At 42.3% G+C, this 62,240-nt stretch overlaps 1 protein-coding gene across 2 annotated transcripts; it reads right to left on the reverse strand.

The window, feature by feature from the left end:
- Positions 1–15,444: 15,444 nt before the first annotated feature.
- Positions 15,445–57,054, reverse strand: Aldh18a1 (aldehyde dehydrogenase 18 family member A1). 2 transcript variants are annotated; one of them, XM_047554269.1, is made up of 18 exons: positions 56,858–57,054; positions 53,925–54,037; positions 45,127–45,341; positions 41,334–41,483; positions 41,139–41,243; positions 37,602–37,754; positions 37,079–37,169; positions 34,231–34,355; positions 33,142–33,286; positions 32,393–32,466; positions 30,947–31,040; positions 27,796–28,016; positions 25,686–25,823; positions 22,609–22,804; positions 22,401–22,522; positions 20,263–20,449; positions 19,207–19,302; positions 15,445–16,428 (listed from the first exon to the last, which is right to left on the reverse strand). In XM_047554269.1, exons 2-18 carry the CDS (start codon positions 54,007–54,009, stop codon positions 16,247–16,249), a joined length of 2,379 nt encoding a protein of 792 aa, XP_047410225.1. In that variant the 5' UTR covers positions 54,010–54,037; positions 56,858–57,054; the 3' UTR covers positions 15,445–16,246. The 2 variants fall into 2 exon arrangements, with proteins under 2 accessions (XP_047410225.1, XP_047410224.1); XM_047554268.1 differs by having other exon boundaries at positions 37,596–37,754; positions 56,858–57,053.
- Positions 57,055–62,240: the final 5,186 nt, after the last annotated feature.

Genomic DNA, 62,240 nt, shown 5'->3' on the forward strand with positions numbered 1-62,240 from the left:
TCCCTTACTTCCTGCTTCAGGCCCTTGTTCATTTCCTTGATGACACATGTCATGGTTTAGAAGTCACTTACTTAATAATTAATCTCCATATTCATTTGTCTGTTTTCCCCACTAGAATGAAATCTCCAGGAGTGGGAGATGTTTGTTTCGTTGCCTTTTGTACTCCAGTCCCTAGACTAGAGATAACACATTGTGGATCCTCTACAGACATTGGTAAGGATGAAAAGATGAATGATGGAGCTTTGGACTGAACACCTTCAGTAATGGGGAGCTTCTCCAGCATGGAGCAGCTCATCCCATTTTTGGAAAGCCTTAGCTGAATATTTGTCCTAAGAAATGTAGTCCCCCTGCCCTGTCATTTGCTTCAAATGATCTCCTTACTGGAATGAGTAGGAAGATGTTTGCCTCTTCCATGTCAATCCCTTGGATATCCAGTGTCAACCAACCCCAGTTCCTCCAGAGGTTCCCCTTCGACATGGATTTTAGACCCATTGATATTTCTAAATTTGCTAGTCTGACATTTTTTTTTTTTTACCAACACATGCAAGGCATAGCAATCCCTCTGACACCACCCTGAATACGCCCAGTCTTGGAAGGTAAACTGGGTTGAGTCTGATAAGAATCTGGAGGTATTGAAACTGAAGATTACCAGTCAGAGCTCCAGAGCCAGCAGACCCAGATTTGAATTCCAGTTCCACTTATAATTGGGTAACTAGTCTGGGGCAGAATGCTGATTTCTCTAAACCTCTGTTTCTTGATCTGTACAGTGGGGAAAATAAGAATGTCCACATTACAGAGTCACTGCAAGTGTTAAATTAAACAAAGGAATGGATGTAAACCCTTAGCAGAGTTCCTGATACATCTTTAAGCACCCAGGGCTTTCCCAAACTTTATCCCTAACTGTGGCTGTCTGTGCCCCTGCAAGCTACTTTTTCTCAAATTGTCCTGTTAATCCAGTTGCGACTCAGATACCTCCAAGCTCCTTCAGTCCTGATAAGGCTTCCTGGTGATTTCCAGGCTATTATTTCCTCCATTTTCTCATCCTCACTCTCCTACCTTCAGAATTCTCCTTCTCTATTCCATTCTGTGCTGCTCCTCTGTATATTTACCACATTTCCATTCTCCCTTTCTCTTTGGCTTGTTCTTCTTCTTTCCTTCTTTCTTACTTAACATACGGCCATCTTTATTTGGAAACTCTAGTCAATAAGGGTTTTTTAAAACATATTTCTTCCTTTCTGCCTTGCCTCCTACCTTGGCTCCAGATGGGTGAGAGGAAATGGTCAACATGGTAACAGTAAAATCCACAAATGCTGGTTCTCTTACCACACAGGCATCATAACCTACAGCCATTCTCCATTCTCTTTGCACAAAGGAAGAGGTAAAAAAACGAGGTCAGAGGGAAGCCATCATCATGGAGGACAGAGGAGGTTCAGGAGAACCTTTTCCTCTGGCCTCACATCTATTCTTCCTTCTGTATTAGTAAATCTTCATCACAATGACAGCTGTCTGTCCCGTTCCTAACTTTAAGAGAAATGCCACTAATATTTTGCCATTAATTATTTTTTCTAGGTTTTGAGACAACAGCTTCCAACTGGAGGGAATTCTCTTCAATTTCTAACTGACTGTATGGGTGTATTGTGTTTATTAGACTTGAGTTTCTAGGCAGGAGACAGAGCACTGAAAATCAGGAAAACAGAATGATAAGTCTGCTGGCTTGAGTGGTATCCTGGGAGTATCAGAAGAAAGAATTGAGGCCAAGTGGGCAGGCTGGGAATGATGGAGTGTCCTGTCCAGAGAGACTTGTCATGGTGCTGGTAGTTACTCCTCACACTTAGCTCTTAAACTGAGATACTGCAATTCAGCTCTAGTGGACACATAAGCGTAGTCATGACAAAACTGGGCTCAGTTAACAGTTCTTGTTTTTCCTTTAACTAATTTACATAAGCGACTCTGGATTTTCAAGAAAATTTTGGTAAAAATTGGAGTAGATAACTGAAACTTCATCCCCCTTTCATATGAAAGCTTCTTTGGAGGTGGATCTGATGCTGGTTTTCCATTCCAATCAGCTGTTGTGAAAGCCACTTCTTGTTCTTGCTGTGGGCAAATCAGGCCTCTTTTTCTCCTTGATGGAAATTCAGGAAGGAAACCAAATAATTCCCAACAGAGACAAAAGTTGACCACAGAACCATCCAAAAGAGCTTTTAAAGATTTAAATCTTGCATGTGAGAACATTGGCAACTGAGGTTAGTTGTTTACACTGTCAGCTTGATAAGAGGCTGGGAGGTGGACTGGAAGGTGGGGAGGTGGTTCTGCCATTGTGACAGAAAAATATCTTTGAGGCAGCAGAGGTTGCAAGTGAAACATTGATGAGGTGCACTTATTAACACTGGAAGAACTTCAGTGAACGTGTTTGTGACAAGCAACTAAAACAAAGTACTGAACACTTACTGGTAGGCATTTCCCAATTAAAGAAACAAAACAAAACAAAACAAAAACCCTGTACCTGCTATAGGCTTGATGAAAGGAAGGAACATCCTAACATCAAAGCTACTGTTAGCTCTTTGTTACTCATATATCAAGATAATCAACTTAAAAAAAGAAAAGGTTTATGTTGACCCACCTTTTTGGAGGTTTCAGTCCATGATGGGTTGAACCCACTGTTTTCAGGCCTCTGGCCAGGAAGGGAGGACAGCACATCCTGATGTAGCACCTCAAGGCCTGCAGGCAAAGGAGAAGGGCATCCCCCATGGCCTAAAACCCCCCATCAACCCCACCTCTTTAAGTTTCTACCACCTCCCAGCAGTACCAGACAGCAAACCAAGCCTTTAACTCATGGGTAGCCTTTGGGGGACATTCCAAATCTAACTATAACAGTGTGGCATCTACTGATTGCTATTCCATAATATAGGTTTGTTTTGTTTTGTTTTGACCAGGATTGATGGCAAGTCAGCCCACCTGCCCCAGATAACCAAGAGCTGGCTGTGCTTGACTTCTCTACTCTGTTCCACTCTTATCCAGAAAATAAGTGTCCAGCAGCCTATCATAAAGGGAAAATTCAAAATGAACTGGTATTGTGTCAAACAGCTTTGGAATAATCTCAGACAAGTAAATAAAATCTATGAGGAAAAGTGGAAGGCCCTGGCACAGCTCAGCTTTGAAAATAGAAGGTGAAGGCTAAGTCAGTGACTCTTTCCTGGATAGTAAACGAGATTGTCTGCACATTCCAAAACCCTTTCTGTGCTCAGGCAGTGGTGGTGTACTGGAGAAGGAGTAGACAGCTGGAGGAGAAAAGGGCTCCTGTTTCTCCTCCGCCAACAGGTGACTGCAACAATCTCCCTGTCTAGTTTCAGTTTTCATTTTTGTAAAATTAAAAAGTTGGACCACTGTGGAGACTCCCTGCCAAGACTTCTTTTAAGGATACACTAAAGAAGAAGCATTTGAATATTTCAAACCATTCCAAAGACATAGTGCTTTTAAATTATTACATCATAAATGCATTTATTTAGCGAACAGAGTCTTTTGAACATGGAGCTCAAGAGGAAAAAGAATAATAAAAGAGATGTTCAGTGATAAGAGTTTGGGAACAAGACTAATTAAAGTTACTCTAAAGCTGAGATGGTTTCTGCATCTTTTTAGAGTTCTTAACCCTCAGTACCAAGCATATACAGATGTAGAAAGAACATACAATAAACTCTCATGGAACCACCTTCCAGCCCAAAGAATCATCCCTCAAGGCCAGTCTTGCTTTTCTCTGCTCTCACCCACCAACACCTACACCTTCATTGGTAGCATTTGTATTTCCATCAGGACATTGGCCACCATTGATAATCATAGTCTAGATTCAGTATTTCGGTAAGAGTTGCCAAATGTTTTTTTTTTTAAGAGTCGCCAAATGTTGACAGGCTAACTTCATTTCCTTTTTATTTATTAGTTGGAATGCTTCTATAAGGAAAAAAAAAAATCCCCTTACCAATTGTCTGGTTTCTCTGATGCACAGCTGGAAAAAGAAGGGCAGAATAAATGTTGCTTTTTTCTCTTTATTTACAGTTTCAAAATAATATACTGATTCCCTAGCATCCTTCAAAAGATGACACATGAAGTTATTTATTTATTTATTTATTTATTTATTTATTGTGGTTCTGGGGATTGAACTAAAGGCCTTTACATGCTAGGCAAGTGCTCTACCACTCAGCAACATCAAGAACCTGAAGGTTTTTACTTTATTTTTTCAATATCATTATGAACTCAAGGTTTAAAATGCATATAATGAGTTTGAGTTCAATGAAGTTCTAATCCTTATTGATTATCCCACCACTGGTCAGAGGGACCACAGGAGTCTTTTATGCTGCTTCTGAGCCCTTTGAACCCAACTCCAGTGGTATCTGGCAGTTTCTTATGTTCTATGAACTCAACTTTTGAGATGATCTCTAAGGTCCTCCTTAGCACTGTCCTCAGACCAGGAAATAGGAGTCCCGTTCTTGGCCTCACAGAGATTGTATATAGTGAAACACAAGGTTCTTCCTCTGTTTAATTTTTTGTTTGTTTGGGGTCTTTTTTTTTTGTACTGGGGATTGAACCCAGGGGCACTTAACCACTGAGCCACCTCTCCAGCCTATTTTATTATTTTTTTTTATTTTGAGACAGGGTCTGTGTCACAAAGTTGCTGAGGCTGGCTTTGAACTCACGATCCTCCTGCCTCAGGCTCTTGAACTGCTGGGATTACAGATGTGCACCACTTCACCTGGCTAGAGCCTTTTTATTTTGGGTGAGAGGTACAATACAGCTGTGAGAATAATCTGGAAGATCCATTGGCTATGACCCATGCTTATGGGAGGAGCCAGCCTCTGTCAGGAGGAAACAAAGACCCAAAGACCTCACACAGAAGGGAGAGGCACAGTGACATGGGGGATGCCGGAGTCCCTGATTCCAGCCATTTGTTCTTGCTGTGCTTTGATTATGTTGAGCCACACATTTCCTTTTTTTTTTTTTCAGTACTGGCAATGGAACCCAGGATCACGCTATCACTGGGCTACATCTACAGCTCTTTTTCAAAAATTGAGACAGGGTCTCAGTAAGCTTCCCAGGCTGGCCTCAAACTTGTTAACCTTTTGCCTCAGGCATGTGGCTGGGATTACAGGCATATGTCACCAGCCTGGCACACACATTTATCTCCTCCTTCTCCGCCCCCCCCCCTTTTTTTTTCTTGCCTGAGCTAGTTCTAGACTCTTGAGAGACTGAGCCCCCCCCAACCTCTCTATATATTTACATATGTAGCTTTTTTATTTTTTGCCTTTGGGTTTTATGATACAGCTCTGTGTCTATGTATACACTATCCTTTTCTTCTTAAGCAAGGTGGAAGGGGTTTAAGTTACCTATAATTCAAAGAGTCTTAACTAAGACTGTTGCTTTCATGACAGGCAGGTCTAGAAGGACCTGGTAAAAGGCACCTCCCTCACTGTGCAGAGGAAGAGAGAGGATGGGCGGTGATATTCCTGAGGCCTCTACTTTGAATCATGAATCCTTACCCTGAGGAGAAAGTGAAGCTTCTGGATTCGGATGGACCAATCTATGGTGGGAGTAGCTTAAGACATGCCAAAGAAGATTGGAATCTGTCTGCCAAAGTTGTCCTGTTTACACTTTCACCAAACCAGGAAACCGCATCTCCACTCCCAAACAACATAAGAAGACGCAGGGAATGGCACAGGGGGACTCCTGTATTTGCACATCTCACCTATTCCCTGGGCTCCCGAATTGCAGACGAGTCTCAAGGGTACACCTGAGAATACACAAGATCGCTATTTGGACACCACACACCACTTTGCCAGTTTCCGTCCTCTTGAATTATTTACAGTCTAATTGCCTGCATTGAAACAGAATCTAGAGACACAGAGTGAGATGTGGGTTTATTTGCAAGCTAGAGAAGAAAAACTGGAGTTCAATGAAATACTTGGAGCAGTATTTGTTCATGGTTCTCTGGAGTTCTCCAGCCTTGGGAAGGCTGTGAGCACAACACAGAGAGACAGTCACTCTCGGGCTGGAAGAACCTTGCAACGCTCGGCCACAGTCTCCATTCAGGACTTTCCGCTCAATGGTTATGTCACCAAAACCCCTGCATCTTGGTTTCTTCTGCAAAAGACAGACCACACAGGGGCATGGGAGGGAAAATAAGCTTCTATTGTGATTTAAAAGATCCCTATCACAAATTTTATTTTCACCATGTACCAAACATAGGAAGAAACAGTAGTAGTTATGAAAATAAGAAAACCCCTTAAAAAACAAAGTAGCGAAGTAGAAAAATTAGGAAACTTAGAAAAGTATAATGGCAGAAATAAAATTTGTTCTCTCACTGTTTTCTCACTGTTCATATTTTTGATATATTTTCTGCCAATCTTTTTCTAAGCAACTGTATAAATTTAGGAAATATTATATTATTTTATAGCCTAATTTTTTCCTATTAAATGTTTTGTAGTAAGCTTCTTTCGCCATGTCAATAAATATTCTTCAAAAAAAATTATATATGTTTTTGGTATTGGGGATAGAAACTAGGGCTTCATGCATGTTAGGCAAGCCCTCTACTATGGAGCTGCATCCCCAAGCCTCTGCCTTTTAAAAAAATTTTATTTTGAGACAGGGTCTCACTACATTGCTCAGATTGACCTCAAACTTATGACCCTCCTGCCTCAGATCCTGACTAGCTAGGATTACAAGCATGCACCATCATGTCTGGCAAAAAAACATTTTTTATGGCCATTTTCAGGTAGTTCACATTAAAGATGTACATGACTATGACCCAGTGGATTTAGTTTGATTTCATATTAAAATCTGGGGAGCTAGGAAGGATGCTGATAAAAACACAAAGTCACATATTGAGGACCAGGGACAAACCTGAGAAGAGTTTTCTCTACCAGGACAATTTCAGGCAGTGCAATGACCCCCACACTACCCGGAGAGATGGGATGAGGTGTATGTGATCACTCAGGTGAAGGTACAAGAGTGGGGAACAGATCCTAGGAAATGTGTAACTCTCATCATTGAATTCCTTAGTATCTGCTGTCATGCTATCACAATGTGTTAGGACCTAGGAACCACAGGCCAACTGCCACCTTTCCTTTTTGTATTTCCTTCCAGTCATTTTTTTACTCCCTAAGCATAGATTTTTTTTCCCATTCACATAATTAAAATCTATAATATGAATATTTTTATCTTTTTTTCATTTACACAAACTCAGTCTTTAGGTTTGATTTGTATGAGCTTAGGATCAAGGAAAAAGGAGTGTGCATCCACAGAAAATGACAATTTATCCATTAACTAGTTAGGATCCTATGTGCAATGACTTTGAAATAAATGACTTTGAAATTTGCAAGGAAAACGGTCCACTTCTTACAAATGGATTTCAGGGTGAACAATGAAGGAGGAGGTTTACACACAATGTGGAAGAGGACAGTGCCCCTTTCCACCTGATAGACAACTAGGGAAGTAAAGGCATGCCGTGGAAAGTCAGAGAAGCATCCACACCTGCTCATTATATCAAGTGTCTAGAGACTCTCTGAATAATTAAGGTGCAGTCAGCTCCCTCCAGGGGTAGGTGTGGAGGAGAGTTTCCAAACAGGCAGCTCCTCTTGCAAAACTGGAGCAGACCAAGGATCTGATTACTTGAAAAGGGGTCCAGTTAGTAGCTATGGCAACCTCCTTCTGCAAAAGCCCAAGAAGCTCCTGGGGAAACACTACAGCAACAGCCCTGTGGTGGGCTTTGAAGCCCATCTGTCTTGAATTTGAATCCAGATTCCCTCCACTACTTCCTAACTGTGGGATGCTGGGTGAGTCAGTCAGCCTTTCTGGTCCTCAGTTTTTATATCTGTAAAATAGGAGTAACAATTCCCTCACCCCAATTATTGTGGCATCATATATAACACTCCAACTATGGTCCCTGATACATTGTATATACATCTTAGGAGTGCTCTCACCTCTCTTCCTAAGAAGAGATGCTTGGATTTTATTTAGTTTTTGTTTTTTTTTAAATGTGGTTGTGGGAATCAAACCCAGTGCCTCACACATGCTAGGCTAGTGTTCTACCACTGAACCCCATAGATTTTAAATAAAGGATATCTGTCCAAAATTAAGGAAAATCTATTCCTTGGAAGAATACACACTGAATATACATATACATATACACTGAATATTTTGCTGACTGCTTTACAGTTAATGTCAAAAATGTCTTTGATGAATAAGTATTATCAAAGTTCAGAGAAATTAAGATAATTTTTTTAGTTTGAACAGCAAGTAGGTGTTGGAATCAAGGTCCAAATGCTATTCCACCTGTGTTCTTACCCTCCAGGTAAATGGGTCTCTGGAAGTTATTTGACTGTGCTTACTTCCTTTCCAGATGAGCAATCTGAGGACAGGTAGGTGTAGGTAGTTCCTGGACCCCAGGGAAGAACAGACTTCCTTAGGTCTGTGGGGCTCGACTGCCCCCTACTGTTAGAAGGATCCTGGGGCCAGATGGAATAAATGGTGCGGTGCTTTCCTTTGAGGGTGTGGTGAAGCCTCCTTGCTCTCAACAAGGGAAATAAAGTTGTCTAGTTGGTACCTTTCTACTGGCCAAAGGGTTTCTCTAGGAATGGGGGCAAAATAGGCAGGAAGGGTTGCAAGTTAAGATGCGGAATCAACTGGGGTTGGTGCAGCAATCTCAGGTTAAGACTTGAATCATGGGCTGGGAGGAATGTCTCATTCCCAAAACCTGGCACATAGTAGGTGCTCACTGAACATGGAATGAAGCTTTAAATCTCATTCTCACTTCAGGTAGAATTCTGCTAATTTAAGCAAGGTGACCTTGAGAGCAGTTATAAAGTTATTCATTGATTTTTGCTAGAAGCATTAGTAGAAAAGACATTGCAATGTTTAACCCAGCTTCCTCACAGGGCACTTTCACAACTAGATGAGAACAATGACACTCCTTAGCTGTTAAGCAATGAATTGGGGTCAGGGGAAACACATAATCATTTTAGGCCTCTCACACTGATGTCCCCAGTGATCCACGGATATCAAAGGAGCCCCCTCCACCTCCATAACTCTGTCCAAGTAGTGCATTCAGTAGGTACTCAGTGAGCACCTGTAGGCATTTCTCATCCAACAGGGAATACAAAGAAAGATGGGCATAGCAGATGTGGCTAACACTAGTGGCACTTCTTCCAAGAGCTATGTGTCCCATCTATTGCCTGATTCTTTCCTGATAGGAAGACTTAAGGTAGATATTAGCTACCTGTGTTCCAAATAAGGATACTGAGACTTATTTGAGTTACAGTGATTGTGCTAAGTTCACAGAATTTACAGATGGCAAAACATGTGTTTGGATTTCCAAGTGCTCGTTTTTCCCACCATGTCACTCTAAGTTTTTAGATAACAGTGTCACCAGAAGGAGGTCTGAGGAGTTCCTGTAGAGGAGGGAGAGCTCAGCTCAGGTCTCAGGGTCCATATGTGATGGAAAAGAATTTCAGCACTTGCATTCAGAAACTCAAGAAAGATTTGTTTGGGAGGACCTGGGTTATCCAAAGAGAGAGACAGCTTTTGGGTAAAGCAAGGACTACACACTCAAGGGAGAATGCAGGCCATCTTGAGAGTGAGAGACACTTCATAGGTTCTCAGTTTCTTTGAAAGGAAACTTGGTGAGCGGTGGGCATAGGAAGGTAGGCGAGGATGACATCTGTCTGGTCATTTTCAGGATCCTTAGGCTAAGTGGTCTCCATTATCAGATTGGTGGTTAACATTGCAAAGTCCTCTAGATTATAGATTCCTTAAATAGCATCTTGCTTTGCTTAATCTATTGACTGGTGGGAATTCACAGTGATTGGGAAATAACTGATTTTATGGTAACTCTAAGAGTTTCCAGAAATTTGGGAGACAGACCTGGAAATGTATGCAGAACCTTAAATTAAAATAATATTTGCTTACCCTTCCTACCTTTGTGTATGTGTGTATGTTACTAGGGTTTGAACCGGTGGCTTTGGGATGCTAGGCAAGCACTATACCACTGAGCTACACCCCTAGCCTCCCTTTCTACCTATCTTTTATTTCTTCTATCTAACCTCAACAGGACTTCCTTTCTAAAAAGCAAGGACCTCCAAGACAAGTATCCCTGACTCAGTCTGCTTTAAGTGCCTTAACAAATACCATAGATTGGGTGACCTATGCAACAGAAATTTATTTCTCATGATCTGGACACTGGAAAGTTCAAGATAAAGGTGCCCGCCTCTGTGGCTCCTGAGAGGTCTCACTTTCTGACTTGCAGAAGGCAATCTTGTCTTCTTGCTGTGTCCTCACATGGAACAGTGGGTGGAGGTAAACCAGTTTCTCATCTCATCAAGGCATCATGAAGGGCCCCCCCTCAAGACCTCGTCTGAACCTAATTACCTCCCAAATGTCCCATCTCCAAATACCTCACACTGGGCCTTAGAGCTTCAACGTATTAATTTCAGCGGGGCATAAACATTTGGTGCATAGCAACCCCCATCAAGCCATCAGTTTAAAGACAGGTGACTTTTCTCACACTTGGGTGGTATTGCTTTCTCCCGTCTGATCAACTGAGCCTCAGGTTGTGCCCTCTCCTAGGGCAGGTCTACAGCTTGCTCTTTCCTCTCCAGATCTGTCCAGGAATTTTATCTTTTCTCCATCTCTTAGACAGCAGTTCAGCTTGTCCCTACAAAACCTATATGACCAAAACCCATCCGTGAGTTCAAGGGAACAAAGCAGACTTCCAAGAAAATACATACTACAAAATCATCTCAGGGGTCATGGTGGCAAACATGGCTGGTGGTTCACCAATGCTTATCCTCTCTTCTTCCTTAAGAGGTTCCTGATTTTTGTTAGGGCAAGAATGGGCCTGGCTACAAAGCTATATTTTGCAGCTTCCTTTGCAGTAAGAGTTGCCCATATGGCCAGTGAATCAGTTCTTGATGAGATTTAAGTGGCAATCACCGGTTGGGGCTTCTAGGAAAACTCTTTAAATGGGAGTATGCTAGACTGTGCCTACCTCTCACCTCAGCCTTTCTTCTTGCCTGGAACATAGATGGAGCACAGGTGCATAAGAGCAGCCATTAACATGCAATGGAAAGCACATGGTAAGAATGTTAGGGCCAAAAGTTAGAGACTCTGGGTTCCTACTTGCAACAGCGAGCTGCCTTGCCAGCCTGGGACTACCCATTGCTTGCTATTATGAGAGAAATAAAACTCTCACATGACTTGCAGTGGTCATAATGGTGGGATAAACCACATAAGGGACCTATTAAAATTTTTGGTTCCTTGCCCTACTCCTAGAAATTTTGGCATAGCAGGTCTAGATCTGCCGTTTTAGCTCGTTTGAATTTTCTGTGGCCTGCATCTCAAATTGATGTCTCCATTTACTACAGTGATTGATTCAGGCCAATTTAACAAGAGTGGAGCTTGGGGTTTTGCTTGATGAAGGTGGGAGGAAACAATTTTCTGACCCCACCCATCACCTAAGCCACAATGTGAACAGGCTGATGCCGGCGGACATGCAGAGCTATGGTTCTCAAAGGATGGACCCTGGGCCAACAGCAGTGGCAGCAGCAGTGCCTGGGAACTTATTAGATGTGAAGATTCTCAGTCCTATCCTAGAATCAGGAATCAGGAATCTGTTTCAATAAACTCTGCAGGTGATTCTGAAGATTCTGAAGTTTGAGAATCACTGATTTACAGGTATTCAGAGAAGTATAGCCACAGCCCTGATCAAATCATGTCTGAACTATACCTCTGGACTTTCTGAGTTTGTGATATGATTTTTTATTTTTTTCCAGTGCTGGGGCTCAAATCCAGGGCTTTGCATATATTAGGCAAGTGCTTTATCACTGAGCTACATCCTTAGCCCCATTTTTTGGGGGGGTAACTGGGATTGAACCCAGGAGTACTTAACCCCTGGGTCACATCCCCAGCCCTTTTAATTTTTTGTTTTGAGTCAGGGCCTTGCAAAGTTGCTGAGACTTAGCTGGAACTTGCTATCCTCCTGCCTCAGTCTTCCAAGTTGTTGGAATTTACAGGCATGTGCCACCACGGTGCCTGGCTTGTCTTTGTTTTTGTTAAAACTAGTCTGAGCTGGGGTTTCCGTTACTTGTGCATAAAAACATTCTTCACTGTTGCTGCTGTTGAGATACTCTCCATAACACAGCACAAAATACTACCCCAAAATATTTCATTCCATGTACACCTGAGAGGCATTTGAGTAATAATTACACAAACAACATTTGTCTCTGAGTAAAAAAGAGATTTGATTAACAGATCAAAAATCTTTGCCAGGCAAGATTTCCATATGACTTGTCCAAATATACCAAACCTTTGTGTTTGCTTGGAGATTTAAATATGAGTTTCCAACTCAGAAGAGCATACCCATACTCTGCTCTAGTGCTCACATCTAAATCTGGACACTCACCTCACAGTCTCTTGCTTTGCTTCTACCTGCTAAGTATAAGTAGCCCTGTTTCCTTCAGCTACCCTGCGATCACCTTTCTTCTTTCAGGCAGTGGATGACAGTCATCTGGACTCACCTTCTCTTTCTCAGGCTCAAAATAAGGTCACTGCTGCCTCACACCCTTGTTGACAGCAGCTACCACATACCCAGGTACTTAAGTGTGTGATCGAACTTGACACTCTGTTCCTCACTGCTCATGTGGAGGGTGAGGTTGGCCTTCTGGTGACCAGATGGGAAAATCTACTTTGAAATTAACAGAAGGAACTTCTGGTTTCTGGTGAAGAACAGACCCAACCACACAACTGGGCTCCTGAAGAATCATAGCAAGTGACCATCTTTCCCTTATTGAGTGTTTGCTTTGTGCCAGTGCTGTATCAAGAATTTACAGTGCCAACTATGAAATAGGGCTAACATTTCCATGAAGAAAGGAGACTTACAAAAGTAACTTGTTCAAAGTCACCCAGTTCATAAGTGGGAGAGCAGAGACTTGAACCCAAGTATGTATATTATCCAGGGTCTTCTAAGATGGAAGGAGTAGAAACCCACCTCAAACTTGTTGAAGCAAAAAAGGGAAATAATTGCATTGAGTTCAGGGGTGGATTTCAGGCACAGGTGGAAGACAGTGAGCAAACTTTATGCCCTGGCTCCCTTTCCTCTGTGTTGGATGTTTGTTTGTTTTTTTTCCCCCCTCCTAGTACTAGAGATTGAACCAAGGACCTCACACAGGCTAGGCAAGTGTTCTACCACTAAGCTACATCCCCAGCCATTTTCATGTGCATTTTGAGACAAGGTCTTGCTATATTGCTCAGACTGGCCTTGTGTAATCCTCCAGCTTCAGTCCTCAGTATCTAGGATTATAGGTATGCACCCCTGCCCCAGCTTGTGTTTGGACACTTCTTAAACAGGCTCTCTCTACATGGCAGGAAGGATTGACATTATCAGCTTCAGACCTCCTTGAGATGTAAAAGGTTTATGTCACAAGAGGAAAAGACCTCTTTTCTTTCCCCTAATAATCACAGTAAAAATTCCATCAGCCTGTTGTTTGGCCAAATTTTAATCATATGCCCAGACTTGAAGAAATGATGGTAAGCATGCCACAGAGTACTGATTCATCAGGCCCGAGTCATGTGCCCATCACTAAAAATGGTGAAAGCCAAGTGCAGTGGTGCACACCTATAATCCCAGCACTCAGGAGGCTGAGGTAGGAGGATCACAAGTTCAGTCAGCCTCAGTAACTCAGTGAGGCCCTGTCTCAAAATAAAATATAAAAAAGGGCTGGTGATGTTGCTCAGTGGTTCGGGCCCCTGAGTTCAATTCCTGGTACCCAAAATGACAACAACAGCAACAACAACAATAATAACAACAAATAAATAAAATAAAAATGGTGGAGTAGAGGATGATCAGTATCCCTCCCTGGAACCACACAGACTGGGCCGGTGTACTGCAGAATAGAGAATTATTCCATAAAATAAGGGATACAGGGCAGACAAATCCTTGCCACTCATTATGTAGGTCCATTCTGTATCGTTGAGATACTTTTGGATTCAAGTAACAGAAAACTTAAAACCCAAGAAAGTGACGAAGAATGAGAACATTGACCTTACGTACCCGAGAGTGTCTCCTCCCCTTGGTGGGTGAGGTGGGAGCTTCAGGATTGGTGGATTCAGTGCCATGTGTTGTCAAGAGCTGGTGAACAGGACAAGGGAGTAGTGGGGAGAATCCAAGAGGGATTTCAGACTAAAAAGCCCCCTTTACAGGACAAGTCAGTCAGTACTAGGAGACTGCCTGAGTGCGGAAACTCAAAAGACCATGGCGGCCTCCTGATCCCTCTCAGGGGTTGCTTCGCTTTTGGTGGAAAAGGGAGAGCACTGGTGGCCCATGGTTGCTGTAGAAATTGGCCAAGAGGTGAGGGGAAATGACCTTGTCCGGTAACTTGTCTGCTTTTTCAAGGCCAAACCCCGACCATGCCCATCCCATGAGAAACAGGCTACAGTACCAACACTACTGTCCAGGACATACCTTCCTGTTTACCCATGGCCTTCTGCCCTAAGCGGGCATATTCGCTGCTCCCCAGATGTGCTCGTTCAACCCCCACCTCTGGACTTGCCTGTACCAGCCTGCTGCCTAGATGCTCTGCCCACTCGCCACTCCCAGGACTTCCTCAGAGCCCAGATCCTTCTCAGCGGAGTCTTCCCCAAGGGCTCCCTTGAGCCACTTTCTATTTTAGACTCCCGGGTCATCTGTTGTCGGCTTGGGAGCTGACTGTGGTATTTGCGATAGTTTCAGCAGGACTTTGTTTATTGCCTTTTCAGGCTAGCTATGCCAGAATTCCCTTCATCAGGCAGGGCAGGCAGGGTGACTTGCCAGACCATGTAAGGGTCTGAAGGAGAGGTAGTTTGGAGCCAGCCTGGGAACATGCTCCACATGACACCGTTAATTCTTGTGCTCATAAAACATCCTCAGAGGATAAGCAGTGGCATGACAGCCAGTGCTTATTTCTTTAGGCCCCCAACCCCCTTGAGACAAGAAATCTTTCAAGTGCAGATTGCTAGGCATCAGGCACCCTAAGGACAGGAGGTAGAGGGAGGAATTAGAGTTATCAGGTGACCTGGAGGCAGGCAGACTAAGTTACCTCTATAGTGAACTAAGGATGTCAGCTGGGACCACGGCTGGCTGAGAGGTGCCTGGGGATGTGACGCAGTGAGAGAATGCCCATGCTGAACACAGCCACCAACTTCAGAACATCACCACGTCCAGCCTCTGAGCTCTCGGGGCTTGCTCTCCACTTTCCTTTCCTCTTTCCTGGGGGCTTGCCCAAGCAGCTTCCGTCGACACTGCCAAGGCAGTCAGCCCATCTCCTCAGCCAACTTCCAGAGAACTAAGAGCAGGGGCAAGAAGGTCACCCGAGTGGAAGAGGAAAGAGAGGGTAAGGACAAATAAGGGAGAAAATTTTAATCATGCACCCAGGCTTTTCATAAGAACTTTATTTCTCAAAAAGAGGGAAGAATCCAAAGTATTAAAATAATCCTCTAATCTTCATTTTTGGGAAAAGGACAGGATGACAAAATCATTCATATAAAAATTTCAAGCGTAATCGGTGTAGATACTCCTCTTGCTTGGTGGGAACATCCCGAAACTCGCAATTCCTGTCTGCCACTCAGGTTCCACTCTATCAGGCTCCGAGCACCTCCAGGAAGGGGATGGATTGCAGGGGTCTGCAATGCTCATTTACCTACTCCACAAATGCATAACAAAAGGCCAGTTTTCCCAGTCCATTTTAATCTTGTTTCTGATGAGAAAGCAAAAAATAAGAGCTGCCCCTTTTCTAAAATTCCAAGTTTTCCTTTTTGAAGATGACTGTGTGGAAGAAATGCAAGGAAATGTGAAAAGACGGATTAGGGATGATAGTGCTAGTACCAACCACATGCCAAGGGAGACCTTACCTCACTGAGGAAAGCAACCAGGGTTTCTCCTTGCTGTTCACAGGGGGAAACCGCACCTCTGCTTCTATCACTGAAGGGAACTGGACTGGGCAGAGCCAAGTCCATATCTGTAGCAGTTGTTTCCTTAGTACACGAGTGGGATGGAAATACGGACATTAGCTAAGTTTCAGAGTCCCAAATTGAGCCCAGAAGCACCTAGGTGCACTTTCCAATAGGCAGACCCTTCTAGAAAATGGGAGACAGGATCTAGCTTCTCCCTTGAGATTCTTAAGGCTAGAGTAACTGTGACAACCTCTTGGACTGTTCCTGGGTTTTCTGACTCTTTTTAGTTGGTGTTTCTCTGGGGAACAGGGAGGTTCTCGTGAAGATACTTTAAACTGCCATGCTCTGAGAAGTCTGAGACCACGTGGTCTTGCCCTCGAAGAAGCCACTTAGTAGTTAGGAGTCCTTCAAGGCCTACTGGTCCTCGGGCGTGGATTCGTGATGTGCTGATTCCCACTTCAGCTCCTGCAAAAAAGCATGGATAAAGGAGTGGCTTTTCCCAGCCTCTGCTTCCTGTCCACCACCAGACCACATCACTTAATTCTCCTCCCTGGGCACCCTCTATTTGCCAACTCCTGACTCATCCTCCCTAGGCCAGCTGGAATCCCAGCACCTCCTCAGAATGTTCTGCAGTCACCATGAGTCACAGTGCAGCCCCCTCTTCTACCAGTATACACTGAGTTTGCCTCTCTTGATCTCTATGACATTTTGACAACATAAAGTGTCTCTAACATCAGATTAGCATCTTAACTATCCACCATTACCATGTTTTGACATTTGGGCATGTTCTGAGGTGTACAACAATACTCAGTATGGAGATTTCATCTTTCCAAATACTCTTTAAATCCTAAAAAGGGACAGATTCTCCCTAAAGCCTAAACAGTTCATGAGCACTCATTAGGCAGTTTCTGAGTACATAAAAAATTATTATTCATTTCCCTTTCTTCTTGTTCCTATCTTACAGCCAGGGGACACCAGAAGTTTTCCTAGGTCTGGCTTGGTTCTCTGTACTGTATTCAGTAGAGAAAGGGTTCCCTCATTGATTGCAATTTTACTGGGCAAGTATTGTGTATCAGAACCTGTGCTGGGCCCTGGGGAGAAAGTGGTGAATAATATAAGGTCCTGTTTTTGTGGATCAATATTCTAGTGGGCAAGGCAGTCAAAGGACAGCTCAGTAAATAATCTCATATGATGCTTAAGTGCAGCAAAGGGTGCCATGATAGAGACTCCATGGCAGGGCTGAGGATACACCATGTAGGGTCACAGTGTGTGTCAGGGAACACTTCCACGAGGAGGTGCCTTTTGGTTGGAACCTGAACCATGAAGAACTGGCTGGGGAGGAGCTGGTGAGAGGTGCTGCAGGAAGAGAGAAGAGCAAGTGCAGAGACCTGAATGGGTGTGCGTGGATGGGGCAAAGAGATCGTGGATCGCCAGGACTCAGATTCTGGGACTTTGGGCACATTGCCTAACTTATCTCTCATGCTGCAGTTTTTTTTTTTTTCATTTGGAAAATTAGGAAAACAATAGGTACCCTTTTTTTAAAACTTAAAAAAAATTTTTTTTTTGTAGATGGACACAATATCTTCATATTATTTATTTATTTACTTATTTTTGTGGTGCTGGGGATCGAACCCAGGGCCTTGTGCTTGCAAGGCAAGCACTCTACCAACTGAGCTATCTCCCCAGTGCTATTTATTTATTTTTTTATGTGGTGCTGAGGATTGAACCCAGGGCCGCACACATGTTAGGCAAGTGCTCTACCACTGAGCCACAACCCCAGCCCCAACAGATACCCTTTTGCAGAGCTAAATGACATAAGGCCTGCAATACACTTAGCAGAGTGGCAGACTTACAGTAAGCAGTCAGTAAATAACTGTCACTGGCACTGATGTAGTTCACAGAAATTTAACTCAACTCAACTGGAGTTTGGACCTTTACTCTTCTCCCACCCTGGATTTTCACTTGCATGCTGGGGAACTCAGCCCTTAAGAGTATGCAGCTACTTCTTTTTCAAGAACATGGGGTACAAGTTCAGTGTAAGTGATGTGACAATTAAATCAAACCCCCCAACATGATAGAAATGGGAACTAAAAATAAAGACTCTAATGACTAAAAATAACTAAGTAAAATTCCTTTTAATAACCATTAACAATTCAGTGAGAACTATTTTTCCAGGCAAGTAATTTATTTAAAAAGTTCAGGGGCATTAAAATGTTTGGGTTTTTAATTTTTTTGCAGTGGATGGGGGTGTACTGGGGACTGAACCCAGGGCGCTTTATCCCCACTCCATTTTTTACTTTTCATTTAGAGACAGGGTCTTGCTAAGTTGCTTAGGGCCTTGCTAAATTGTTGAGGCTGATCTTGAACTTGCAACCCTCCTGCCTCAGCCTCCCAAGTCACTGGGATTATAGGCAAGCTCCACTGCGTCAGGCAAAACATTTTAAGTGGTCGAAATAATTCTTAAATATCCAGAAAATGTGTCACAAATATCTCAGTGGCATTTCATGGTATTCCTGAAAAATCAGAGTCTGTCCCAGTAACCAACACACTACAGAGAGTTGGAGAGTTTATAAATAATGGAACTGGGGAGAGGGGGTCTTTCCAAAGATTTTTATTTCAAGTTCTGTAGAAGCCAACCATGCTTCTCTGAACTTGGCAGGTTTTGTTTGTTTTGGTGCTGGGGACTGAAGCCAGGTCCTGTGCATGCAAAGCACGTGCTCTACCACTGAGACCCTACCTGTTTGGTCTTGATGCTGGAGTCAGACCCAGCATGGGTACCAGCGCCTTCTCTTGCCCTATTTTATGGTTCCTATCTCTTAGGCAATGTGGCTGTGTCACTCTTAAGTCTGTGATGGAGTGCTCTCAAGGGACTAGGGTGTGTGCACCTGCCATGGCCTACCCAAAGACAGGCTGCGGCTGTCTGTGCTGTGATGGGAGCACTGAGTTTTGAACTCACACACATCAGGGTGTAAATACCAACAAGTTCTTTCATTTTTTGACTCTTGATTTCCCCATCTATGAAAAAAGAAATACAAGGACCTACCTTTTCTTAACATGTGAAATGCCACGCAGAATATGTCTACCAACTCAGGGTGAGTAGCCAGAGTGATTCTCTCTACCTTACCACTAGGCTGTCTAGAGACAAGCACGTGACATGTAAAGCGATGGACCACATGACAATGATCGCTGGACCACACAGTGATTCACACGCAAGTCCTTTCTCCCCTGAACTGTCTTTCTTACCTAGTCCAAAACGGTAGCCATCAGAGAAGCGGGTGCTGGCATTCCAGAACACACAGGCACTATCTACGTGCTGGAGGAAGAACTCTGCTGTTTTTTCTGCGGGGTAAACAAAGAGAAACTGGGTTAGGATGGCCCATAGAGAACACCCCTAATGACAGATCTGAGCAGGGTCCAGACACCCAGGGGGTTGCCCATGTGTTTACTTCACATATTAAACAGGAAGGCTTGTGAAGGTTCTGAGAAGGATGATGGAAAGTCCACACCATCAGCCAGGGCTGTGCAGACTGGGCTGAATCCAGATCTCCCAGGCAGCTCTGCCTTGGTGCTACCATGGTTTGTCCCTGATCATGGTTCCATAGCCAGACTGCCTGGCCCTGAACACTAAGTCCACACCCACTAGCTGGGTGACCTTGAACAGGTGTCTGAACATCTCTGCCCCGGAATAAAAAGGGTAGGACATCACCTGGCTCACAGGGTCTGGAGAGGATGAATGGAGTTGGCACCTGTAGGCACTTGTCCCAGTGCCTCGCCCACAGAAGTGATTAGGAAATGTAGGCTGTCATTACTGGTAGTGTGGCTATGATCCTCAATACACTGACTATGAACTGCTCAGGGAGCTATACAACTCCATTCTCCAGGCCCCACACCTAGAAGTGTTTCTCAGTAGTTATTTGTGAAGTGAATGAATGAGTGTCCAGTGATTCTGCCTGTAACCGTTTGGGCCCAATTCCTTCAGCTGCAGGATGGGTTTCTTTTAACTACCTGGTTAAATGAAAGGATGGTTGCATGAATTAAACAATCCTCTGATACAGGGTTAGCAGTCTTTAAACTGGTGCTAATCATCCCTGCCCTGCCCCCTGTCAACTGGGTCACGGTGACAAAGCAACAAGCGAACAGATGTGAAAGCACTCAGTGCCCCCAAATGCAGCCTGAGTGAGGATTATCATTGGTCTGTGGATTGTTTTCCTGCAGGGCCAGGGACGAGAGGAGCAGGACCACCTGGAGATCAAAGGAGACAAAGCAGACACCATATGCTCAAAGCACCCACAGACTGACCGTTCTCTGTGACGATGACATCCGTGTGGGAGCTGCCGTACTTGTGGATGTGGTCAATGGCTTCCTGGACGCTGTCCACCACTTCAATGCACAATTCCAGGTCCCCATACTCTGTTCGAAGTGACTTTACTTCTGAAGGGCTGAAGGTCAGATAGGAGGCAAACTTGGGCCCTGCGTGAATTTTCACCTGGAATAGAGGAAGTCCAGGGATCACGGTGTAAAAACAACAGAAACAAGCAAGCAATAGGATTAAATAGCAGAATGAACCTGTGCAACATAGCAGGAACCTGGAAAATTCTAGCCCTAGCGGCCAGGAGGCCTGGAGGACTGAAGTAGCCCTGCCTTCTCACCCTGTGTGCTCTGCTTTCAGAAACCCTGACCGGTCACTTGCCAGCAAAGGGCTCTTAAGAAAGAAAGGATGGAGCAGGAATTTAAGCAGGGAGCATTTGAGTGATGAGTGTGCAAGGTACTGAATGGGCTATGGACATAAGCCCTTAACTTCTGACATTTTACTAAATTGAGCACTTGACTATAATAATCCTGTTCCCTGCCATGTGGGAACTTGGCATGGGAATTGTATGGAGAGAGGGAGGTACCACGTACACACTTCCAGGTGCTGCACCCTAGAGAAGTCTGGGTAGCTTTGCTTTAGAGGTAAGCAGGGCTTGGGGCTCTTTTGATACTGCAGACTGTGGTTACCTATTGTATTTACGACTGGGCCAGTCTTGGTTCCAGGCTCTGGCGCTAATTCTGCTTCTGGTTAGGAGGATATAAGTCTCTAGGCTGGTCATTGAGGGTCCAGGCACATGTCTGATCCCACTTAGGCCTTGTTCTCTGAGACTTTGGGACAAGGTGCATGCCCTGACTCTCAGGTCCAGGCTCTTGCCTTGGTTCCAGTTATAACAGTGGTATCTGTCTTGTCCTCACTGCTCCATGAGTTCCTATCTGGGACCCCACATTCTCCAGGACTGGGTCAAACCACGTTCCTCGGGAACTGGAGCTCCGACCTTGAGCAAGTCACCCCACCAGGTTCACTGCCTGCACAAAAAGTTACTCCAGGAAGTATGTACAAGGACTCATTTGGGTTTGGGAAGGTTCACGGCAATTCTCATTTCTGATGACTTAAGGTGTCAAGGGTTCGTCCACATTAGGACTAGGAGGAGTCAATCCTGGCCAAAGGACAGCTTTCCTCCTGTCTAGTCCAATCCACTGAGATGCCTGGCATCCACAGGTACCCAAACAGGCCACTAATGTAAAGTAAGAACTTGAACATGAATGATCATGTGATCTAACTCCCCTTTACTCTGTGGGGTGCCCTTTCATTTTCAAAACAATCCTTTCAAGTTCTAACTGGGACCATGCCACATTTATAAACAGACTGGAACCTTCCTTTTCAGCAAAAGGAAGGAAGGAAAGAGACACATGTCAGGGTCAAAGTCACCGAGGCCACAGGCACCTTCCCTCTGGCTCTGCTAGCTTATGCAATTCTGAAAGAGCACCATGACATTGGCTATCAACGCTGAAATGCATCCATGCAGGAAGTTTAACAGATTGTCCATTTTGCCTTGAGAATTTCCATTACTTTGCAATCATGAATTTAGGACACAGTATAAATTTATATTTGAAAATTACCAGATTTGATTTGTTTGTAACTTTAATGACAAGGTAGGAACATAATCCAGAGAGGACACTATATAAATTGTTGACCCCAAATATCATTAATTGAAGACATTTTGGGGTGTGTGAAATACATACAAAGTTTTGGTTTGAAAATATTTCTGCACAATATTTTCAAATCAAATCCAAAAAGGAACATAAACAAACTTTAAACCCTGCCACCTGAATAAAAGGTTGCTAGAAAGTGTCTACTCAGCACCCTACCATGTGGTCTGTCTTACCTTCAAACCCTCTTAGCATGGAACACAGCACTGTGTAACACAGCTACCTGTGCAGCGGTTTGGTCTACCCACCAGGCTGCAGGAAGGGAGGGTTGTTTTACTCACCCCTGTACTTAGCATAGCACTTTGAACATAGCATAAAAGTACTGTTTCCTATATTGCCTTAAATGGCATAGCAGCTAGTTCTGGTCTGGTCCCATGAACAAGAGGTAATGTACTAGTCCTGTGGGTCTGTTTTACCTGCTCCACCCTCAGCATATCAATGATCTGGTCAAATAATGGTGTTCTCAGCAGATCCCGGTGGATTAACAAAGTCTCCAAAGCATTACAGGCAGCTGGGTATTCACATTTCGAGTCTCTGACTGCAAGAAGAGTAAAGAATTACTTGTATTAACGTGATCCACAACTATTGCACCCTCACCACTCGGGAGACCCCATTCAGGCTCACCCAGTCTTGTGACCTTATCCACACTGGCCTCTGAATCCACATACAGGTGGCAGATCCCTTCACTGTGTCCCATCACTGGAATCCCCTTGGCAGCTTTCTGAATGTCTCTAACCAGCTGGGAAGAGCCACGTGGAATGATCAGATCTATCAATTTGTCTAGGCGGCAAAGATCTTCAACTTCTTCTCTGGTATTCACCTTAAGATAAGATAAAGACAGACATCGTCTGGCCACACAAAATATAGAAATAGCAGTTTCCCTCTTTTTATTTGGTGGGGGGGCAGGTACCAGGGATTGAACTCAGGGGCTCTCAACCACTGAGCCACATCCCCAGTCCTACTTTGTATTTTATTTAGAGATAGGGTCTCACTGAGTTGCTTGATGCCTCCCCGTTGTTGAGGCTGGCTTTGAACTCATGATCTTCTTGCCTCAGCTTCCCGATTCGCTGGGAATACAGGTGTGCACCGCCATACCTGATGCAGCTTCCCTTTTTTAAAATTTTTTAATTTTAATTTTTACAGACTGCATTTCGATTCATTATACACAAATGGGGTACAACTTTTCGTTACTATGGTCGTACACGACGTAGATTCACACCATTTGTGTAATCATACATGCACACAGGGTAATGATGTCTGCCTCATTCCACCATCTTTCATACTCCACCCCTCCCCGCTCTCATTTCCCTCTATGTAATCTGAAGTTCCTCCAATCTTCTCTTACCCTCCCAGCCCCCCACCCCCAATATGTATCATCCATCATCTACTTAACAGGGAAAACATTCAGCCTTTGGATTTTGGGGTTTGGCTTATTTCACTTGCAGCTTCCCTTTTTTTTACATAAATGTCCACATACCCTGAGAACCAAACCAGGTGCTGGGAAAACATCCTGAAAAGCAGCTTAAGTGATCATGGGAACTGAAATACTGTCCAGAAACACTACACATTTGGAGCTGCGTTCTGAGTTAGAAAGCATGTGGAACACAGTGCCTGTTTCACAGAACCAAGTCTCGTAGGGAAGGCAAAACTAGGGCCACAACAAGCCATAATGCAGGGCAGATAATTTTTTAGATGCCAGAGGAGGTACTACGCTATCTGTGGAAGTTCAAGGTGGTACAAACTGTGCCAGGCTAGGAGGGTCATTAAAGGAAGTGGCCGATCTGAGGAAATGCTGGGTCTTGCTAGGGAGACACAGGTCTCCAGGACTTTTGCAGATAACCTTTCTCCTGACATGCTGCCTGGACTCACTATAAAGTGCTTGTGTCAGGACATTGTGATTATGGATATTTTGCTTTCTCTTCTTGATTTTTAATCCTCAGCCAACTGTTCACGTTACAACTGAAATATAAATGTATATGCGCCAGAATGTTCACAGCAACTTTATTCTGCATAGTCCCAAACTGGAAACCACCCAAATATTCATCAACAGAAGAAAGGACGCACTGAGGAGGGGACACTGCTGCTCAGTGCAATGATGTGGATGGAAGTCAAGGAGATAACCATGAATAAAAGACAAGGAACATAAAAGCATTTTAGATGACTCCATTTTTATGAAGTTCAAGAATAGGTAAAAGTAATTAAATGTGACAGAAGTTAAAAAAAAAAACGTGGTTACCTTGTGCTGTGTGTGAGGCACAAAAGTGGGGAGTGGGAGAGGGGAGCCTTCTGGGACATTGGGAGTGTGCTCCATCTGGTGGTCATATATGTGTACATGTATGGATGAAGTCACAGAGTTGTTCATATAGCATCTAAATATTACTGTATGTATGTTACACATCAACAGGAAAAAAGAGAGGGAAGGAGGGAGAGAGGGAACCTATCTAAGCCAGGATGTGCTAGAGTTGGAAACTGAATCCCTAAAATCTGTGTTCTTTCCACTTACAAGGCTGCCATAAGACAAACCCAGATTTCCATTCTTTTTTGGGGGATGGGGGACAGGAAACTGGGGATTGAACTTGGGGCACTTGACCCCTGAGCCACATCCCCATCCCTATTTTTGCATTTTATTTAGGGACAGGGTCTCACTGAGTTGCTTATCACCTCACTTTTTTGCTGAGGTTGGCTTTGAACCTGAAATCCTCCTGCCTCAGTTTCCCGAGCCACTGGGATTACAGGCGTGCCCCACTGCACCCGGCCAGATTCTCAATCTTGAGCACGCGATGCAGCAGGTCTGCAGACGTTCTCCCAGCGGCCAACGGAACCCAGGGATATTGGAGCAAGGGGATCTTGATGAAGAAAGGGAGGGATCTGGAGATGGTCTTGGTCCAAATTTTTTTTCATGTTTTTTTTTTTTTTTTTTTAGTTGTAGATGGACACAATACCTTTATTTTATTTATTTGTTTTTATGTGGTGCTGAGGATTGAACCCAGTGCCTCACATGTGCTAGGAAGAACTCTATCACTGAGGCACAACCCAACCCCTAAATTTAAACTCCACCTTAGACTGGGTGGCTGTGGATAAATTCCTTTACTTCTGAGTTTGCTTTTTTCCAGTTTAGAAAATGGGCCTAATAATTAGTGGTAATTTCCTTACAGGGTTGTTGTGAGGATTAAAAAAAGATAATGGATGTAAAATGCCTCACACACAGTAAGTACTCAATGAATTATAGCTATTACTGTCAAACTTTATTTGATATCTGAGGAGAGAGAGAAAATGGTTAGTTAAGATGATGATGATGATGATGATAGTGATAATAGCATGATCTCATTCTTATATACTGCTTGACAGTTTACGACATATATATCTCATCTGACTCATCCTGAATCACTACACCAATGAGCAGAACCTGGGCCTCACACTCTAGGACTGGGATTCTCTGTGATCCAAAGAAAGAAGGTCTAGTTGACATTCTTGGAAACAAGCAGTGCCAGGACACATCTGATGGATCTGGCCTTCCCAAGCCATTGGCAGTCTATCTGGTCCATCCACCACTGTAATGGCCAAATGTCCACAAGCTCACAGGACCTGCTGCCACTCAATTCAAGCCTCCTTAGAAATGTTTTGCCCCCTTGGAGCCTGAGCTTTGCTTCAAACTCCACTGATCTGATCTGGCCCCACCTGGCTCATTTCCAGGGACCTACCAGCTGTACAGCCTCTTTGACTCCATGGATTGAGAGGGCCTCCTGGGTCAGGAGATGGAGAATCCGGTTGCTGTGTGCAGCCTCCTTCCCTCCTTTGAGTAATAAGCCATTACCACTTGCAATAGCCAAGGCTGCCACCTGCAGACCAAAGGGGAGAGTAGGGGATCAAAGGGAAAAAACCATTAAGAGTGACAGTAATATGAACATACTTCGGGCATTTCATTTCTGAGCTATGCTCCCATCTTCACAACATCTGAGTGAATTAAATACCTGTTTTATGCCACTTTATACTTAAGCCCAGAGAGGCTGGTGACTCTCCATGGTCATGTAATTTATAAAAGGCAGGGCTGAGCGCCATCCTGAGGTGGTATAGACTTCAGAGTCAAATCACCTGGATCTTAGGAACCAAATGATAAGGCTTCCCCAGCACCACAGCGATGCAGACTGAGTTCAGGGGCTGGTTACTTAGCTTGCCTCCCAAGTCTGGCCACTTTTAAGAACAGTGTGCTCAGCTGACTCTGCAGGGAAGTGCTCGCTCCACTGACTCAGGCTGAGGCTGGGCAGCTCCTCCGCTCGGGATTGTTCTGAGGGCTCTAAATGTCTGAAGCTAAGGACCTCAGAGAAGACTACAGCTCCTGCCAACCTCGGACAGCAACAGCAGAGACTGCTGAGCACATGCTGTTTGGGGGTTGGGTAGGAAGGTAGGTCATCCAGGAGGAGGGTAGCTTCTCCGTAAAAGCAGGACTGATGACCCTGACCTGATCTTCCTAAGCCTGAAGCTTAATATTCTGAATTCTCATGGAATGATTGAAAACCTTCCTGTTAAGGAAAGCAGGAAGACACTGTACTACAAAGCCTTGCCTGACCATGTTAATTTTCACATTAGGGGCTCTTAAACCATTTTTATTTGCTTATGTTGCTTTTGGGTCCTTAATAAAGTTATATAAACTTTCTCCAGATAAATGCACTGACATGCTGCATTCTGCATATGATTTTTAGGATTCACTGATTCTGTGTTGCCATTCAGGATAAGATCCCAGGTGAGGAGCCTCAGCTGACAGGAAAGCTTACTTCTTATGGGGTACCAGCTGTGTAGAAGACAGGAGGCAGAGACACTTTGTGGACACATTTTACAGAGACTTGGGATCCATTTCTACTAGCACAGGTTGAGTTCTATGGTCGCCACTGAGCTAATTTTGGCAGGATGGCCATGTAGACAGAGGGATGGTATCCCCTTGTGATCTGGGTGTCCTCTAGTGAGCAAGCCAGTTTGAGGTGATGCCAGGGAATACTCTCCCAGATCATCTGGACTCCCATGGTCCCTAATGCCATATACACAGAGGTACCAGTTTTTTTTGTTGTTGTTGTTTTTTTGTTTTTTGTTTTTGTCTTAAATTAGAACTTCCCTTTGAGACTTTAGGGCTAGGGCAAAAAAACAGAGTTGGTACCGATCATCCAGTGAGGAAACAGTCTCAGATTTCTGGAAGTTTAGGGGAATCAAGTGAGGCTGCTCTCTAATGTCACCATGTGTCTCCCAGCATGGCTGCTTTCTGAACATTCCTTAAAAAGAGTTATATTCCAGTTTCCATAACTACTAGAAGTTCGTATCCACAGGAAGACGTGTGTCACTGATAAGGGGGGCCTTCACACGGGTAAGGCCAGTTATTAGATGAACGACTGCAACAGGCTAGCAGGAACCTCTGGTCAGAGAACAAAGTGCCCCATGAACTAACATCTTTGAAAATTTCTCTCCCAGTGTTACACAATGGGTTGCTCTGGGCTCCAAATAGTTCCACTCTTACAAGTGTGACAGGAACATTACCTTTTGTAAGGTTCAGTTTCCTCAACTGTAAAAGGGACACATGAATACCTACTTTGGGATTACCAGAAGAATCAAGGACATAAATTAAGAATAACCTGATAATTACATCTCAAAAATTATCTTTTTTGGTGGGGAAGAAAAGCTACAAAAACAAGTTCTTTCCTCTATCTCTGTCTGTCTCTCTCTCATACTCAAGCATACAAGTTATCTTTGGGAGACTTGTCTCCAGTCTAGAAACACGTACTTCCTCCAACCCCCCACCCCACTGGCAGGGCTGTGGTCACACACCTGGGGTAGACAGTCAGGGCGAGATTCAAAGATCACCAGCAGAACGCCAATTGGGACTGTCACTTGCTCTAGTTCCAGGTTTTTGGCAATTCGGGTCCTGCGCAAAACACGTCCCACACTGTCCTGCGAGGAGGCTGCGATCTGCCGCAGCCCGATGGCCAGGCTATTCAGTTTAGACGTGGAAAGGCTTAAACGCTTTAGCAGAGGGGCTGCAAGTCTCCCTGAAAGGTGTCAAGAATATGTGATAAAGTAGCAGATCTGCAGGCTGCAAACACCTACTGACATTTCTTGTCAATGTCAACATGTGACTTTGCATTAGGAACAGACATGGAACTTAGGGCTCTCGGTAAGACAAGGGCATGCAGTTTACATGGCTTTTCCAGGGGGCGATTTGGCAGTACATATCATCATATAAAGGAACATACATCCACACTCTTTGCGCCAGAAATCCTAGTTCCAGAAATTTGTCATTTGTGTGAGCAAGCCTACATGTGATAAGGATATGTACAGCAGCCTTTTATAATAGTGAGAAAGTGCTTTCTACCTAAAAATTCAAACAGGCTATAATGTAGTTATTATAAATAATAAATATGCGTGAGTTGATATGGGAAGTTATCTAGAGGGTACAGTTCGAGAAAAAGGCAAACTGTAACAGCATGTATGATGCACTCCTTTTTTTTTTCTGCTGGTACTCAGGATGGAACCCAGGGGCTCACACCTGCCAGACAAGTGCATCCCCAGGCTGAAACAGTCCTATTTATCAAACAGTGTATGTGTACCTGTGCACAGGGAGATGATCTCTGTCTACTTTATCTTTCTATATTTTAGTTTTCTATAATGAATGAATGATTTTTATAACCAGGAACAATGAAGATATTTTCTTCCAAAATAAAATTGAAACTATGGTAAGTTCATATACAGAATTTTCTTTATATACAATAGTATGTATAGTGTGATTCATTCCCCCCCCCCACCTCTCTCTCTCTCTCTCCCCACACATACAAACTCACACATATAAATATGTTCATATACTTGGGAAAATCACTTGGAATCACATATCACAAATTAATTACTGCAATTAATGTTCAGGTGAGATTATGAAAAAGTTCCTTTTCTTTTTAATAGCCGCACGCACCAAGATGAAAACAATAAAAAGATTTCTACTTTGCGGGGGAGGAGCCAACCTTATTTTAAGAAGAAAATCAAACCATCATTCTACCAATCAATTATAATGTGAATGTCAATCAATTTTATTTACTTTTACTAAAATTTTATTTACTAAAAACAAGTTTTAATCACAGTGCATGTTAGATTTTACATTCTAGGTTTTTTGCTTCACAATGCTAGCATGTTTTCCATGTTGTAAAAATAATCATTTTAGTCACTACTAAATATTCCACTGAGCTGATACAGCTTAATGCACTGAACAAAGCCTATGTAATTAGACACTTGGGTTGTTTCCAGTTTTTCAGTATGATGAATAATCCTTCTCTAAGAATCTTTACATACAGAGCTGTTCTCTCCTCTTAAAATTGCTTTCTTGGGATCAATTCCATGAATCAGGATTACAGAGTGAAAGGGGATTACCATGCTCATTTATACCTTGGACTTTGTTCTTTTTCTTTCTTTCTTTTTTATTTTTATTTCTTGGAGGTACTGGGGATTGAACCCAGGGGTGCTCTACCACCAAGCTACTCTCTTGCTACTTCCCCAGTCCTTTTTATTTTTATTTTGAGACAGGGTCTCACTACATTGCCCAGGCTGAACTTGATCCTTGTTTCTCAGCCTCCCTCGTTGCTGGGATTGCAGGTGTGCAACACTGTACCAGTCAGTGTGTTTCCAGGGATACGGTTGGGGTCAGAAGCCTGAGACCACCACCAAGCTATGTGATCCTGAGCAACCGCTTTAACCTTTGTGGATCTTAATTATTTTACTAGTTAAAGTAAAAAGAATTGGACAATCCCAAAGATTTCTTCCATTTCTTAAAATCTGTTCTGTGACTTTCCAGTACTATGAAAATTTGAAAAACTAGATGTAACCTCTAGAGTAAGTTCTGAAACAATGTTCCAGAAGTGTTGTAAAGGAATGGAAGGGAGGCCGACGAGCCCTGCACAGTCTCTGATGGGAACACCATTCACCTGGATGTGCAAGTGAAGGCTCGCTTATTCAAGAGAAAAGGAAATTCAAAACTCCATAAAGTCAACTCCCATATTTTTCGGCAGGAAAGACAAAGAATGAAGAAAAAGGACAGGAAGAACGAGGGCCTCCCAGGCTCCTTAGATTTAGCCATCTGTGACATGAGCACAATCATCTTGCTTGCTCAAGGCCATTTCTGGATGGCACCTGGTGCCAACTCAGAACTTCACACTGGTTAGTGAACTAACAGACAACCCATCTCTTGTCAGTCTGCACCAACTATTTCTATAACTCCCTTATATGTACAGTCCATCTGTGTTGGAATCCCAGGTCTGTCAGTGGCCATATGGCTTTGGGAAGTGACAGCTTCTCTGAGCTTTGGTTCTTCCTCTATAAAAGATATGAAGATAACAAAGAGCAGCTCCTTGAGACATACTATGTTGTGAAGAATAAAGGCAATTCTGTTGGTCAAGCCCTTAGCACAGAACCTGCTAATACAAAAAGGCCTTAATAACTGTTGGTAGCTATTAGCTCAATGTCTAAAGCGCAGGGGTTTCTCATTCTCCTTATCTGGTCCTGAAATAGCCATAGCAATCACAGCTCATGTGATCTGTGGAGAACAGGAAAAGCCCTTTTGGGGGTGTTACTGAAAATATAGGGAAGGGGCAGGAGTACTGAGAGTTGTTTGGAAAAAACCTAACCAGTACTAGCCATACAATCTCCATAAAAATGATGCACAATATGTAATTAGTTCTATAACAATCTTGCTTTTAGGCAGACCTAAGAATTACTGGTGAAACAAAGAACAGCAATAACAAGAATGAGTACCAATGTATGAGAACACGAATGGTGTGAATCTACATTGTGTACAACCAGAGAAATGAAAATGTTGTACCCCATTGTACCCCAAATGTTGTACAATGAATCAAAATACAGTCTTTAAAATTTTTAAAAAATTAAAAAAAAAAAAAAAAAAAAAAAAGAATGAGTACCACCCTCATGCACGACTCCTTACCCTCTGCCTCCTCCAGGTCTTTTTTGTTGGCTAACAGGATCTCATCCCGCTGGTCTGTCAAAAGATCTGCCAGATGATGGATAATTTCTGCTCTCTAGAAGAAAGGCAAGCATAAGAAGCCCAACAGATATGCTAATCGAAGAAGAACATACACCAGTTCTTACACCTACTGTTCTAGGAATGCCTGGCCGTGCCCTGCAGCCAGGGTCAGCACTGGCTGACATCTTCCTTCCCATCACTCATTTCCCACCGCTGCTCCCCTCGTGTTTTCCGACCTCCCCTCACTTCTCCTTTACTTCCCCTTCTTTTACCACTCCTGATCACTGCAATTAGTGAGTCATGGCCCAGGGCTGGGGGAGGTAGCAGGATGAATTCTACAATTTTTCCATCAGAAAGGGGCAGGAACTCTGTCGATACATCTTTATAGATTTAATTTCGCTAGATAATTTACTTCCCAGGTAAGTTTTCCTATGTGGCTTTTTTCTTTTCTTTTCCTTTTTGGTACTATGGATTGAACCCAGGGGCATTTAATCACTGAGCCCTCGCCTTTTTTATTTTGAGACAGGGTCTCGCTAAGTTGCTTAGGACCTCGCTAAGTTGCTGGGGTCAGTCTGGAACTTGCGATTCTCCTGCCTCTGCCTCCTGAGCCACTGGGATTATAGGTGTGCACCACCATGCCTGGTTGCCCTTTCTTTTTTGTCAAGTTATTTGATGTAATAAGTTGAAGGGGAAAAAAGAATACAGTCCTAGGTGCTTGAAGAGACTCCAATCCTTGCCTCCCAGATTGGGGTATGTGGCAAATGTGGTGATCACTGAGAGGAGAGGGAAGGGGTTTGAGAGACAAGCGAGGCTCTTCCTTTGCTTTCTTTTTCGTACTTGCAGTTATTTTAAATTCTCCTTTTTCATGTTAACACGTTCCCCAGGAGAAACGTACGTACATCACTCTCAAGTCCATCCTTAACAATACAGTCCTAGGGAGGCGGCCCTGGGCTTGCACCTGACAGCCTTGCCATGCCAGCCTCAGAAGTGTGTACTTAGACTCGTTCATGCCTGATTCACTGTAGACTGGGCAGGGCCACCTCCCTAGGGCCAGCTCTCAAGCTTCCATAGGTAGGGCTGGTGATTAGGAATGAGTTTGGAGAACTTCCCTACATTTCCCTGCCAGTTACGTGGCAGGATTCGGTAGCTTTCCCTTCCCTGTGTCATCATTTTCATGCTTTCAATCAAAACATTGTAGTGATGTAAAGCTACCTTAGGCCTCAGCCAACAAAAGACAAAAGGGAAAATTTAAAAAAGAAAAAAGGCAGAGCAAGTCTGAATCAGACTTGTAATTTGGAAAACTCCATGGACACTAGGAATACATGGGGGTCAACAGGCTTGACTGTTGTGCAAACAGTACAGCAAGACTCGCTCTGAAACTAACAAAACATCAGCTGAGGTTACTACCTGCTCAGGTTCTAATGTGGCCAACGTCCTTCCTCCAGATCGAGCCATTTCGCCCTGCTGCTCAACCGTCGGGCCTGTAAGAACACGTGCAAGCATCAGCTCATGGTCAGCTTGGTTCTCACTTTCCTAGCATGTGCACAGGCTCATCACATGCAGAAGGAACACCTGGTGTCCTGATGTTCCTGCTTCACATATGGGATCCCCGTGACCAATAATAGGGCAAAGGAGTATGTCAGAGTAACTCCAGCATAGACACAGGAACTTGCTATATTTCTGGGGTAGACAACATGCTTTAGGTCTTCTAGAGTTCCTTCTAATTCCATTTTGGCTTTTTATTTTGTCATGTGTTTGTATTTGTGAGTGCAGTGCAGATTATAAGGTAATTCTACCCAACGTGAACACTTGAGAGTACATGCTGTATCTTTGTATCTCTAGTGCTTATTAGTACCTGGCATCCCGTGCAGGACTAGCGCATGTTTCCTGAAGAAAATGAGAGCTTATGTTCTTTAAACTAGTGATTTTGGAAAGAACAGGAGGCCAACAAGGCAAGATAGATAGAATTTTACAAAAGAACAGCAAAACCTAATTTTGCAAAAAAGTGTTTAAAACAATAGCAGATTTCATAACATTTGCACATTGATTTTGTGATTTATAGTCCTAGAGTGATAGCCTAGACTTCAGTCCCATCTCAGTTGGGGTGTCACTAGCTACCATCCACCAGCCTTGGGACCTTATAAAGAACTACTCACCTGCAGGCTTTACTTCTGAAAAGAAGGTGCCAACTTTCTTTCCCTCCACGATGTCAGTGATGACATGACCAGACACCTTTGGGTGGGTTCCATTGGCAATAACAACAGAAGTACCACCTTGCAAAGCCCAGAGGGCTGCTTTCACCTAATGGGACAGGTTTGATCCAAAGACGAGATTCAGACCTAGCCACATGCACTTTAACCTCACAAAAAGATATCAAACACAATTTGACATTGAGCAAGTTAAAAATACGCAGGAATGTTTTCAACAGCTCAGAACTTCTAGAAACACATGCAGCCCAAGTTCTCTCCCCAGTCCAGCCTTGGCACAATTTGTCTGAAGAAGCAGTAACTCATCCTTTGTTTTAAGCACATTCTCTCTTTGAGACTCTCTGGTAGTGGTCTGGTAACTTCTGTGTTTTGACTTGTTATGCCTTAACTTAGCAACAGCTCAGTGCACAGCCAGCAGTCTGACCAGAATTAGCTTTTGCAAATGGGCTCTTGTCCTTATCTCTGCCATTGCTACATATGATGCTGTGCCTTAATGGCATAACTTAGAACAATTAATGGGAGAGGAAAAAAAACTTCTAAAATATATCAAAAAATACTTGATAGTAGAGGATTATGAATTGTGACAATTATATAGGCCCTGCCTTCAAGGAGTTTACAATATGAACACACTGTTTATATAATCAATAAAAAAGATACATACAGACATGATTAAATATAGGTACATAATACTCCTTATCTATATTTAGATAAATGAAAAAAATTTTTTGTAGTACTGGGTAATGAACCCAAGGGCACTCTACCATTGAGTCACATCCTCAGCTGTTTTTAAATTTTTTAAAAATTTTGTGGCAGGGTCTTGTTAAGCTGCTGGTGCTGACTTCAAACTTGTGCTGCTCCTGTCTCAGCTTCCTAAGTTGCTGGGATACAGGCATGTGTCACAGCTCTCAGTAAGTGCATATTTATGTGTATGTGCCTGGTCTCTGAACCATTAGCCCTCAAATAATGTTAAAAGTATAACAGAAAAAGTACTGTTTTGGTTTTACAATTGCTGTAGACAGTTAAGGCCCTGATTCTTACCTTGGCTTCCATGCCGCCCATCCCCACCCTAGACTTGGTTCCAAATGTCACAGACTGCTGGTCTCCAGGATAAAATATATCAATGAGTTTTGCATCATCTGACCCTGGAGGGCTGTCAAAGAGGCCTAAAAAGTGGACAAGAGTCAATAATACTGCTCTGATGGAAGTGTGTGTCCCCCAGACAGACCCCCCAGCACCGGCTACTATCTAGAAAACTACTGTGCTTTCCTCAACCAGACGATTTCCCCTGGACCACAACCTACTTGCACCAGACTTGAGAACCAGGGATCCCTGCAACCAACCACATGAAAACAGTTTCAGGAGGGCTCATCTTATGCACTTTTATAACCTGGTCTAACACATGAATATTTCTCAGCCTCAGAGCATGGTTGTATCCTTGGCACAAAATTTACTGGCCCTGCTCAGAGTCCACTAGCAAGTGTTCTCACCTCTGCCATTGCTACTTATTACACAGTACCTCAAGGACATAAGTGAAAAAGAAGAGGGGCTACTTCAGAAACTGTGGCAGCTGTATACCATTTAATGTGACTGTTTTCAAGCAGGAAGAAATATGAAACAGGAACTCATTGACTCTCATCATACCCTTTGAAACAGGCATTAATTTATCCTCCCCATTTTATGAGTGAGTGGTTTTTGAGGCTGGACTGAGTCAGCAGGAGAGCTCACAACTCTCAGCATTCGGTCTGGATTTATCACCATAAAACATCTGTCCCTTATGTAATTGAGTAAGGTGACATAAAATAGGTATGTGAAAGGTTATACACACACAATGCAAAGTTAAAAATGCCCATAATCTGAAAAAGAGTAGAAAAAGGGGAGAAAAAGAAGTCAAATTAGGACCTAGGGGGACATGGGTAGGAAGGCAGTGCCCATGGCTGGAGGCAAAAGGAGACATTAGGTGGTGATGTTTTGGGTTCTGAATCACTGCTTTTCCTGTGTTATGGTACACCTCTCCCCTCATGTACACCAGATCTTTAATACAACCCTGTTATATGTACCACCTTTCTCGGGGAATGAGGAAATCAGTGTCCTGCAGAGACAACGTAAAGCAAGTAGAGAAAAAGCAAGAGTAAGTCTGCCCAGCCTGTTTAGCTCAGCTAGTACTCCAAAGCTCTTCAGGATGCTGGGCTGGCTTCTTCCAAAAAATACAGTGCTAGGATTGAGAGGCTGGCTGTTTGGTTTCAAGTAACAGTAAGGGAGAGACTGGGTAATTCTAAGCCAAACAAACCAGGCATAGAGGGGCTCCTACTGTTCTGGAATTGTGCCTGCTCCTTTTCTCCTTTGCAGCAGCCTCTTGACCTCATCAACAGCATGTTAAAAATTCTGATATTATTTTAAGAATCAACATTTGATGGACACCCAGTTAGATTCATCAACACAAAGTCTGGAGATGTTTGAAGCTGCATCAAAACAGTTTACTAGAGACAAGTTCACATTGGTTCACAATGATCTCACAGACTCTCACCCTTTATCTTTCCAGGTAGTAAAGGAGAGAAGGATGAATGATTTTACAACTGTATTGACTTAGATTGGAAACTGGCCTTAGCCAAACACTTGCTGCATGACTTGGATAGACTATTTAACTGATCTGAACTTAATTTTTTATTTGTTCTTTCTGGTTTTACATGACAGTATAATGCATTTTTGCATATTATAAATACATGGAGTATGACTTGTTCTAATTAGGATCCTATTCTTGTGGTTGTACATCATGCAAAGTTACCCTGGTTGTATAGTCAAGCACAAGGCTAGGAAAGTTATGTCTGATTAATTCATACTCGTTATGGCTTGGATCTTAAATGTTCCTCAGAAGTTCATGTGTTGAAGGCCTGAACCCTAATGCAGCATTGTGAACAGGTCAGGTAGGGTCGCTGGAACATGACTGGCTCATGAGGATTCTGACCTCACGAATGGATTAGTCCATTTGTGAACTGTTAACGGGCTACTGGAAGGTAGCAGAAACTTTAGGAGGTGGGGCCTAGTTATAGAAAGTAGGTCATTGGAAGCATGCCCTTGAAGGGTATATTTTGTCTCTGGCCCCTACCTTCCTCACTCTGGTTCCTGGTCACTATGAAGTGAGTAACTTTGTTCCACCACATGTTTCCCACCATGTTGTTCTGCCTTGCCACAGGCCTGAAAGCAATAGAAGTACTCAAGCATGGACTGAATTCTCTGAGACTATGAGTCAAAATAAATCTTTTCCTCTTTAGGTTGATTTTCTCAGGCATTTTGTCACAGTGATGGAAAGCAGATTAACATGATACTATAACATGGATGAACCTTGAAAACATCATGCTAAGTAAAAGAAGCCAGTCACAAAGGATCACACAGTGTATGATACCATTTATACAAAGTGTTAATAACAGATAAATTCAGAGACAGAAAGTAGACTGGAGTTTGTCTAGGGCTTGGGAGTATGGAAATAAGTGCTGGGAAGAGGAGCGTGACTGTAGATGGGTGTGAGGTTTCCTGTCGGGGTGTTGAATATATTCTACAATTGACTGTGGTGATGGTGCACAACTGTGTGAATATAATAAAGGTATTGAACTGTAAAATTTAAACAGGTGAAATGTCTGGTATGTAAATTACATTTCTATAGAGCTGTTAAAAAAAGTGAAATTGAAAGCACCTGGAAATAATATTTCAGCACTCAAACTATCTCCCAAACTTGCCCATCTTCTTTTGAGTCATAAAAACCCTTTGTTAGACCATATGACTCAGAAAATAATGGTCCACAGTAAAAATAAAAAGATCAGAAGGACTCAGACAAGGAGGGAAACTTGTGTGCTCCCACATGCAGATAAAAGAAAAAAGCATCGCTTTGTACCTTCTACATCTGAAAGAACAATCAAGAGGTCAGTTTTCATTTCCACGGCCAGGCGGGCAGCCAGGCTATCATTATCTTTAACACTAATAACCTAGAATGCAGAGAGAAAAGTCATGAGTGAGTAAGCGATGCAGTCCAAAAACAAATTCACAAAAGCATCCAGCAAGGCCCTGGCGGGCAAAACCAATGACCCCAAATATGTAGATGACAGCTCTTGCAGGCCCCTTTGTCAGCAAAACACAGCACCTACTGGCAACCCCTTTTCCAAACATGCAGCCTTCTAGCCTCGGAAATATAGAAGCCATGCTCACAGTAGCATCTAAGTCTCTACAGCACCTCACCCCTGTTGAATCAAACTCCCCAACTTTAGAAGAGCTTTTGCAGCTATTGCTCTGCTATGCCAGCTTCTCTCCCACTTCTGCCATCTTCCTCAAGCCAAACTGGTAGTGTTAGTCCAAGCAGCACAGCATGCATTAGTGTCTTCAGCATGCTCAACCCTTAGGAATACTTTACCCACATTTACCCCCTGGAGATCACTATTGGGCTCAGCTGGGGGGACAACAGCATCATTGGTGTTGACAATGGGGACGATGTTCATCCGGAGGAGCTCATGAAGGGTCCCATTGAGGTTCCGGCGCTTCTGCTCATCGTGGAAATCCAAGTTGGTCACCAAAATCTAAGGATTAAATAGATTAAAAGGATTAAGTAGATTTAAAAAACTGCAGCAGGGAAGAACATGACGAACTTCCTAGGAATGGCATAAAAAGACACTAAGAGCAGAGAAAGTGAACATTAAGTTTCTGGGACTCCATACAGATTAGAATAAAACACACCTCAGGGTGCTCAGTCAAGATTTTAGACAGCAAAAGAAGTTACAGTCACCTAGAAGATTTAAGGATGCTACCAAAGTTCATCCATTTACAAAATTAAGACCATTTCTGAATCTACGGGGATATGGGATGGGTAATGATAGTCCATTAAATTCTAAGATATCTCTGTATCCTGGCATCTTATTCAGGGCCTGGCTACAGCATCATTTACATATTTGGTGAATGAGTAAATGAATGGTTTACCCAGCTCTGAAAAATGTATTAGACCAAAGGGAACAGGACTATGTAGTTCTAAGTCAGAACATCATGGGAGTTAAGAAAGACTGTGTTTGAGTATGTGGGATTAGTCTGAGAGGTTTATGGAGATGAGTCTTTAGTTACAAGATGACAAAAGAGCAAGACATAATACAGTGCAGGGGACAGGGTCAGCATAAGGTGCTCACAGGCAGAGTGGAAAGCTGGGAATAAAGGGTATCAGGGTATGTTTAACAGGAGAGAAAGGTGAATGAGGATGCTAACAAGAATCAAAATAGTAGCACATCTGGGGACTCAAGAATAAATGTTTTAATATAATCCCTCTGATATTTAAGGGAGAGGGCCCTTGCTAAGTAGGGGCATGAAGAAGGAGGAAAGGTTGGAGGCAGACAGCAAGGAGGGTATAGAAATGGTCAGACTGCACCAGGGCCTGGCATGATAACTGAGAAGAACTCAACAAAGCAGCAGCTCAGTGACACACAGGATGTGTAGGTGATGAAGACAGAGTGGTACATGACTAAGGGAAATCATTTACTCATTCACTTGACAAAAAATTTGCTAAGCACCTCTGAAATGCCAGGCCTGGCACTAGCTGATGGAGCCGGCTGCAGTGGCACACATCTGTACCCTAGCAACTCAGGAGGATTTCAATTCTGAGGCCAGCCTCAGCAAGTTAGTGAGAAATTTAAAAAGGCTAGGAATATAGCTTAGTGATGCAGCAATTTCCTAGTGTGTGAGAGGCCCTGGATTCTAGTCTTCTCACCACTGTAGGCAGGGTGTGCATGTGTGTTGATGGCTTGGGGGAAGGTGGAATGCAGCAAATTTTTATAAGGAAAGATCATGAATTCCTTTCCAGGGAAGTTTAGTTTTATAGGAAACAGGACTGGGTCAAAGCTGAACATACATACATATTCTAGACATGTTGGTAAAAAATCCAACAATGAAAATAAACAAGTGTGAGAAGTGAGGAGAAGGGCCCCTTAGGGGCCAGGGATCTGACTGGAAAGGTAGAAGAGGGCCCCAGGAGGAACAATCTGTGCTTTTCAACAAGGGCAATCATTGAGGTGTAAACTGGTTTCATTTCTACAAAGAAAAAATAAGTCGCTGTACTTGTTAAGTCTTCAACCTGGGAAATAACTTGTATATTTTCAGAAGGCACTAATAATGGTCTTTGATACAGGATTAATAAAGAAAATAAGAAACTACAGGATAAGGTGAAAAGGGCAAAAACTGATAAGACTGTGTGGTGGGGGTGGGCAAAAGTGTGAGCGAGGAGGCCTAGGAATTAGTGCTTAGAAGCTGGAGGGAGCAGAGTTCTTTTGCCTCATTATTAGTGCAATGGGGCTGGGGAGATTGCTCAGTTGGTAGAGTGCTTGCCCTGGGTTCCATCCCCAGTACCCCAAAAAAAAAAAAAAAAAAAAAAAAAAAAAGAATATTAGTGCAATGACTGATATGCAGAGCCATTTAAGACTGTCATTTTAAATAAAGCAGAACAAAACCAAATTTTTGCATCAATTTTGGGAGAAAAATAAAATAGATCAAAGTATAGCTCCTGGACCTATTTCCTCACCTACTTGGGGGCCTGTGCTGGAGGACCATGTGGGCTCATGAATTTGAGACCAGTCTGACAAAATAGCAAGACCCTTTTCCAAAGAAACAAAAACCAGAAAACTAAAACAGTCATTAGATTGGGAAGGAGAGAGAGTTGATAGTAAAGAAGGGTGATAGAGATTGAGATTTCTATTGTGTTAACAGTAACAGAAAATAAATCTAAGATTATAAAGCCAAAGGCAACACAGGAATATGTCCACACCTTTCTGTTTCACTTGAAACTGTTCTGTTTCACTTACTCAAGGACACTGGGATAACATCAGAACATGGATGACAACTATGAAAGTGATGGAGAATCAGAAAAAGCAATAGGAAATAAAGAAGCAAAACTTAATAACACTGCATATATAATAATATCAACCGTGTAAAATAAAATTCCTATAAATGGAAGGATCAGAGGCAGCACAGAAGTTTGAAAATAATTTAGGGAGTTAAGATTGTTTTCTCCATTGAATTATTTTAAATGTTTCAATTTAGTGTGTAAAATTGATTAAAGGTAAAACTGAAAACAATTAGGAAATTTAGGTAAAATTTTCTGAAATAATGTATAAGTATATACTATTATATAATATATATGTATAATATAATAAATATTATATATAAAATAATATAATATATATGTATAATATAATAAAGCCAAACTATTAAGCCAAATTATTATAATTAGCCAAACTATTTAAGTAGTACTATAAAATAACTAGTAAATATAACTGTTAAATAACTGTAAATCCCACAAGGACCAGAACCATGTCTGATTTGTTCATCACAGAATCCCCAATGCCCAGCAGAGTGCTTGGTATATCACAGAAGCTCAATAAATATTTGATGAACAAATGACAAACCAATGATCAGCATTTCTTCCCCTTCAAAGCATAACAGATATCTATTATAAAAGGCAACCAGTCTTGTTTTCTCTCATATGTGGAAGCTAGTCAGAAAAATGTAAAAAGGGGACCTTATGAAAAGAGAAGGGAGGCCAGGAGGGAATTAAGAAAAATGGCAACTAGTCACAAAGAGAAGTCACCTAAAGTCAAAGAGGTCAGTGAAATAGGTATCCAACGTTCCTGTGTTCAGAGGTATTTGCATTTGTAGTAGACCAGACACTAAATAATACTTTTATAAATTTTCTCAATGAACCCTTCCAAAAACCCTCTGAAGTATATATTGATATTACTCTCATTTTTCAGATAAGGAAATTAAGGCACAGACATAAAGACTTTCTCAAGATGTCCCAAGCAGCAGGTGGGAGCAGGTGAATCTGATACTACCCTGATACCTGGTTCCAGGGCCCTGCTCATAAGCCCCTTGCTTTATAAGAACTACCATCACAGGTCCCACACCCCCAGGGAAGCCCGGCCTCTTACCTGGGCAGCGCAGATGCTGTACTGGGTAAACATGGCCTCATACAAGGCCATGAGCCCACTCTGTCCAGCAGCTGCACAGGCTCGTGCCTCCAAGACTGGAATTGCCTGTAACATACCAATTAGACAAAGTGTGACTAGGAATGAGAGAAGAAGACCTGAGGACTCTGGTTATGGGACTGGGCAACCAGCACTCACCATCTCTTTCAGTTGGTTCTGCCCTGAGTGGAGGGCCTGCCGTACACTCTGAGACAGAAGGATCTCATGGCGCAAGCGCTGCTTACCAAAGGCTACAGCTCCACTAGTTACCAGTATCATCTCTCGCCCCTGATTCTGCAGCACTGATACCTGGCATTGAGGAAGGAAAAAAAACACTGCAAGTCACTGTACTTTCTCCTCTCTTCATGAGACACCTAGGTAGGGTGGATGAGAGTGGATCCCAATGCACTGGCCTGGCTCTGGAAAAACCATGCAGGTTGCTTGCTAAAATCAGATTCCTACATATTGCTTTGAATTTCTGGTTAGTAGATGACAGACAGAAATGATACATTCATTATAAGGGATTCTGGTGTGTATCCAGGTTTGGCTTCTACAGGACTTGATGATGTCTGCAGGGAGTCTGTAATGCAGAAGGCCTATTAACAGGAGATAAAGCCCAGAACACAAGTCTGGAGAGAGACTGCATTGTAGAGCTTTCCCAGATTCTAGGGCTAGATCTGGAAATGAGGCTACATTTGGGGCATGTCTGATCTCTATGGGTCACCCCTGCATAGGCCATGCTGACCTTGTTCTGCAGTCGACCTACAACCAGTTGTGGCCACTTTGTGTCCTACCTTGGATAGAACCACAAGAAAAACGCAAAAACTCAAGATGCAATAGAATCAATACTTCTAACTTGTCCATTACTCCTAATGCTCCAGCCCTCTTACCTGTTTCAGGAAGTCACTAAGAGCTGAGACAAATCATGATTTGAAACATTAAGTTTTTATCTTAGAAAATTTCATTTTTTTTTTTTTTTTTGCGGTACTGGGGATCGAACTCAGGGCCTTGTGCTTGCGAGGCAAGCCCTCTACCAGCTGAGTTATCTCCCCAGCCCGAAAATTTCATATTTAATCTAAGTGGTAATGATGGTATTATCCCCCTTCATGTTCCAACCACTCAGCTTTAACAATTGTCTCCCATGACCAATTTCCTACTCTCTAATAATGTCTCTATACTCCCACCACTCTATTAATAAAAATCCCAGGCCCTATACATAGTATTTCTGTAAATGTCTCAGTAGTAATAGTCAAAAGACAGGGAATGTATACTAAACCATTATCACCATCCAAAACATTTTAATGAATTCCTTCATATCAAACAGCAAGCATTCACATTTCCCCAACTATTTTTTTAGCTTGCTCAAATTGAAATGCAAATTAAGCCCATACACTGCAGGAAATTGAACTGTCACTCAATTCAGAGGTTCCCCTCTGTCATTTTCTCCCTTTCACAACTTTTTATTAAACTGAGTTGTTCTTGCTTTAAGACATCCTAGCCTACATTTTCCAAGTTGTGTCCATATGATATTGTTTAACACTGAGCTCTGAGCTGGCCTGTAATTCCAATGCTTTGGAAGGCTGAGACAGGAGAATCCCAAGTTAAGGACAGCCTCAACAACTTAGACCTGTCTCAAAATAAAAATTAAAAGGACTGGGGTCGTGACCCAGTGTAAAATGTCCCTGGGTTCAATTCCCAGTACCAAAAGCAAAAGCAAAAACAAAACAAAAACAAAAACAAAAACAAACAAACAAACAAAAAAACATACCAAAAAACTGAGCTGTAGTTCTTGTAAACTGCTGGACCCTACCCTCCTCTTCCGATTAATTCTCTTTAGGTTGGGGTGTACATGTACATCAAGGGGATATACAGGATGCCTGGTTGTCTCTCTTTTTAGCAGCTGTTGCTGATCATTGCCAAGATCCTTTATTTCATTAGGGTTTGTAAAAATGCTGATAATATAATCCAACCATTTCTTCTTCATTCATGGGCTGGAATAGTTTCATAAAAGGAAATTCTTTTCATCAGTTATTTGGTTACCTTGAGTTAGTTTGTTGATGAAAAGCAGGGCAAATGTGTGACTTTCCTTGTACATACCCATTTTCAAAATATTCAGTGGGTTCTCCAGCACTCTCCAAAGATAGCAATGAATTTTTTAAAGTATAAACTTTTAAAACACATTTCACTGTACTGCAGAAATTACCATTTCTGAAGTTCAAACTGTTCCATCTTTAACCAGTGGAAGCCACCTTAGGTTGGCACCTGGGTTCATGTAACATGATCAGATGTCTTGGACAAAAGAATTGACTCTCCACACCAGGCACTGCTCTGATTGCTAGAGTCCTTCCATGGGTCCATAGTGACCCCAAAGGGGAGCTGATGGCCTAAGCAAACCTTTATCATTTTCATCAAGTTTCTCCTCTGCTCAAAATCTCCAATCTGCTTTTGAAACTGAACCCAAACTCCCCTATTTACTCCAGAGCCCCTGCCTACTGGAATGGCTGATCTGTATTTTCCATTCCCCCTGATGAATCCATCATCCCTACTTTTAAGCTCACCTTTTCCCTGGTCTCTGTCTGTCTTCTACCTGGAATCCACTTTTAGAGACTTTCTCTTCCCCAGAACCAAGAGGTAGTGCAACCCCAGGGGAACCAGTTACACTGTGCATACAGCAGTGTGAAACTTTTCCCCTTCATTGGCGCAAACTCTACCAGACATCAAGGCTCATGATGAGTGCCTTAGAAGAAGCCCCAATAATAACCACACTCTCATCTGACTTTCCCACTCACTGTCATTCAGGTTCACTCATTAGGGTATTTACTGCCTTGAACTACTACCTAATTGTGGAGTCCCAGTTCTGGATTCCCTGGGCAGAGGCATAAAAGAACTGTTTTGCTCCTCTCAATGTAGCTCCTTGCTATGACTTGAATGCATCCCCCCAAAAGCATATGTTGTGGAAACTCAATGCAACAGTGTTGGGAGGTAGGGCCCAATGCAAAGTTCGTGAAGGTCATGAAAGTTCCATTACCATGAATGGATTAATGCTATTATCAAAGGGTTTGTGGCTGCATTCTCAATTTCTAGCTCTCTGCCCTTCCACTATAAAATGGTGCAGCAAGAAGCCCTCACCAGGTGTAGTCCCTCGACCTTAGACTTCCCAGCCTCCAGAACCACTGGTCAAATAAATGTGTGTATTACAAATTATCCTGTCTGTGGTATTCTGCTATATTAGCATAAAATGGACTAAGATACTTGTTGATAAATATTTATGGAAATGAACTGATCTGATGGACTCAATCCAGGTGGCACTTTTGGTAACTTCCTGTTACAGTAAATACAAGAAAATTCCATCAAGTTTCAGGTTAGCAGTTTCCTAACACCAATTTCTCAAGAAAGAAGTTTTTGAAAAAGTGAAAATATGATTTTGGAGGACAGAGGCGCGTTGCAGCTACAGAAGAGCTCTGACTTATCTCTGGGATGTCTGGGATGACTGTTTTTTAACTCAAACCAGCAAAACAGAAACAAACAAAAAAAGGAAGTTCCGCATTTATTTATACATGTCCACCTGGGTTCTCAATTCGGAACACATATCAGAGTCACCTGGGAAACTTTAAAAACAGATGCGTGGGCCCCACCCCTGAGATACTTATCAAATGATTAGGAGTGAAGCTCAGGCATCCCCAGGATCGTCAGATGATTCTAACACATCGCTGGATTAAGAATCACTCACACACAGAGCTCCTTACCACTAAGAAGCCTGAAGGATGAAATGCATGGCATCAACTCTATCAGTGACATCTTTTCTTGCCCCAGGATACTCTCTCCTGCTGGCATATATACTGGTTAAATCCAGTGCACCTGAATCAAGATTATTTTTATAAGCAGTTATAGTGAAACCAACAACTTACAGAACCTATTTTGGTTCAGTGGAATTTTCCATCTTGGCCATTACCTGCTCAACAATGGACGCCAGGCGACCCAGTGCCAGGCCACACTCATCCCCTCGGGTCACCACAGCACTGCCGAGTTTCACCACGATTCTCTTGGCATGCTTCAGCTCACTTCGGTGGGCAAAGGACTTGCCATGGGTACGACTGAGGGGTACAGTGATAAAGGGGATGTTGCTCCAAGAACGAACATGTCTGATGGCTGGAGGCTGGACACGATCTGCGGCCGCCGAACAAAGTCGAATGCAGGACAGAAAAAAAGACACAATATAATTCCTCAAGAAAAAGATGTATGCAGTGTTAACCAGCTGAGCCACTAAAAAAAACAGCTTTATCATTATTGAGTGAAACCAGTATGCCAAAAATATACCTAGCATGTTCTTAGCGTAGTGCTGTATGGAGTTTACACTCAGTACGCAGGTCACGGGCAAACACGGCTGATGCAGAGTATAAATGAAACAACATTTCCTGAAGACACATTGGTAAAATACAACAAAAGTCTTACAAAGGCTCAATCTTCTGATCTAGCAATTCTATGTTCATAAATTTATTCTAAGGAATTAAGTCAGAGATGGGAACACACAGTTGTATAAGAAGCTATTTATTAGAATGTCTATTGATATCAAAAATTAGAAGTGGAATAAATGTCCAAAGAAAAGGGGAGAAAGATTAACATTTTTAGAATTTTTGGAAAATGCTCAAGTTATGTGGGTTTCATGTACATATATTTAAATATACAGAAAAAAGATGAGTAAAATAAATCAAAATATTAATATTTCATTTCTTGATGGGGATTATGGGAGATTTAAATTTTCTTCTTCATCCTTTCCTATATATTCCAAATTTATGCAGTAAAAAATGCACTGCTTTCCTAATTAGAAAAATATGCGCTTCTAAAGAAACCACACCACTATAAAGAGGGAGAGTCTGATAAGCAAAGACACTGAAGAGTTGGTAATCAGTACGAATAATAAAAAATCATAACTAATCCACCTACAAGTTTTTACTCTGACACGATAGCAGGAATCCTGAGGTTTGTGACAATGATAAAAGAACCCAGATAAAAGAAACATTGCTTTCTGAAAAAAAGCCACGTTGTATTCAGATAATTTCTTTCTATCCCTTTGTACATCTGCTCCTAAGCATTCTTTTCCTGGCTCTTTTTCCTGCCACACTGTAAAAGATTTCTAAAAGATATCTGCATAGCTGGGTGAGGTGGTGCAGCTTGGGAGGCTGAGGCAGGAGGACTGCGCATTCAAAGTCAGCCTCAGCAACTTGTCAAGGCCTTAAGTAACTCAGTAAGACCCTGTCTCTAAATAAAACACAAAAAAGGGCTGGGGATGTGGTTTAGTGGTCAAGTGGTCCTGAGTTCAATCCCTGGTACCCCCCACCTCACCCCCACCCACATACAAAGATATCTGCATAAAGCCAAAAGTAGAAGAGAGAAAAGTTGAACATCAGGCAAGGAACTCCTTCCCCATTTCTCATGGGCCCAACTCCTCCTATTGGCAGCTTACTAACTTATCTATTCAGCCTTTCTTTCAAATTAACAGTTCCCCATGTATCAGCTGGGAACAATGCCACCAGTTAAAAAGCAATACTTCCCAGACTTTCTTGCTCAGTTATATATGAGCATGTGACTAAATACTGGCTAATGAAATATGTGGGACTTCTAGGAACTTCCCTTCATCCATCCTGCTGCCTGGAACAGGGGTATGAAGGCTGGAGCTCAACCCCATTTGGGACCACAAGAGATCATTAGGAACTGTGAAGAGTAAGGAAAAAGAATCACATCCCAATGACTCCACAGAGCTGCTCTGGCAACACTGGACTGCCCTCCTCCTTATGGCTGCCAGCATCCCTTCAGGAAAAAGACAGAGACATGCACCTCTATCCTGTTGGAGCTGTTGTTATGTGAGTTTCATATAACATACTCCTAATTTAACTGGTCAGAAGGAGAAAGAGTGCACAGGCAGGAGGGTCGAGATTAGGCAGGAGAGGAGATGCCATCAGTAGATGGGGGTGGGGTCCCACAGCAAAGAGATGCCTTAGTGAACTCCCCGAGAGCAAGAAGCAAAAGGAGGTGGGTAACATGGGTTCTCTGTTGGCAGGACTAAACTTCAGGCAATTCCTTACAAAGAGTTCTCTATGCTTCATAATAAGCAATGAATAAATATTCAAATGAATTACTTAAAAAAAACTGTCCCAAGCCACCCTTTGGATCACTGTTCTATAGCTCAACTATTACAGAGTAATTACCCTCACTGAATCAGCATTCTTTACAGACAAATTTCTCTGCCTCTACCTCTATCTCCTGGTCACTAATTCCTTCCCTAACCATCCTCATCCTCATCCTAGGCTGCAACAATGGTAGTAAAGGAGGTGAAAGCTCATTCTCATGGCCTGGAAGGTTGAGTGTGTTCTCCTCCTCCAGCCTCCTTCCACACATATCTAAGAACGAGCAATTTCTTTCTTTCTTTTTTTTTTTTTTTTTTTTATATGTAATTCATTTATTTTATTTTTTAAATTTATTTTTATTCTAAGCAAATGGGATACATGTTGTTTCTGTTTGTACATGGAGTAATACCATTTGCATAATCATACATTTACATAGGGTAATGATGTTTGATTCATTCTGTTGTTTTTTTCCTTCCCCCTCACCCTCCCACCCCTCTTTCCCCTCTATACAGTCCCTCCTTCCTCCATTCTTGCCCCCCTCCCACCCCCCATTATGTGTCATCATCTGCTTATCAGTGAGATCATTTGAAGAACGAGAAATTTCAACAAGGTAGTAAAGAGTCCTTTCTTCCTTCCCTTAAATGATTTAAAAAACTAACTATTTCAGGTTTATGGGGATTCCAGAAAGACTATCTGAACTTTTCCACAGTAGGCTTGCAGGTTTGTTCCTGGTACAAAGCTGTAAGGGCTCTGGCACACTTTCTGGGTACTGTCAAAAGGGTACTGTCATTTCCTGCTGGGGACATCTCTGGGACTAAAGGCCTAGTGTGTTTTTAGGGTACCTACTTTTTATTAGGTTATCAAGATAGGTACCTGCCTCAGTCTTAAGAGATTTCATCTTAAGGGGTGGGGGAAGATCAAATGACCTATCAATCTATCAAGTTTTAAAAGTTGTACCTGTGATGGTTTGGCCTCAGCAACCTGGTAGAGAGAAGGGTGATGGAGGAAGAGTCTTACCTTCCTTGGATCTGACCTAGGGTCTGGACCTAGGATTATCAATGGTGTTTGCAGAGCTCAGAGCTACATTAAGTATCATGTACCCTACAGCTGCTATCAGTTCTAAGCCTACTGGCTATTTGTCTCTCCTGACCACGGCAGAGCTGTTGCCTCCTGAAAGGGTATAAACATGGGTGGGGAAGCCTCATAGGGCATCTCAGGTGCACAGGTGTGGCCAGCAGGTCAGTCCAGGTGATCAAATGGAATCCAGCAGACAAGCTAGCATGAAGAAGACTTCTGACCCATGGCCTCTATCAGCAGAGGAGGTAGGCACAGCTTGGTGCCAGGCAGTCAAGGGTCATTCTGGCTGCAATAACTGGGTTACTATAGATTAGGGATGACAAGGTTTAAAAGGAGATCACAATTATCAGCAAGGTTTCAAAAAGATAAAAACTCAGTCAAGTCCAGGGGGTCCTAACACCAAGGAGAGCTTCATGTGACCCAGGGATTCTTGGGTTTCCTGTTGAACAACACTGTTTACCTTCCCAGATTGAATCTACCTTTCTTGGGGAATTTTTTTCTTAAAATATTCTACAGTGTATTATACTTTTTAGGGCTCACACAGAGACCTGAGAAGGACTTGGTTAGGAAAATTCAAGGCTTCTGGATGAATCATCCTTTCTTTTTTTTTTTTTTTTTTGCGGTGCTGGGGATCAAACCCAGGTCCCTGTGCTTGAAAGGCAAGCACATTACCAACTGAGCCATCTCTCCAGCCGCTCCTTTCTCATCTTTTAAGGAACCTGTAGGCTTTAAGTCCCAAAGAAAATCTGTTTCCCCAGCAGGTCTGAGGGGATAGCAAGGTGTGTGTGTGTGTGTGTGTGTGTGTGTGTGTGTGTGTGTGTGTGTACTTGCATGTGTGTGGTGGGAGGAGGGGTATCCAAATTCCTCAGGAGTACCATGGATTATACTCCAAGGGATGAGGAACCCCTAGTTCTTCATCAGAGCCCTCGTGTTAACAACTGGTGAAGTTGTCTTCCAGACCTTAGTTAGGAACCCCGCCATGACTGCTCTCTCCCTGGTCTTCCACTTCCTTCTATGATTTTCTGCAAGTATCTTCCCACCTTGCCTTTCTTATTTCTCCTGTGCTTGTCTGCTCATCATGTTAAGTGAACACAGGGTTTCAGGGTCAGAAAAATCTGGATATAAAGGTCTAGAAATCTAGGGACAAGATCAGAAAGTATCTCCTTCACTAGCTCAGGTACCCATCAACAGATGCATGGATAAAGAAAATGTGGTCTATATACACAATGGAGCTTTACTTAGCCATAAAGGAGGATGAAATTATGTCATTTGCTGGTACATGGGTGGAAATGGAAAGTATGATGCTAAGTGAAATAAGCCAGACTCAGAAGTCAAAGGTCAAATATTTTCTCATATGTGGAAGGTAGAGAATGGTTGGGTGCGGGGAGGGAGAGAGATAAAGAGAGGGAGAGAGAGAAAGAAAAGGAATAAAAAAAGAATCTCATAAAAACAGAAGGGAAACCAATAGAGTAGAGAAAGAGGATTGGGGGGAGAGAGGCGTAGGGGGTGTAGGGAAGTACTGGAAAATGAAATCAGCCAAATTATGCTATGTCCATGTATGAGTGTACCACAATAAATCCTGCTTTTTAATATATGTATATATATTTATAATGTATTAATTAAAATAATAATAATAGAAGGGAGATTATTAGAATAGAGCAAGTAGATCACGGTGAGGGAGAAGAAAACACTAGGTAATGAGACTGATCAAATTATGTTATGGGCATGTATGAATATGGCATACTGAATCCCACTGTTACGTAAAATTATGATACACAATAAAAATTTAGAAAGTGTTTTCCTCTAAAAATGAGGCTAATGAGATTAATAACATCAACAACAAAAATACTGAAATCAACACTTACTATATACCATGAACTGTACTAAGTAGTCATATATAAGCTATACACAGGCAGAGGCTGTAAAAAGGACACGCGAAGGCTCCGCAGCCAGAATGCCTGAGTTGGAATTGCAATCCCTCTGCTTGCTGCTACTTTACCTATCTCATGAGACTGTTATGGGGGATGAAATGAGTTCAGGCATAAACAGGGATCTAATACTTCCACAGTAATATTAACATAGCTATATAATAATAATATTAACCTACAGCTAATATTAATATAGCTGGCATTATAAGAAAGTATTAGATGTCATCATTACCATCTGACTGAATTCTTATGCATAAGTTAGTTGTTATTATTATTCCCATTTCATAAAAAAGGAAACGTAGACCCAGAGAAATTGAGTGACTTATCAATATTACCGGATTATAAAAGTGGCCATACTGCTTTGCAGGTTCTCTCATCAACAGGTGGAATCTATATTCCCACTCCTTGAATCTGGGCTGGCTCTGTGACTTTCTCTGCAGAAGGAACACTATAAATTATGAGCTTATGCCTTAAGAGGTCTCACAGCTTCCATACATGATGTTCTTGGGAATCCACACACATCATATGAAAAAGACAGACACTCTGCTGGAGGTGGGAGACTACATGGAACAGAGGTGACCTGTCATCCCAGTGAGACATCCCTAGTCCTTAGCAATCAGACCTGAGCCATTCCAAGACCCGGCACAGTCTCTGATAGCTGAGCCCAGTCCACAAGGCTAGCCCACAGCACTCAAGAGACAGTTATCATTTTAAGTCACCAAGTGACTTAATTTGCAAGCACTGTAGACTGTTTTCGTGTTGGGAAGCCTGCTCTAAGATTCTAAACTTTTAACCCTTCCACTCCTCTTCATGTGAATGGGAGACTGAGATTTTCTGGAAGATATGGACCAAGTCATTTTGCTGTGAGATGGACTACTCATCACGTTTGGGTGGTATCAAGGAGGCAGTAAACTCAAAACATCAGACACTGCCCTCTGACAAGTGATGCTAGAACTGGATATCCACAGGCTAAAAAATGAACCTTGACCTACACTTCACACCTTATACAAAAATAACTCATATGGACCAAGAACTTAAATATAAAATGTGAAACTATAAAGTTTTTAGAAAAAGCAGAGGACAAAATCTTCAGGATTTAAGGCTGTATATAAATGTTCTTAGACTTGACCCCAAAAGTATAACCCACAAAAAGGAAAACTGAAAAACTGAACCTCATCCAAATAAACTTTCTTCAGTGAAAGGCCCTGTTAAGAAAATGAAATGATAGGATAAGAAATAGGGAGAAGATATTTGCAAACCACATATCTGACAAAGAATTAGTACCTAAAAGATACAAAGAATTCTCAAAATTCAGCTGGAGAAAAACCAAAAAAATTCATTTACAAATGAGCAAGACATGAAAAAACATTTCACTGAAGAGGATACATAATTGGTAAATGAGTGTGTGAAAAGATACTCACCACTAGTCATAGGGAAAGCAAGTTTAAGCTACCATGTGATAACATCATACATCTATCAAAATAGCTAAAATAAAAGTGACAATATCAAATGCTGATGAAATGCAGATAAAGTGGGTACCTCATATATTACTAGTGGGAATGTAAAATAGTTCAGTTACTCTGCAAAATCAGTTTGACAGTTTCTGGTAAAACTAAACATGCAACTATCATCAGACCCAGCAAGTGCATACTTTGGGGCATTTATCCCAGAGAAATGAAAACTATTCACACAAAATCCTATACACAAATGTTCAAAGCAGTCTCATTCGAAATGGCACACCCCTCAAAAAAAGTAATGACCTAGATGTCCTCTAATGGGTGAATGGTTACACTCTGATACACCCATAATATTAAAAGCTAAATAGAACAAAAAAATTGAGACTAAAAAAAAAAAAAAAAAGATATTCACTATTAAAAGTATTAAAAGGAAAAAAAGTGGAAAAAGAACAAGCATAATCACATTTAAAATAGTGAGTGTTTATAGATAGATAGTCTGGAAGTTTATATTCCTAAATAGTAATAATAGATATTTCCATAATGTGAATGTATGATTGGCAAAAAATTTATAATTTTAAATGCTTTGTACTTCCTAAATTTTTGGTAATGAACATAACAATAATAAGAAATTAAGATGTTGTCATTTTTTTAAAAACTATACCATGGTAGAGATTCATTTATATGAGATATTGTACTGATATGGGAAAATGCTTTTTATCTAACTATAAAAAGCAGATTGCCAAATACTATTTGTGGAATCAATTGCATATCAAAAAAATGTTATATATGTGTGTGTGTATACAGAAAGGTGGGGAGGCGGAGAGAGAGAGAGAGAAAGAAAAAGTGAAAATGTATTATAAAGACTTTTTCAGGACTGGCTGTACAGCTCAGTGGTAGACCACTTGCCTAGCATGTGTGAGGTCTTTGGTTGATTTCCAGCCTGGCACAGGAAAAAAAAAGAGACTTTATCAAAATGTTGACTATGGTTCTCTTAGGGCAGTGGCACTATGAATTCTTTTTCTTTGAATTTTTCTGTGTTTTCCAAATTTTCTGCATTAAAAAGCTAAACTTCAAAAAGAAAAAGAGGCTATGTCTCCCTCTGCAGGTAGTCTATGTGTATACTCCTTTGAGTGCATATTCCTTGCTTTACCCCAATGGTACACCTCTTTTGAGATTGTCCCTATTCTTCCTTGAATGTGTATCTCCTTTCCTAAATAAACCTCTGCCTATCCCCTTGAAAAGAAGAATAAATAAAAAATAAAAAGCAGTATTGCTAATTTTTAAATTATGAATTAAATAGAAAAGTATACTTTAACAATAAAATTACAGAGTGAAAACTTTGTTAAATAAAAATTACAGAAGACATTGTTTTGGACTAAGCTCCTGCACTGGACTACCACAGACCAGAATAAAAATCAAAATAGAGCCACCCCATACTAAAGCTCCACATCTTGACTCTCCAAGAAAGGAAAAGATAGCCAAATTTCCCAAACAGACCAATGTCATGGTTACTGAAAGCTCAGTCCTTGTCTTTCATTCCAATCCAATAATAAGGACACAGTTTTAAGAAAAAGGAAAAAGAAGTTTTACTGCTTTGCTAGCAAAGGAGAAATATAGGGGACACCCGTCCCAGAGGCTGTGATTCTTCCCTTCAGCAGGAATAGAGGTGCTTTTAAAAGAGGTGATTCAAAGGCTACATTTCACATGTTCTCTGTTGGAATTGTAATTTGCTTGTTAATTTGGGGTATAGTCATTTCTGAGATCTTCTGGTACCATCCCCAAAGTCTGGATTACTTCATTCCTATGGTAGGTGTGTACTTAAAGGCAGCTAAATCTGCCTAGAATGGGGAAAAAAGGAAATCCCATTTCCCCAGAGACTAGGGAGAGGGAGGGATTAGGGAGGAGCAGGGAGAGAGGAAGAGAAAGAATCATGTCCATTTCAAAAATAAGTTGCAGTGGAAGAGCAGTAAGGACTATATTCAAAGCATAAAGTGACCACTGTTACATCATGACAGTGAAGTTTCCTCTGCTTAAATCCTTTCATTTAGATCAGTAATAATGTCAACTGAGATCTTAAAAAACAAACAAACAAACAAACAAAACCAACTTGTGTGAAAAATACTTTGACCACCACATCCCCACATACTCATCAGTGGTACATACGAGATCTGGAGACAGCTGTGGACTTGACCCAGTGCAGGAGATGGTTGAAGGGCTGGAACCTAGAGTGGTAAACTTGACTCAACATGCTGAGAGGTGGTCACTAATCCAAGTATCTGCAGAATGCAATTTTTAAAATGTGAATAATGAAAAATACTGGACAATTCATTTTATTTTCCTCCATTTCCCCATACTCTTTGAGTAAAAATTTGACCCTTATGCTCTGAACTCCTCTGTATTAGAGTATCTCCTACCTCACTTCTCTCTGTATTAGAGAAGAGAGAAGGGACAAATGGTTCCCTCTCAAACCCCAGCCCTTCCTTTTCCAGTACCACCTTATTTTTTATGTAAGCAAACAGTAATTTATGACTATGAATATTCTGAGTGATGAAAAAGCTTTAAGGTACAATGTTGAGAGATTGATACTAGATCTTCATTATAATCCTTACACTGTTGGAGGGTCTCTAATAGATAAGCAAATCCAGCATCCTAGAATGGACATGTCCTGCCACCACCTACCAATCAAACATGGAAATTCACATATATGAAATGTCAGTTTGATTCTTTTCAGTCACAAAAGAAATGAAAGGTCAGAGGCTGCAGCCACATATTTCTTACTGTTGCCCACAGGAATCTAAAGCAACACTGCATTCCTGGAAGGGAGTGGGAGGGGGCAACGCTTGTAACTGGGTAACATTTTAAATGAGCACATCTCATGAGGATGAATGAGTACATGACTAGACATCTCAGCATTGGGGACAAGGTGAATATGGGCATTTTCCCACCCTGGTCAAACTTGAGGCTTCAAAAAGTTTAATTCTAAAACAATAAATGAACAAAAAACCCAGGGAACTTCTTCCCATATGTACAAGATAAAGAAGCCATTCATTATTGCAGCTCTTATTATGTTACAGGGACATTGCTGTTTTCCTAAGGTAAGAAAAACCTTGAACTTTCTTTGCCAGTAGGCTCCCCTTTAACTTATGTTCTATAGATTGGTGGGTATATTCCAAATAAATGTGCATCAAAAAAACAGGATTTAGACCCATAGTGAAGAAAGGTAAGGAATGGCATGTATTGCTCTACAATTTATACTGTAAAAAGGCACAGAAGTGGGAGAGAGATGTGCAGGATACATCTGCTATAAAACACATAGCATTTGGTAGGCAACTGAAAATGTGAAGTGATCTCTACTGACTTCTGTTTCTATATAATCCTGAAGTATGATTTGAGCCCACAATCTGTTTGCCTCTATATAAATTCCTTCAATAAGGTTTACTAAAGAAATAGTTATTGGTGAGTTCTCCAAAATACCTGTGAAGAGCCAAAGGGTTAAAAAAAAAATCAATCAATGGTAACACTAAATTCTAGGTCTACCTCCTTCATGAAACCTTCCCCAGCAACTCTAGCATTCCATGTTGAATTTAACCCTCCAGATTAGCTTTTCTCAATTTACCACTGTCAACCAGGTAAATAGGATGGGAACTTGGACTTTCAAAGTGAACAGGTTTGGGTTCCAGCTCTGTAGGTGTGAGCTGGTGCTTTTTGGAGGGTACTTAATTTTAAGCCTTAATTTCCTAGTAAAATTCTTTTGTAAATAAGAGACAGTAATAGTTACAATGAGATAATGCATGGAAAGTACTTGATCATCACAGATGACCAATAAATGTCACTCTTCCTCTTCCTATCTTTTAGGCACTAACATGTCTCCCAAACTTTTCAGCTTTCATTTTCTTCAGGACCCATCATAGGCACAAAGAAGTCAATAGTCACTGATGGATATGATGACACACATTATTTGCAGACTGTTTACCCCTCTTTTATCAAAGGTACCTGCAATCTCTGAATGTTTAAGGTCTACTAATATACCCATTGAGGACTGACCTAGAAACCAGGCCACCTGGCCTATTCCCTTGTACCACTTTTCTCCAGTTGTGATCCCCGATTGCCATGGACTAGCAATCCTGCTAGAATTGATCACTCCTCAAAAAGCAGACAGCTGATCCCAGGGAACAAAGGGTGTGTGTGTGTGTATATCTGTCTGCGCAGTGTCTAGACTCACTGTCATCAGGTGGAAAAGTTTCCATGTTTTTTTGCCTGAGGACATTTCTCAAGTACCTCTCTACACATTCTAAACAGAATGCCCTTATCTTACTGATGTAGACAGAGAAATGAACTTCAGTCCCAACAAACTTCACCCAAGAAACACATGCTCAGTACATGGCTCACCACTACACAAAGGCAAAGGCCCAAAGATAAAAAATCTCACCACCTCAAGGGCAGGGGATAATGACAAGGGAAGGGGTAAGGTATGTGGGGTGGGTGTGGGGAATTCGGGTGTGACCCAACGAGTTAGAAAGGATCAATCACACGCCATATGCCATATTGCAAAAGGCTGTTTTGAGCTAATCCCCCGCTCAGGAGATGTTCAGGAATGCCCAGTGGGCCCACTGCGAACTGCAGACACAGGCCCCTGACAGTGGCCTGTTACAAACCTGGTATACTACAATCGCCAGCCAGGTGCAGTGGAAACTGCTTCCGGACTCTGGGGCTGAGAAGGGGCTTGCAGATTCGTCTAGCCCAGTACTCATTTTTCTGTCTACATCAGTAGAGGCTGGAGGGTCCACAGGCATCCCTAAAACTCAGGTCTCCCTCCGCACCCCCCCCCAACGCCCCGCCTCCAGCATATGGAAGCGTGCGCGAGCCCTGCAGCGCGCTCTTGGCGACCCAGCGACAGAGCCATCTCTTGGTCCGCGCCCACAAGCACGAGCCCGCCGACCCCGGCCTGGACGCCGGGCCTCAGTCCCCGCCGGGGCCGCGCCCCCATCCCCCGGGTGGCCCGCGGCGGTGCACGCACACTCCTCCCGCCTCGGCCAGGTGCGCCTTCGCCTCCGCAGAGACGCTGGTGCCTGCGGTCCCCGCAGCTCGTTGCGTACCTGCTTGGTCCAGGCCGCCCGGCCCGCACTCCCGCGGAGCTGATTCTGCCCCACGCTCCTTCTCCTTTTTCTTCCGTCTGCGTCCCGCACGATAACGTTACGTCAGCAGCGTTGGAGCAAACCCCGGCCGCGGGGCCTCCGCTGTTGACGTAGCGTGACAGGCCACCCTGGAGCTGCGCTGCGGCAACCGCGTAGGCGCCTTCCGAGAATCCGGCCGGCGCTCCACGTGGCGGATCCCGCCCCCCCTGCCAGCTCCAGGCCCCGGCAGACGCGGGCGGTGGTGGGCGGGGCTCCAGGCGCCGGTGATCGTCCACGTCCTCCCAGAGGGATGGGGCTCCGAACTGTCAAGAGCAGCCCAGCCAGCCCTTCCAGAGAGGTGGAAGGGGTGCTTGGCATCCTCAGCTACGGGTAAATTTCGTAAGGTGTGCTTATCAGTATTGATCGTTTATATCCCACGCTTACCTTGGAAATAGTTCGGACCAATTTACAAAGCGGCCAGGCAAAGTTTGTTTAAATGGGTAAAATTTGGCACTACAACCAAATGATTTGCCACCTAAGTAATTGGACGTTTTCCTGTTAGTGTCAGCCTATTTCTTTCAGCAAAGGTAGAGGTAAGAATATTGCATATTCTAATGATTGGAATTATTCCAAAAGTGAAAGCAGATCTACCCTTAAAATCAGAGTACAGGGTTTCTCCCTCTTTTCCTACCTGCTGTGCTCTCTTCAGAGGACATGTCCCTGCATAGTTGAGGGGGATGTTTGACTGGAGGTTGATGCCTATGCTTTTATAGTCCTGACAATAAGGCTGAATCTGTTTACTTCATTTTTTGATTCATTAAACACTGGCTACTTCTATCATCTCAATTCATTCCCCCAAATTTCATATGCTGGAAACTTAACCCTCCATGCAGCAGTATTGGGAGCTGAAATCTAATGGGAATTTTTAGGTTAGGAGGGATCTGCACTCATAAATTGGTTAAAGGCATTGTAAGTAAGGTTTGCAGGAGTGAGTTTGCCCGCTTCCGATCTTCAACCATGCTAGGTGACACCCTGGCCTGTCTTTCTTCATTCTACCATGTGAGGACAAATAAGAAATTCCTAACCAGATTTGAATTTGGACTTTGAATTTGGACTTTCCTGCCTCCAGAGCTGTGAGAAATCAATTTCCACTTTAAAAAAATAAAATTCCCAGTCTTTGGTATTCTTTTATGGCTGCACAAAATGGACTGACAGCTACTTTATTTGCCAGGCATTCCCCTAGGTGTTGAGGAAAACATTGTCCCCTACTTTAGATGAGTTCACTTGCCTTGTGGGAGAGATGTATGTACAAGCAAATCATTATAGCACAATGTGATAAACACTAGAGAAGCAGGTGCCCAGAGATTCAGGTATGGCTTTTTAAAAAGTTGTCATTTGAACTGTGCTTTGAAAGACAAGAAGTAAGTAGTTCACCTAGAAGAGAAAAGTGGAACATGAATATAAGAAAGAGAAATGGAATATGCAGGAGCACTCTGTGAGAAGAGACTGCATGTGGGATGTGACAGAAGAGATCTGGCAGGGAGCCCACCTTGCAAATGGTTTTTCTGTGCTATGTTAAAGATTCTGAATGTTTTGGTCCTCAGAGACAGAGAGTCAAAACTTTCAAAGTGTTTGAATGATATGATCAGATTTGTTTCAGAAATCAGTAAGAGGGGGTGGAAGCTGCAAGTTTGATTAACCTATTGCCAAGGCCCAGGGAAGAAATGATGACTGGACAAAAGGCCCCAGTAGTGGGTGTGGGAACAAAAAGAAAGGAGAACTGATGACACTCACTCCTCGAAGTGGGAGAGTGAGCAGAGCAGTACTGGGGAAGCTGATGATACTGTAATGCAGTGAGTCAGGAAATAAATGAGGGAAGCAGCTCTTTGAGGTGAGGGATTAACATAGTCAGGGCCCCCCACCATGAAGAACAGGAGCCCTTAGGAGTTAGGGATGCACACCTTTCAGGGAAAATATGACAGCCAAGCTAGCTCTCAGTCTTACTGGATTAACAGCTATGTCAGAAAATTAGGAGTTAAAAGGTGAGCCCATCTTCAAGGCTATAGGAGTGAGATAACATGCCAGGAGGTGGGAAGATGGGAAAGTCAGCTCAGCTTCTGAGACTGTGGTCTGCAGAAATGCCAGCTAATGCCAGACAAAGTGCACTATTCTGTAAATAATAATGTCAGAGAGTGTACCAGATGATAAGGGGCAACACCAGGTGATGATACACAAAGAAGCATGATGGAGAAGAGCTCACGTGCAACTGAAGTTCCACCTCTACGTGTAAAAACAACAAGAGGCCCAGGTTCTGCCCATCCCAGGGATGCCACAAAAGCTATTCCCTTTTGTTTTTTGCTTGGATCAGCATGGGATTCCTGTCCGCTGGATGCTGTCTACCTTCTGGATAGAGCAGAAGTCTCAATAAAGCCTTGTCTGTGCTTCAAATTCTTTCTGGGTCCAGTGTTCATTTCTACAACTCTGGATCCAAGAACCTGAGTTTGGTAATAGGATGAAAGCATGGAACATGTTAAATTTTGAGCATTTTGGATTTGATGTAGGATGAAATAAGTGAAAGAAATAAAACTGACCTCACATAAGTTACATCTGGTATCTTGGCTTTTCTTTTAAGATTCTCATCATGTACTTCAGGCAAATTAAGCAACTGTGGGTGTAGCTAGAGCTAAGGGAATGGGGTTTTCTCCATGTTAGAAAGCTGGTTCTGGTTCTTACCTTAACCCACACAGTAACTTATGGTAATTGCTTATCTGACTTCCCTGCTAGAATTGTAAGTCCCTAGGAACAAGAAAGTATATTCCTGGAACATAATAGATAATAAATATTTGATGAGTGAATACATTTAATTCCTTTTGGTTTAATTTTTTCAAATAAGAAGGTGAGCTGGGACATATTGGTTTTTTTTTTTTTCAAATAAGAAAGTGGGCTGGGACATATTGATTTAATTATTTCAAATAAGAAAGTGGGTTGGGGCATAGGACCTGGGTTTGATCTCCGGCACTGAGAAAAGAAAGAAATGTACTGGGCTTACAACACATTCCTTGTCTATCTCATAATGATGTTAAAAAGTATCAAATATAAAAATGCTCCACAGACACATTCTATTTTATTACTAATACTTTCATTACTACTTTACTACTTGCATTAAATAAATGGGATATGTGAGTATGCATTGGGAAAAATAAATACCAGACACATGAGCTAGTGTGTCTTATTACAGAAGTCAAGGGAGTAATTCAACCATGGTATCTTTCCTGCATATGATAAAAAAGATTCTTTTTGACTGGAGGGATTTAACTTTTGTCTCAGCAAATGGAAATAAGGCTAGACATGATCAGAAAGTCACATAGGAAGTGGGACATTAAATATTGGGCTACAAGAATGCAGGATTAAGGACTGCTTCTTTAGATACTGTCTGTTAGGCTTCAGTTCTCTTAATCTCACATTAATTGTAAAGAACAGAAATTCATTTCAACAAGGCAATTTAGTAGGAGTAACTGATAGTCTCCAAGGGAAGGTGGTAAACTTGGGTCTCAAAAGGGGGAAGGACAAGGACTTGGAAATTAGGAACCAATATACCCTCCATTTCTCAGTCTCTTGTTTACATTTCTCTCTGTACATCTGCTTTTTCTTCCTTTTTTTCACACGTTTTTATTGGTGCATTATAGTTGTACATATTGATGGGATTTGTTGTTACATATTCATACATGCACACAATATGACAATATAACTAGGCCAATGTCACTCCCCAAGTCAGTCCTTTTGATTGTCCATTAATGAACATTTGGTAGAAAATGGCTTCCCCAGTTCTAAACATCTCTTCCAGTTAGTGTCCAATTCTGACTAACTCCTAGTCTTAGTCTCAGTCAAAAATTCCTGGGAGATGGGGCTGGGGATATAGCTCAGTTGGTAGAGTGTTTGCCTGTCAAGCACAAGGCCTTAGGTTCAATCCCCAGCACCGCAAAAAAAAAAAAAAAAAAAAAAAAAAAAAAATTTCTGGGAGAGAAAATCTTCCTGGCTTAGTGTGGTTCAGAACTCCATTCTTAGACCAGTCTTCTGTGGCAGGGATAGGAAGGTTGTGCATGGGACATAAACACAAACAACTGGGTATTATGGTTTAGATATGAAGTGTCCTCCAAAAGCCCAGGTGTGAGACAATGCAAACATTTTCCAAGACGAAATGATTAGATTATGATATCTGTAACCTAATCGGTGGGTTAATCCACTGATATGAATTAACTGGGTCATAAATGTAGGCAGGTAAGGTGTGGCTGAAGGAAGTAGTTCACCTAGGGTGTGTCTTTGGGGTATATATTTTGTCCTTGGTGAGCAGAACTCTCTCTCTACTTCCTGGCTGCCATGTTCTGAGCTGCTTTACTCCACTACATTCTTCTGCCATGATATTCTGCCTCATCTTGGGCCCAGAGCTATGGCGGCAGCCAACTGTGAACTGAGAACCTCTGAAACCGTGAGCCAAAATATATTTTTCCTCCTTAAAGTTGTTATAAAGTTTAGATCAGAGCAACAAAAGAGCTGACTAAATACTGGGCCCATTCCTTTAGCAGAGGTTTAAGTAATGGGAATGCTCACAGAAAGGGTGGACATATTCATATAAGTTGGCCGTGATGGAACACTTAAATGGAACGTTTCAGCCACACTATACAACATCATTTTATAGTTTTCACAAATTAGGCTGTACAACAGAAGCACCAGGAAAGCTTTAAAAAAAAATTCAGATTCTTGGGAGTTCTCACCTTGCAAGCCCCCTCCTCCATCAGCGAATGAGAATCTCTTAGGGTTAGGACCCAGGAATCGGTATTTTTATAAAGAACCCCAGCAGATTATGTTGGGACAGGCATTTGGGAAACACTCCTAGACAGGCCTAGAATGCCAAATATATCAATAGAAGAGGGAAGTGATTCATAAATGCAGAACATTCCTACAGATCACATACAGAAGTTTTAATAAGAGAACCAAATATCTGTTTTCTTCAAAATATAGTTTTAGTCTCTGGCTTAAAAATCTGAGATATTACTTTTCTAAAAGCTTCATTTCTGACATGTAGCCTTTCAGGGCTTTTGTTTGCCATGCACATATGCATAAATATTTTTTTTGTCTTACCAACAGGAACAGAGAGCGTATGCACTATTTTTTAGTCTGTTATGTTCAAGTAAAAATAGATCATAAACATCTCCCTGTTGCAGTAAAGGCGAGTCTACACAATTTTCAGTGACAACATTTCAATCTATAAATGAACTATAACTAGTCCTGTATTATTGAATGTTTTTTTTTCTCCTTGGGTGTTTAATAATTGGGATTGTTGGGTCAGTTTATAAACATTTTTAAG

Source organism: Sciurus carolinensis, chromosome 5 (assembly GCF_902686445.1).
Source record: "Sciurus carolinensis chromosome 5, mSciCar1.2, whole genome shotgun sequence".
In the NCBI taxonomy this organism is placed as follows: domain Eukaryota; kingdom Metazoa; phylum Chordata; class Mammalia; order Rodentia; family Sciuridae; genus Sciurus; species Sciurus carolinensis.

Excerpts from the sequence above, each read along its gene's own strand:
- Aldh18a1 (XM_047554268.1), bottom strand. The coding sequence starts at position 54,009 with ATGTTGAGTCAAGTTTACCACTCTAGGTTCCAGCCCTTCAACCATCTC. Across the intron at positions 41,484-45,126 it reads TGGCGTCCATTGTTGAGCAG|GTATCAGTGCTGCAGAATCA; the intron begins GTAATGGCCAAG and ends CCTCAATGCCAG. Across the intron at positions 19,303-20,262 it reads TGTCATCGTCACAGAGAACG|AAAAAACAGCAGAGTTCTTC; the intron begins GTCAGTCTGTGG and ends TTTACCCCGCAG.